This window comes from Ictidomys tridecemlineatus, chromosome 16 (genome assembly GCF_052094955.1).
Source record: "Ictidomys tridecemlineatus isolate mIctTri1 chromosome 16, mIctTri1.hap1, whole genome shotgun sequence".
Classification (NCBI taxonomy): Eukaryota; Metazoa; Chordata; class Mammalia; order Rodentia; family Sciuridae; genus Ictidomys; species Ictidomys tridecemlineatus.
In genome coordinates this window covers 11,893,904-11,965,992 of record NC_135492.1, presented here as the reverse complement: position 1 = coordinate 11,965,992, position 72,089 = coordinate 11,893,904, and the positions used below count along the sequence as shown (strand labels likewise).

The 72,089-nt window shown below is 33.8% G+C and overlaps 1 pseudogene; it reads left to right on the top strand.

Moving 5' to 3' along the window:
* The first annotated feature begins 36,473 nt into the window (after nucleotides 1–36,473).
* LOC144371202 (protein FAM151B-like) lies at nucleotides 36,474–70,431 on the top strand (annotated as a pseudogene).
* The last annotated feature ends 1,658 nt before the right edge of the window (nucleotides 70,432–72,089 follow it).

The window sequence follows — 72,089 nt, the reverse complement described above, 5'->3', positions numbered from 1 at the left end:
GACTTACCTCTTGACTTAAATCTCAAATACTCTATTTTAAATGGTAGCACAATTAATATTTTATGCCTTCTCTGTGTGAGTCCAATGCAAAGACTGACCAGCTGTTGTTTTGTTAACTAAGACCTAAGCCACATTTTTCCCAAGTGAAGCAAAACTCAGTTTATTAGGTTTGTCCAAAAAAGTCATACTTGCTACACTATAGATTTCTTCTTTTTTATACTAAGATTTTCTACACATTTTCCCCATAGTTTTAATGGGAAAAACCCATCAACTGAACAATATCCAACACATGAAATTTGAATTTCAACTAGATTACCATCTTAACATACACATCATATGAAAGATAACTTTGCTCAAAGGGAGTGCATGTTCGAAGAAATGGGTTGGAAAGATTCATAAAGCCAGAAAGAAAGAGAGATTTCCTCTAATATTAATTTGACTCATTAATTTTAAAGGGAAAATTGAACTTAGTGAAGAAAAGAAAGTCCTTTCATGAAATAGTGTTAGAACAAGAAGATATCTCAGGCATAAATGAGGTGGGGAAAGAAATAAGGAAGGAGGGAAAAAACTGACCTCATCCTGTAACTCACAGCATGTACAAATATTAATTCAAAATTGATCTTGGCATGATGGCACACACCTGTAATACCTGCAGCTTGCAGCTTGAGAGATTTACAGGATGATCATGAGTTTAAAGCCAGCTTTAGCAAAAGCAAGGCACTAATCAACTAAGTGAGACCCTCTTTCTAAATAAAAAATTCAAAAATAGGGCTCCTGATGTGACTCAGTGGTTGACTGCCCCTGAATTCAATCCCCAGTACCAAAAAATCATGGATTTGTAAGTAAAACATAAAGCTACAAAGAAAAGGTAAAGTGAAGCTCAGCAAGGAAAACTTGTTTGCCAAAGTTCACTCTGTGACTTAGACTTGTCACAGAGCTTGTTTCAATAAATTATTATTCACTAGTTTAACAAATTCCATTTGGCCCTAATAATTCTGGTATTCCATCCTCATTCAGAGTAAATGGTTTCCACTATAGTAGCTGGATATTTTTTTTTCCTGCTCTTTGGTCTTGAAAGATCTTTTTCATGCTTCTTCAATTACTCATTCAGCATTCACTAGGCAACTGTCATGTGCTAGGCATCCTGCAGGATTAGAACCTGAAGGATTCAGAGTCAACAGGAGAAAGAGTGGATTCTCTTTCTACTGAGATTTAAAAACCCTTTAGGTACAACAACAAACTTTTCCTAAGTTTTCACCAGGTGAGCACAGCCAGTGTGCTCTGCACACCTGCCACATTTTGGTGATTGGACGATCTTGAGTTCCACCACACTGGCTAATATGGCCTGTTTGGAAGACTGAAGTCTACAGAGATAAAAAGTCAAATTCTCCATAAAGTGAAAGCCCTCTCACCTGGGCTCCTGAGGCAGGTCATCCTAGGATGACACTTGTGGCTCTTGGTCTGCCAAAGAAAACTCATAAAGCTCCACAGGTGCCTCCTCCCAGTGCAAATCCCCTGGCTGCCTCACAGCTGATTATGGCTGCTGAGTTCTAACCCAGGCCCATTCTTGCAGCTTCTCAAAAATGAATCTTAAAGCTTCTAGATAGTGGGATGTGGATGTAGCACTGCATTTCTATTTCCTTCTCCATATCCTTCTTGTAATGTGTGGAACTTTTTCTACTGGAAAGCCAGAGTGTCACGTATAGCTTCCCTTTTGCCCCCTCCTCAGCCTGTCATTTCCACTTATCCTCAGACAATTTTCGACCCCCAAAAAAACTTTAAAATTAAAGTCTCAAGTAAGAGTGGAAAAACTGTTAAAAATGAAGACCTTGGGCCCAACAATACCCAAACACCCTTTTTCCGGAGACCTGGGCTCTGGATGATGCTCACATCAGAGGGTAGATGCCTCCCTCTCACCTGGGCTCCAGAGGCCTTTGCCAGCCCAAACCGCCTCCCTTGCGCTTATGAATAATCATCTAGGCCTTTCTGGGTGGGGCAACACTTTCTCATGCATAATCATCTAGGGTCCATGCTTCCTCATGCATAACCATCTAGGCCTTCCTGGGAGGGGAATGACTATTATGAATAATGTAATTTCTCTCAGCTGCTTTCAGGAGCAGGAGGTGGAGCTCAGCCTTGTGAATATGCAAAGCAGGGGCAAGTGGCAAGTAATTGCTCCCCTATCAGGCCTGGCCTCCTCACAGCCTGGTTCCAATGCAGGCTTCCAGTCGGAACTCTCCAGCAGCCAGGTCCAGTCTCTCCTGTCCTTCCAAGGACTCACGCTCTGCTCCAGGGCTTGAGGAACATGCACCAACTTTGTGATGCCTCAGGACCCTGGAGTGACCAGGGACCCACACCAAGTTCAGAGAGAATGGAGAAGTTTGCATACCAGATTCACCCCTCTTGAGCAATCTGTAGGATGAGGACAGCTTCCTGAGGTGGTGCCTACCTGCCAAGATAAGGTGCTAGGCAGGTATGGGCTGCTGAGTTGGAAGTCCCAGAAAGACCCAAGGCCAACCTTTGCTGCCCTTGGAGAAGGGCTTTCTCAACATAAAGTATCTGTCCCTTCTCTCTCAGCATATGGTTACCTACATGTTATTATCTTTCTTTATATAACTTTACTAATAGAGGCAAGAGTATTAATATACAATATAATATCATTTTCTTAAGTATGAAACCTAGAATTCCAGGATTAAGGTGTCACCAGGTTTTATTTCATCTGAGTTTTTTTTCCGGGGCTTGTAGATAGCCATTTCTGCTGTCTGCCTATGGTCTTCCTTGTATGCATGTCTGTGTTCTAAAGTGCTCTTCTTATAAGGACACTGGCCATATTGAATTAGGGCTCATCATAATGATCACATTTTAACTCAGTTACCTCTTTAAAGAATTGTTTCAGAACTTTTATTTATTTCTTTTAATGGGGTGCTAAAGATTGAACCCAGTGCCTCACATATGCTAGGCAAGTGCTCTGCCACTAAGCTACAGCCCAAACACTTAATTCAGTTACCTATTTAAGCATATTATCTCTAAAAGCAACCATACTCTGAATAACTCAGGTTTAAGATTTCAACTTATGATTTTTGAGAAACACTTCAACTCAAGACTATGTATTATTACATCTTAGTTCACAACTTCAATTGTATCTGATCTTCCTTATGAGGAAAAACAGAAAAAAAGTTTTGTCATATTTTGTCACTGCCTCATAAGGTCACAACCTTCCAGTCCATAATGTGAGTCCTTGTCATGTGCTGCTGGATAACTTCTATTAAGCTGTTAACATATATTCTGTTACTTGTAGCAACATATTTGAAATTTAAAAAAAGTAACCTCTGTATCAACTTAGATTATTTTTAAATGTAAATGGCAATGATCACCAATGAAAAATGTTTTATGTAAAATACACATTTTTTCTTTTTATGGGAAAATTTCAACTTTTTATTTTATTAAAAATATAAACATTTGAAACCAAAAAGAAAAAGGTAATTTTATGAACTCAGAATTTTTTCAAGCTGACAAAATCTTTCACAGTTGTTCTAGTCCAGGCCCTTAGAGAAATAGTCCTGATATGCAATCAAACATGAAAGAAATTTATTTAGTCTTATTAGTTTCCTGTGTCTGCCATAATATAAAAAAATATAACTTATTGCTTAACCATGGTTCCCTTGCTGAGCCGCCAAATGCCAGCAGCTCCTGGTCCAAGGGGCCCTGGCCTGTGTGCCTTGTGTGCCAGGGGCAGTGCCAAGGGCCACTTGGGCATGGTCACCAGGGGCACACTATGGCCCAGCACTGGCGTCAGCTTTCCCTGTGTTCCCGCACTGGTGGCAGCCCTCACCGCCTCCATTCTCTCCTGTTAAGGCGGGGCAATTGCTTGGCTGGCCGGCTCACCAAGGCAATCAGATACTCCCTCTCTGCCAAAGTCACAAGCATGTCCTCCTGAGAGCAGCAGGGGACACTAGGGCACAAGCAGACATCAGCCACCCCTCAGGGCCTCCTCTGCTAGGGGGCACCTGGAGAAAAATGGCTGTTATTCAATACATACTTGTTGAATGCATGGCTAGCAAATAATAAAAAATTACTTTTGCAACAACCATGTCTCCCTACTTGGAATGGTTCCTTGACATTCCATACTTATCCCTCAGGTCTCATCTTGAATGTCACCTTATCTGGAAAACCTTCCTGGCATTACAATTCTTTATATAATTGGCACAGAGACTAAGTGCTGTGTTCCTAGATCTACGGTAGAAGGTTGTCTTCCATTCTTAGCTTTATTATACAGCCACAACACTTTGTTATTAGCTCTACAAAAATTTTAACATCATTTCAACTAAGTAAGGTCTCATGCAATTCTGTCTCTTTAGTAGATACTTTTAAACTCAGGTTAACATTTGATCTATATTGTTAAGGTCAACATACTAATGCTATTTATTAATTTCCCACAGGTTTAGGAAATACTTTTCCAATTGTAAATTTAAAAGTTCTGTGTCAAAATGATTTATTTATGGTCAGCTTTATGTGTTTTTGAAGGCAGTTTCTCAAAATCTGTGCTGGTTTTCTATTTTTTTTTCCTGGAACATCAGTAGCTGAATTCTCTAATAGGTTTGAAATATTGAGTTCTCCTGAAATCCGTGTTTGGCCACTTCAACATACACTTCCACTTCATTTGTAAGGCAGAAGCAAAGAGAGTTTAAATAAAATACAAGACAATATTCCATCCACCAACAAAAATACCCACGAAGGCAAGTTGAGAATTCTTAAAAAAATGTTTAATTTTATAGCTTTTATTCTAAAATTTTTATTAATATTCTATATAAAATGTATACAGGACGGTAAATAAAATTTTATTCTCCTAACACATCATATATTTTACCTTAAGTGACAGTATTATCTCTACAATAGCTCTGCTTGAAATACTGCTTATCCAACTTCATGAACTTCTCTGACAATGAGTTTGTCAGTCTTACTTATCTCTGTAGTTCATATATTCTCTAAACTGTGGCATGACATAATCTGCTTAGTTTCATGCCTGTGATAAAATATTTAAAAATCATTTGGGAGCAGAAGTACATGTTCAAAACATTCCACTTGGTAGATCAGTTTTTTGAATTCAGAAAGATGCAATTTTTTTTCCTTTTATAAATTAAATTATCTAAGGAAATCCTAACATTTCTCTTCACTCTCCTTCACCTTATTCTCTCTCACTCACCTGAGACAGAAGGCCAAAAATGATTATCACTTTACAAAGATAACTAAATACTACTGACTTAGTAAATAGCAACCAACAGACTTGGGCCACAAAGTCAGTGCCAGTCATTAGGGGCACCCAATAATATGGTTTTAGTCAAGGCCACCACAGCAAACCCAAAGATAGTTAGGTCTTAGTAAATGAGTTTTAGCAAAACAAAATCAAGGGGTTTCAGAGAAAGAAGCATTAAAAACAAAGGGAAAATATAATTACAGACAATGTTTTTTTAAAAAGTATTAATAACAAAAATTATTTTTAGGTAAGTCACTTTTTAAAAATTTTTATTTTTTTTAGTCATACATGACAGTAGAATGTATTTTGATATATAATACATACATGGAATGTACACACGTCAATCATATTGTCTATTCTATTCTGGTGCCCTTTCTATCCTCCCTGCGTCTCCCCTTCTCTCCCATTCTTTCTCTCTATCCAATCTAATGTAACACACTTTTTCCCCCTTTTTCTCATTACAACATCATATACGTATTCTGTATAACAATGAGGTTCTCCTTCCATCTTCTGTGCAACTACCCTTCCCCCTCTTTTTCCCTCCCACCTCTCTTACCTATTTAGTGGTAGTCTTCTTCTCATGCTCTTCCTCCCTATCCCATTTTAAGTCACCCCTCTTATATCAGAGAAGACATTTGGCATTTGTTTTTTAGGATTGGCTAATTTCACTTAGCATAATCTGCTCTAATGCCATCCATTTACCTGCAAATGCCATTATTTTATAATTTTTTAGTGCTGAGTAATATTCCATTGTGTATAAATGCCACATTTTTTTAATCCATTCATCTATTGAAGGGCATCTAGGTTGGTTCCACATTCTAGCTATTGTGAATTGTGGTGCTATAAACATTGATATGGCTGTCCCTGTAGTATGCACTTTTTAGGTCTTTTGGGTATAGTCCAAGAAGGGGAATAGCTGGGTCAAATGGTGGTTTCATTCCCAGCTTTCCAAGGACTCTCCATATTGCTTTCCAAATTGGCTGCACCAATTTGCAGTCCCACCAGCAATGTATGAGTGTACCTTTTCCACGCATCCTCCCCAGCACTTATTGTTGTTTGACTTCATAATGGCTGCCATTCTTATTGGAGTGAGATGGTATCTTAGAGAGTTTTAATTTGCATTTCTCTGATTGCTAGAGATGGTGAGCATGTTTTCATGTATTTGTTGATTGATTGTATATATTCTTCTGAGAAGTTTCTGTTCAAGTCACAAAAGTCAACTCAAAATGGATCAAGGAGCTAGGAATCAGACCAGAGACTCTACATCTAATAGAAAATAAAGTTGGCCCTAATCTTCATCACATGGGGGCAGGCCCCAAATTTCTTAATAGGACACCCATAGCACAAGAGTTAAAACCAAGAATCAACAAATGGGATGAATTCAAACTAAAAAGTTTTTTCTCAGCAAGAGAAATAATATGCGAGGTGAATAGGGAGCCTACATTCTGGGAACAAATTTTTACCCCTCAAACATCAGATAGAGCTCTATTCTCTAGAGTACACAAAGAACTCAAAAAGTTAAACAACAAAAAATAAATAACCCAATCAAAAAATCACCAAGAACTTAAACAGAAACTTTTCAGAAGAGGATAGGTAAGTCACTTTTTAAAGGCAATTTGCTCAAAATAACCTAGTACTATGTAAAAAAGTTCAAATAGTTACCTATTTGGTGAGAAATCAGACTCTGATAATTAGGTAAAGAATACCTGAGACAATTTACAGAAAAACATCTAAATTCTAATTTCCCAAAAACATTCAAATCAGTTTTTTATCTGAATTAATCATATTACTTTATGACTAGATCTAGATGGCAGGAAACAAAAATGATTTAAATATTTTTCTTATGAGCATGTACTTCATATTGCTTTGACTATTTTTAACGTATCAAAATAAAATTATCCTGAATGGAATTAAATAGTCAGGGACACACTTTTCAAGACTATTGAAATAGATGAAATAGATGGAACATAACTGTTCTAAAATAAAGTGGAGTACAGCTTTGAAGCACTAAGGTGATACAAAAGGAAAAAAAGGACTGGAGAATGTTCAGGACACATTAGCTACTGTGATTAGGTCATTTCATCTGTTTGCCACTTGGTGTTTATGGGTGTGACTCTCACATGCCAAATTAACAGTCAAACATTTCCTTACAAAATACTCTTGTCTGGTCCTTTTCTGACCAGCAACTGCAGTGTGATCATGGACACGGGATGGTGATTGTGGCCTGCCGGGCCCTGGCCACCCAGAGACAGACACAATGGTTGTGGCCACTGCTGCAGCCATCATCCTTGTAATCTCCACCACCATGATCTCCACCTCAATGTCTTGCAGCTTCGAGACCTAGGCCAGCACCTCTGTGGTGACACAGAAGGGGTCACACAAGGCCATGACTCCAGGGCTGCCGGTGGGCCAAGAGGAAGGCAGGCAGTGGGAGGACAATGATATCCCATGGAAGGTAGAGAGAGCAGGCACTGCAGTAGGGTGCCAGACATCCCAGGGCAGGAGCCCCCCTCCCTAGGCCACTGCTCCTCCTCTCCCTGTCTGCCTCCCACTGGAACTCCTCCTATTTCTCATTATTGATTGTCTTTGTATTCAGATTATTTCCCATTATTTATTGTTTTTGTATTCAGATGTTGATGGTTATGTCAGTTTTATATTTCTTTATTTCTTTCTGAGTAAGGATTGGTCCAAATTAAAATAGAAAACTCTGTTTATGCATACTCTTCTACTGTCTATCATCTCTCTTGGTTTGGGCTATGTAATAAAATTTGAATGGTCAATGGTTGGTGTGAAAATTTTTATTATTTTTCCTTGCTTACATTTTGGACTGTTATCCTCAAATCTACCTGGCTTTCTATAATTCACAGGATCTGAAGGATCATATCCAAAGAATGAAGCTTCAGTCTTCAGTCTAGACCCAGAAGAGAGCATGGAGTTAAGAAGAAAATCAAGAAATCTAATGGAGATACACACACGCACACACACACACACACACACACACACACAATTTTCACATTCTTTTAAATATGAAGCTTGGGTTTATAGCTCAGTTGGTAGAGCTCTTGCCTACCATATTTTAAATAAATAAAAGAAGATATTGTATCCCTCTACTATAAAAATTTTTAAATAAAATAAGTAAATATGTAGCACACCTGTTGCTGACAACATTTTCTAAAATTTTGTACTTTCCAACTGTGCATATTGTACACTTTTTGGAAATATACTTAGTAATGCTATGTGTGATTTTTCTGGAGGTTGATATCTTTGCTTGCAGTAGATTCTCTGTAAAAGAATGGGCAATTATGTGCCTATTTCAAAAGTCTTCTCCTGTATCCCCCCCAAAAAAAGTTATATAGCTTTTATGTGCTATCTTAATTTTAGTTGTATTCTTTGATGTTAACACATTTTGTATGATTGTATTTTATAGCTGTATTGAATCATATAGTATTAAATATTAGATATAATTTAATAATGTTAATAAGTTTAAACTCATCTTACTTTTTTCTCAAAAAATTACAGATTCTGAGGTTCAGTTTAATTTCATTCCCTATCCAGATGCAGAAAGTGGGGCTCACTTGTAGAATGTGTTGTACCTTTTAACACCTCATATATATATCCCATGTAACAGAAAAGGAAAAAGTAAAATAGCAATCCTAAAAATAATAATATGGCAGGAAAAAATAGTGGAAAATAGAGAAACTGTACAGAAATAAAACATTAAATAAAAACAGACATATATAAAATGTGCCAAGAGAATGTGAATTTTCATGGTGGAAAAGATCACTAAATGACCCACTCAAAGGTTGAAAATAGAATAAAGCCAAAGATAAATTTTCATTAACATTCTCTATTTGGGAATTAAATCTACTTTCTAAATATAGTAATATTGATACTTGGATATATACAAAGTAAAATTTTTGCAGATCAAAAGTATGACTTGTAATTGACTACAGCTTGGTGTTTAGAGATACAAATCATATTTTCAATATTCTCAGGAAAGAGTATCAAAAATACACTTTTATTTCAATTAAATTTTAATGAGCATATATAAGAATGACACTTTCCCCAAAGACAAAGGAAGAATAGATTGGAGTTGTGACCAACCTCATAATTTTTTATTCTCTTGAACTAAGATCAATTGCCTTTATTTCTATTCAAATGAACATTATCATAATTTGTCTTCTTCATTATCATAGAGAAAAAAGGAGAAACTCAGTATCATATCCTCCAACATTTCTTATATAATGCCTTCTTGAATCTTATGAATGTATTTATTGTGCTCAAAGCCAGTTACCTAATATTTTCTAAGTTGTTCAATGCAGTAAGCCTGGAGTTTTCCATAAGCATATTCATTTTGACAGTTAAGTAACTTTGAGATTATTAATCACTCTGTTTGCATAAAAACAAATGAGCTTTAACTCATTTGTATATACTTATTACAAACATTTTCAAAATTACAGAGCAATTACATGAATTACTAAAACAGTGAGATATTACTAATTTAGTTTAATGACACAACTATGTCATTATTCATATATCACAAAATAAACATTAGTGTTTGAAATTATAATTAACTCCTAGCTGTAAAAATGCATGTAGTTCTAAATATATTTGATTATCTGAATTAATTCTATACTAATAATGTTTTATCCTGCTATACTCAAGTTACTTACTATTATCATTTTTGGAAATAATAATGTTCAAAATTTTTTGGCAAGTAAATATTTAGAATACTCAACTTGGTAAAATCAAATAAGAAACGAGAAGAGATATGTTGGGTTAATTCCATTCATTTCAAGTATTTCTCTCAAAGGGATATATAATAAAAAGCATTTGAGATTAAAAACTTTAGAAAAGATTAATTACTTTGCCTTTGTCGGTGCTTTTAGAAGAAATAATGTAATATATACTTTAAAAAGTCTCCACCTGTGGAGTTGCTGTTGTTGTTAACATATCTTTTTAAAATATTTTTAATTGTAGATGGACACAATCATATTTATTTTATGTGGTGCTGAGTATTAAACCCAGTACGTCACATGTGCGAGGCACTATACCAAATAACTACAGTCCTAGCCCTTATTAATACATTTGTTAATATTGCTTCAAAAGTAATACTTTTGACACTTTCTAAGTCTAATAACTCAAAATTGTCTGCATGCCTCAGCACCTCTGTAAATTTTTCCGTACTTTTTAGGGGGTCTTTTTTTGTCTCTACCACATTTCAATATTGCATTATTATCAATTAAAATTGTCATATCTGAAATTTGATGGAGCTTCATAGTTTACCAAACATATCAAATGTTTAGAATGATCATTCCATGAATCCTCAGAAAAGTATATTATTCCTCATTCATTGCTAAGAAAATAAATCAGAATCAGAAGACTTAAGAGGACACAGCAGAAGATTCAAGACTTCAATAACAGACCTACTAATATTAATTTTAGTAAAATTTCTTTTAATATCCAAGGTAAATGATTTACCTATCCTTTTACAAGACTTGTTCATTTCTTGTCTCATACATGATACAAGGCAAACCGAACACTTGGGACACGGAGGTTTTAGATCTCCTTTCTCTTCTTCCAAAACACTGGAGTAAACGAAACTTAATTTTACCCAAAACACTTCATCCTTAAACATGATCTCTCTCCATCAGTCATATTTTGCCATTCATTAGAAAAGTTATTTTCTCTTAAAAGGTATCAAAACAGTTTTTTTTTCCTTTCCCAGGTCTGGTTTGAGTTTCTTCCTGTAATTATGAACCTACCATGACTAATTTTTCCTGGTATCTGTACCACTATGTGTGATTCTAAAACCTTTGATGTTATTTATTTAACAATAATAACTAGTTTTATTTTGCTTTAGATTTAATATAATACTAAGTATTAGTCAAACTATAAAACAAGAGATAAATTTGTTGGAAAAAATCAATTGCTCTAATCTCATTTAATCAAATAGCTTCACAAAAGTAATTTACCCATCGAGTAGTAAATGTAGTTATATATAAATCATTACATTTTATAATTCTGATAATTAAGTATTGCTAAAGTAAATTTTTAGCTTGAAGAAGTAACTAATACTTGGTTATTCTGCAACAAATTGTATGTAAGTCTCCAAACACATAATTAAACTTTCAAAATGATGTTATTGAGTTTATTTTAAGTTTAGGAAAGATTAGTGAGTTACATGAGGAGATACATCTCAGTGGCATTAAATAGAAAAATATTCAAAAGAAGTTCTTCTGAGTCAAAGCATCTGTAAAATAATCTTTCCTCTGTTTTTAGAAGTTATATGTGATTATTTTCAATTGTTTCAAATCTAATTCATAATTATTTATTTACACTAATTAGAACCAAATTTTTTATTTCATTTAACCCTACAAACTATTTAATGTAGCATTTCAAAATGTTCATCATTAGCTGAACAAAAAAAATTACATAAATATTTGCAGTGAAATAGTTTTGGGGAAGGCTGTGGTAATATATGTGGATTTACATTTATCAAAAGCAATATGAATTTTAAGATTGAGGAAAAATTCCTTCAGCTTATTTCTTTTCAATACATTGACACAGTTTTTCTTGAATTTCAATGCCTTCTAGAACAGAAACTGATGCTGTATTAACATAGCAAATTTAATTCCACATATTAAAAGAGCTTTGCCCTTAGATGATAATGCTCAGTATAAATAATTAAAAATATTAAAATATAAGTTTAAAGAATGCATTTGTGCTATAACTAGTGGGATCAAACAAGTACTATCAGTCATAGAATATGGTTATCAGTTCTCAATAATGTTCTCCTTTAAAACTATTTTTCTCCACAAGTGGTTAAAATAATGTTAGCTTTATCAATAATCTTTCACAAATTTTAAGTAAATTTTATTAGATTGGTAATGATAAATAGTAAGAATTTTCAAATATAATGAATAACCTCTGGAATTATCATGCACACTAAATTAATGCAGCATTGATGGGCACTTATTGTTAGGAGTTAGAGTTATCATTCACCACTTTTCCTTTATGAATTAAGGAAATGTAATGCAAATTCCATCTGTCGAATGAGAAATGGAATGCTTTTTCACCAATAGCAAAAACTGAAATCATAGTACTAGAAATTTGCAATTAAGGTAAAGTGTGGAAAAAACCAGACTATTGAAACCCAGTTGCAAAAGAAGGAAAGCAGAGAGTTTATAGAACTTTTCTGTGCATTTGTGAAACATTTAGTGCAGCTAGTTTTCTAAGAATAAAGCTCATGACAACTTGTCCATGTTGTTCCAGCACTCTCTCTTGAGCTGATTGTAAATGAGGCAGCCCTTGGTGCTCATTGTGCTGGAAGCCATCCAATTCCATCCAGAAAACTCATTTTAGTGTAAAGCTGCCCCCCTCATGTCAGTGTACAGAGAAACTGTGTCACTAGTGACCTTATTAAGCAACTGAATCTACCACTTTTATAGACTTTGCCTATCACTGGTTATTCTATTTTATTGAACCAATAAATACTCTTAAATATATATGTAATTTTTTCTTTAAGAGAAGCCAAGCTGTTATTCACATAAAATTGAGGACAAAAAAACTGCAGGATTGAAGAAATTTTAAAAATCTGAGTCATAGATGTTATCGAATCGCTACCTGATTCCATACAGAAACCCACATATCAACCTTGGGAGCATACTCCTTACCTACTGTATGGTAGTAAGGAAACAAGGAAGGCAAATTTTGGAAATTGTGCTTTCACAGCTTATTGCCTTTCATAAGATCCCTGGTAGTGAATTATAAGTTAATACACTATCTATTCAATTAAGGCAAATCAAGTTTGAATTTCTGTTTGCCTGAAACTCCAAATATGTTAAATAAAAATAAATAAATATGGCTGGAAATACAAAGCATGTCTCAATAATGATCCTAAATGTTAATAGCTTAAATTCACCAATTAAAAGACATAGGCTAGCAGACTGGATTTAAAAACAAAGATCCAACAATATTCTCTCTACAGGAGACTCATCTCATAAGAAAAGACATACACAGACTGAAGGTGAAAGGATAGAAAAAAATCATAATATGCACATCGACTGTAGAAGCAAGCAGGGGTTTCCATCCTTGTATCAAGTAAAGTAGACTTCAAACAAAAGTTAATCAAAAGGAATAAAGATGGACATTACATACTGCTCAAGGGAACCATATACCAATAAGACATAGCAATCATAAATGTATATTATATCCCCAAACAATGGCGCAGCTATGTTTATCAAACAAATTCTTCTCAAGTTCAAGAGTCAAATTGACCACAGCACAATAATATTGGGTGATTTTAACAGACCTCTCTCACCACTGGACACATCTTCAAAACAAAAGTTGAATAAAAAAAACTTTAGAACTCAATAATAAAATCAATAACTTAGACTTAACTGACATATATAGAATATTTCAAATTGCATCAAGCGGATACACTTTTTTTCTCAGCAGCACATAGATACTTCTCTAAAATAGTCCACATAATATCCCACAAATCAACTCTTAGCAAATACAAAAAAAGTAGAGATACTACCATGCATTTTATCAGATCATAATGGAGTGAAATTGGAAATGAACTACAAAATAAAAAATAAAATTTTCACCATCCCTTGGAGACTAAACAATATGCTACTGAAAGAAAAATGGGTTACAGAAGACATCAAGAAGGAGATTAAAAAATTTTTAGGGGTAAATGAGAACATAGACAAAACATATCGAAATCTCTTGGACACCATGAAAGCAATACTAAGAGGAAAAATAATTGCATGAAGTTAATTCCTTAAAAATAAAGTCAACAAATAAATGACCTCACACTATATCTAAATCCCTAGGAAAAGAAGAACAAATCAGCAGCAAAAGCTGTAGAAGGCAAGAAATAATTAAAATTAGAGTTGAAATCAAAACAAAAGAAGCAATGAAAAAGTTGACAAAAAGTTAGTTTTTAAAAAAATAAATAAAATTGAAAGTCTCTTAGCTATGCTAATAAAGAGAAGAAGAGAGAAAACTCAAATTACTAGCACACATGATGGAAAAGCTAATATCCCAACAGACACTACAGAAACACAGAGGATAATTAGAAATTATTTTGAAAACTTATACTCCAATAAAATAGAAGACACTGAAGGCATCGACAAATTTCTTCAGTCATACAATTTGCCCAGATTGAATCAGGAAGACATACACAATTTAAACAGACCAATATCAAGTGATAAAATAGAACATACCATCAGAAGCTTACCAGTCAAAAAAAGCCTAGGATCAGATGTATACTCAGCCAAGTTCTACAAGACCTTTAAAGAACAACTCCTAAATACTATTTCAGGAAATAGAAAAAGAGGCAGCAACTTCCAAACTCACTCTTTGAAGCCAATATGACCCTGATAGCAACACCAGGCAAAGACACATTAAAGAAAGAAAACTTCAGACCAATATCTCTAATGAACATAGATGAAAAAATTCTCAATAAAATTCTGGCAAATCAAATACAAAAACATATCGAAAAGATTGTGCACCATGATCAAATTGGATGCAGCCCATGGATAAAAGGTTGATTCAACATACAAAAATCAATAAATGTAATTCATCACATCAATAGACTCAAAGAAAAGAATCATATGATCACCTCAATAGATGCAGAAAAAGCATATGACAAAATACAGCACCTTTACATGTACAAAATACTAGGAAAACTAAAAATAACAGAAACATATCTCGACATTGTAAAAGTTATCTATGCTAAGCCTCAGGCCAACATCATTTTATTTTAATTTATTTTGTTTTCAAAGAGAGAGGTGTGAGAGAAGGAGAGAGAGAATTTTAATATTTATTTTTTAGTTTTCGGCAGACACAACATCTTTGTATGTGATGCTGAGGATCAAACCCGGGCCGCACCCATGCCAGGCGAGCGAGCTACCGCTTGAGCCACATCCCCAGCCCCCAACATCATTTTAAATAGAGGAAAAATTAAAGGCATTTTCTCTAAAAACTGGAATAAGACAGAGATGCCCTCTTTCACTACTTCTATTCAACATAGTTCTTGAATTGTGTAATTGGCCAGAGCAATTACACAGATGAAAGAATTAGAAGGATACACAGAGGAAAAGAACAACTCAAACTGGCACTATTTGTTCATGATATAATTCTATACATAGAAGACCCAAAAATCTCCACCAGAAAACTTCTAGAAATACTAAATGAATTCAGCTAAGTAACAGGATACAAAATCAACATTTATAAATCAAAGGCATTTCTGTATAACAGTGAAAAATCCTCTGAGAAAGAAATGAGGAAACTACCCCATTTACAATAACTTCAAAAAATAAGATACTTGGGAATCAACAACAAAAGAGATGAAATATCTATACAATGAAAACTATAGGTCCCTAAAGAAAGAAATAAAAGAAGACCTTAGAAGATGGAAAGACCTACCTTGCTCTTGGATAAGAAGAATTAATATTATCAAATGACTATACTACCAAAAGCACTATACAGATTCAATGCAATTCCAATCAAAATCCCAATGGCATTCCTCATAGAAACAGAAAAAGTAATCATGAAATTAATCTGGAAAAATAAGGGACCCAAAAAAGCTAGAGCAATCCTTAGCAAGAATAGTGAAACATCACTATACCAGATATTAAACTATACTACAGAGCAATAGTAACAAAAACAGCATGGTATCAGCACCAAAACAGACTGGTAGACCAATGATACAGAATACAGAACACAGAGACTAACCCCCCAAATTACAATTACATTATATTAGACAAAGGTGCCCAAAACATGCACTGGAGAAAAGTCAGCAACAAATGGTGCTTGGAAAACTGGAAATCCATATGCAACAAAATGAAATTAAATCCCTCTCACCTTGCACAAAAGTCAACTCAAAGTGGATGAAGGACCTAAAAATTAAACCAGAGACTCTGTCTAATAGAAGGAAAAAAAGGCCTAATCTTCATCATGTGGTATTAAGCCCAAACTTCCTTAATAAGATTCCTATAGCGCAAGAATTAAAATCAAGAATCAATAAATTGGATGGAATCAAACTAAAAAGTTTCTTCTCAGCAAAAGAAACAATCTGTGAGGTGAACAGAGAACCTACATACTGAGAGCAAATTTTTACCCCCTCACACATCAGATAGAGCACTAATCTCTGGGGTATATAAAAAACTCAAAAAGCATCAAAAAAAAAAAAAAAACCCCAAACAACAAATGGGCCAAGGACCTGAAAAGACACTTCTAGAAGAGGATATAGAGTCAATCAACAATATTTGAAAATATTTGAAAAACAAATATTTGAAAAATTCTCATCATCTCTAGCAATTAGAGAAACGCAAATCAAAACTACTCTTAGATATTATGAAGACAACAACAGTGTTGGCGAGGAGGTAGGGGAAAAGGCACACTCATACATTACTGGTGGGACTACAAATTGGTGCAGCCTATATGGAAAGTAGTGTGGAGATTCCTTGGAAATCTGGGAATGGAACCAGCATTAGACCCAGCTATCCCTCTTCTTGATCTATACTCAAAGGACTTAAAAACAGCATCCTACAGGGACACAGCCACAACAATGTTCATAGCAGCACAATTCACAACAGCTGAACTATGGAGCCAATCTAGATGCGCTTCAGTGGATGAATGGATAAAAGAAATGTGTCATGTATACACAATGGAATTTTACTCATCAATAAAAGAGAATAAAATCATGGCATTTGCAGGTAAATGGATGGCGTTGGAGAATATAATGCTAAGTGAAGTTAGCAAATCCCAAAACAACAAATGCTGAATGTTCTCTCTGATATAAGGAGGCTAACAGATAGAGGGGTAGGGATGGGAAACATGGGAGGAATAGATGAAATCTAGATAGGGCAGAGGGGTGGGAGGGAAAAGAAGGGTCAGGGGACTAGCAAAAATGTTGGAATGTGATAGACATCATTATCCAAAGTAAATATATGAAGACACAAATTGGTGTCAACATCCATTATATACAATCAGAGATATGAAAATATGTGCTGTATATGTGTCATAAGAATTGTAATGCATTCTGCTGTCATTTATTTTTTTTAAATCAATTTAAAAAACACTGGCAAAAAATTAGAAAAATGCAAAAAGTAAAAATGAAAGAAAGAAAAAAAATGAGAGAGTATATGCTAAAAACCAAAACCAAATCTAACAATAAAACCCCAGAATGCTTCCAGTAATCATACTGTGGAAGTATTGCAATTTTATTCTTTGACTGATATGTATTATGGGACAAAAAAAATGAGCATTTATGAGACATGAAAATTAAATTATTCCCACTATGCTTCCAAACCAGAGTTATCAATGTGGAAGAAACAGTATTCAAAAAAATAAAGATGATAAATAGAAGCTCTACTCTCAATTAATTATCAATATACACATGGAAGTATAAAGTTCATAAGCATATATGTATATACACACATAAAATATATACACACATATAAAGACACGAAAAATATGTAAAATATATACATATATACACACATATAAAGATATACTAAGCAAATACTTATATATACACATATTAAAGTATATCCTCAAATCCTCCCATCCCCCTCCAGTCTCTCCCAGGTCCAGTAGAACTGAGGGGTTCCTGAGTGCTGACAGAAGGATGTAGTAGTCACTGTGACCCAGTATGCCTGGTGCATTCAGCCAATGACTGCACCTCCTAGCAACCCTGGTGAGTGGTGCTGGTAGGTGGGTGAGAAGCCATAGGTCAGATTGGCCACTCCCCCCATAGACCCATGCTCCACTTCCAGTGGCTGAGAAAGTGAGTGTTGCATTTGTTAAAAATAATGTGTCTCTGGGCATTGGTCCCTAGATCCTCCCTCATACCTTGATAGGTGAACTTGTCTTGTATCTTCCTCTGATGTGGCTGGGACAGGAAGCTCTTTGCTTGCCTGCACAGGGTGAGTCAGAGTGCTGTCCGTCCACCCATCTGTGACATGGGCAGATTTCTGGAGAGTGACCAGGATGCAATATTTCCCTTTTGCTAACTACAATAAAATTAAATATATGTATTTATATAATCTAATATAGAAGAGTATTTTAAAGCCACAATTAAATTTCAAATTTTTTCACTAAAATATATTTCTTCTGATACACATCAAATTTTGTCTCATTATTATTATCCCGTAGATTTCTGTGTGCTAGATAAGCATTATGAACTTTCATAGATTATTTCCACTTATATATCTTTTGCTAGTATATGCAAACAATTCATGCTAAAGTTTTATTTACATTGAAGCTAATTATTAGTTTTCTTTGGGGATGCACTCAAGTAATTTTAAATGATACAGAAAATTAAACTAACACTGCCCTTAACATAACACTTTCTCTTCTGCTATTTAGTAAAAATGGATGACAAAACTGTTAAATTTGTGCTGTTCTGCTGACAGTGAAACTTAATGAATGCCCGTATGCTATCAAGTGCAAGTTAAAAGAGTAGAGCTAAAGAAATTTATTTATTGTATGTGAAATGTGAGTTTTTTAGAAAGCGAATTGGCTAAAAGCAATTTAATGAGGTACCTTCTAAATTGAGGTGATAAGAGTAAAAAAGAAGGTTTTGTAGTGCCGCAGTCTGGCTGGGCAAAATAACCAGGAGGTGAAAAGCAACTTGAAGGTTGAAGCGGGAACTGCTTTATTGAGGAGAAATTCAGCAGGAACTGAGCAGGAACTCAAGGTAGCTGGTACCCAAGGTAGCAGGCACCACTTTATTGCTGAACAGCAGAGGTATATATACCTAACTGATTACACACAGCTTGACTCAATTAGCATTATCTAGATACAGCAGTCAACCAATAAGGAATCCTTATCATCTTAATGGCTCTGTGGCGTTGCCTCACAAACCACTCCTCCTGGCAAACTGCCAGATGCCATCTTGACTTGATTTGTGCTCCCCAACATTGTAGAAGTTGTGAGAAAGCAATTTAGATGTTCCTGATGATGTCTAAGAGGCCTGGGTGCCTAGAAGCAATCTAAATCTGAAACTACTTCAAGAATATTGAATAGCAACACTGTGTCATGTACCATTTTTGTATTTATCTTTGCTTGTATATCTGCAATCACTCTTAAGACATTAATTATTTATTGTATTATTCCATTTAAAGAGTCAGAGAATGAAGACATAAGTCTCCAAAGACCAAAGTGATGTTCCTGAACAGGAAGTTTCTCTATGTGTCCTGTATCCATGACTACTTTTAAATTTTTTATTATATTTCAACTATAATTGGAAAAACTCTCATATTACTTTTAGGTCTATATTCATGTAAGTTTTGACTTATCTCTTGAATATCCCAATTTCAAGAGATTATTTACCAAAGACATATTTAGCCTAAACTTCTACGATAAATATGTCTTTGGTAAATAATAAATTAAAACACCTCATTATGTATAAAGCCATAAATAACTTTCCACATGATTTATTATTTACTACCAGCAAGACATCTGTTAACAGTTTACACACATTATGTAATTTAACACCTATGGTTCCTAATAAGCTCCATTTAAATATGCTCAAAGATCACTGACTTTTAAAAGTTTTGAAATATTAATGGAGAAAATGGGCATTTTAACCCAGTTCTTCTCAGGCTGAAAATCAAATGAATTATTGTTTAAAATATTAAATACAAATCATAACTGTGTGAAAAATTTAATGAGCCAATTTTTAATTTTACATTGAACTGGCTTTTTATAGAAAAGGCTAACATTAAAAAAGGTAATGAGTGATTTGATTGCAAAATTATTTTAAATGACTTCACAAAAAAGAATACATAAATTGCAAATAAAATTAGTATTATATCTATCAAATAGTAAAAATTTACATGAAAAAGTGATATTATCAATTGAAAAAAAATGATTCTTGTACAATTAGGAACAGACAGGGCACATACCTGACTAAATAAGAAATACAGAGGCAGCATTAACATATACGAAATGCTGAAATACATACTAACTAATATGTAAAAAATTTTAAGGTGAAAAATCATTTTAGATTTAGAGATGTGCAATATTTTTTTAAAAAAATCTAAAAATATTTGTAAAAGAAAAAATATTGCTTTGAAAGAAAGAAAAGAGAATTCCAGGTTTTTAATATGTTGGAAGGAAGAGAGAAAAAAAAAGAAAAAGGAAGAGTAATCAATATGAAAATCACGCAAATCAGTCAATGTAATGAAAAATCAAAAAAAAAAACAAAAACAAAAAACAAAAAACAAATAAAAAACACCAATGCGCAACAGAATGATCAAATTTACTGGATTTTAAGTCCACTACTTATGGTGCAAAAAAGATAAATTTATTACCACCATATATTACAAAGGTAATATAATATTACCTTAGACTAGAAAAATGAAGAATAGTGTTAGTTTATTAGATAATTAATAACTTATGCAAATGCCTGAAATTTTATTGAGTTTGGAGCTGAGAATTAAACGAAGTGTCACAAAGATTTATAGATTATCTCTTAATGATAACATTTTTTAAATTTTTTTCCTACTAAGAGTTGTTTCAGAGTAATGTCTTTATTTTTTCCACAATTTAATAACTGAAAGCAACTGTGTTGTAAAAGATGGAGGACAATGGGAAAAGTTTAAGCTGCATTTGGACTAATCAAAAAGTAAATTAATGTATTTTCTGTTTTTAAAAAAATACTAAAAAATATGAACACCTTTTAGCTCATGAATATTCTTTCAAAATATAACAAGTTTTATATATAATATATATATATATACATATATATAAACATTATTTATATATGAAGATTACTGTGACATTGTTTATAGCATCTGAAAATTGAGTGTAGCTTCTACAAGTCTATATAAACGAATGGATTTAATTTTAGCATATCCATTATGTGAAAAAAATTATTAACTTAAAATTATGATGCCAATTTATTTACTCTAATAATAGGTATAAAAAGGTAATAAAGTTAAAAAAAACATGTTTGATCCTTGTTTTGAAAAATGCTAATCCAGTAGTAATGATTCATAAGATTACACAGAAAATATTAGCCATAATCAAGAGGATAATTATTTTTTATTTTACATTGAACTTTATGAACATAAAAAATTGACATCCTCTTCCTAAAATATTTTTAGATGTTTGACAATAGGTAGAAATAACACAAAATTAGAGAATGAGTACTAATGCCAAAATTTAAGCTACAACTTTATTACCACCTATGTGAATAATGAAACACATTATTTTTAAGTGTTCCTCATTCTTTGGTCATTTGAAAATGTAAGACTATATATGAATATACTTTGAACATGAAATAATATTAATAAAATTACTTTTTTTTCAGAATAAAGTCTTAGAACCCTAAATTTTCTTATGCTTCATAAAAGCACTATTGTGGTTTTTACTATTGTGGTTTTTACCAAGCCATTAATAATAATAATAAATAATAATAAAAAAATTGTTCAGGGCTGAGATTTCCCTTTCATGCTCAGAAGATAAACTGACAATTGGCACCAAATTATAGATTTGGGAAAAACAAAACCTTGATCTGTAAGTACAAGTAGAGAAAGTGAAGCTCAAGTGCTGCAAAAGGATTTGATAGTAAAACAGTTTGTTTGTTTGTTTGTTTGTTTGTTTTGGTACCAGTGATTGAACTCAGAGGCCCTGGACTACTGAGCCACATCCTAGCCCTCTTTTGCATTTTTTTAGATATTTTTTAGTTGTTGATGGACCTTTATTTATTATTTCTTTGTATGTGGTGCTGAGAATAAAACACAGTGCCTCACACATGCTAGGCAAACACTATATTATGAGCCACAACCCGAGCCCTCATATTTTGTATTCTTATTTAGAGATGATCGCACTGAGTTGCTGTTGCTGAGGCTGGCTTTGAACTCACGAGCCTCTAAGCCACTGGGTTTACAGTTGTGCACCACCGTGCCTGGCTGATAGCACAACAATTTATTAAAGCAGAAGCATCTTCTGTGAATTTATTGGACAGCTTCTGCTAACACCCTTTCAAGTGCAATCATGGGCTTTCTTTCATTCTGATGACTGATTCCTTTTTTTTCTTCTGTCCAGATAACTTTAAGCTCCTTATCTTTATTGAATCTAACTTAGAAAACAAATGTGTTGTGTTCTAACATCAAATATGAAACACATTTTTGTAACAGAACATTGTTGTCTTTGATTTTCCATATTATATCCCTAAAATCACAGACACTTCAAAAAGACATTACATTGTGTTTTATGAACATTCCAAATAATAAGTAGCTAAGATAAATATTTTCTGAACTCTGAATGTTAAAATCTGGTACTTCTTTATATTCTCATTCTAAAATAGCTACTGGTACTTCTTTGTATTCTCATATTCTAAAATAGTTAATATGATGGGCATAGTTTTCAAACTGGAGAGATTGAGTAGAGCTTGACCCTAGGGGCTTGAAAATTGTTCACCTTGGTTTGTTCTACTTTAATTATCATTTTTTAGTTGAGTTCCCCTTAATTTTATGTTGGAATACTATAATAATATCCTGACTCTCGTGTGTGTGTATTTTTCAATTTACTTTTTCAGCTCATATGTCTGATATCAGCACCTCCCTATATAAGCACCATATCTGTTCCCAGTAAAAAGTAAAAGCAGACACACTTAAAATTTGCATCTACAATTTACCCCTTTCCCTCAAATGTTACTTTCAATGCATCATCATTTTATTGTTAACAAGTTAAATATTGCTCCAATTCTTCTTCTTCTATCCTCTTTGTTATTACCACAAATCAGTGTCCTGGGGTGGGAGACTCCCCTGGGAACATCTGAAAATGCCTAAAGATATTCAGATGTTGTTATACTGGAGGTGAGGGAAATATTACTGACATCTGGTGAGTAGAAGCCTTGGTTACTGATAAACTACTACATTTTTACAGCAAAACCCCCAACAAAACAGAATTCTGCAATGCAGAACCATCATAATGCTGAGGTCCAGAAACTGCCTGAGATCAAGACATCATTAACTGGTAAATAGATACCTGAAACAACAGGATGAATGAATGATCTCTCTCTGTGGCTCTGGCTCCCATCCAAGACAAATTTCCACACTACAGCAGAGCCAGTCTGTCCAAAATGTAAAAAGAGCCTGTATTTTATACTTAAAACTTTAAAATTATTTAGTACAAGGGATGGAAGGCATTATAAAATTCTTCATAAATTATTTCCTCATTAACTCTTTAGTTTCTTCTCACCTCCCTGTTTCTTTCTATACCAAACTTACGTGCTACTGAAGAGTTTTCTATTATTTAAATGTTCATCTTCTCTCTATGTTGTCTGATTTCTGGCATTTTGATATGCTGAAGCTTCTGCATGATTGCTATGACACTCAATTGATAGGGCTTGTTACCTTTGGACATAGGTCTCCCTCTGAGGAAAAAATAGAATCTAATCAGGAAAATGCAAATAACCACTGCATCACTGGAATTTCTGAGAGAGCTTATTAGACTATTTTGGAAAATTAATTTAGTATATTTTGTAATTGTGTTGCATTCTAAAAAACAAACACCCACCTCAGTTTGTTATTTTTGCCATTTTAACACACAATAAGATACTTCTGAGACAAAGTTTTTCTCCTGATTTGTTTTGGCACTGGAACCTGGAGTCATCCACCAAGACAGAGTGGCTAAGGAAGATGAACTTCCCTTCATTTTCAGATGCTCCAGTTGTGTGAGCATTAAATATTATTCCATCTACTTAATAGCCAGGAAGTCAAAAAAATTGAGAAAAAATAGCAGGTTTTGAGACAGTGAGTAATTCTTCCTGCTTATACTTTAAGAAAGACAAATCAATATGAACAAAATTTCTAGTGATGTTAACTGGCTTAGGTAAGGTAGGGGATAGCCATCTGAACAAGTCACTGACATATCAATGTTACCTTTTGGAATTTTAAGCAATTTATGAAAAAGGAAACTGATTTTGCCAATCTGAGAGATAGTGGAGACTTTTTCTCTTAAATAAAATTATCCTACTGACTTACACAGATAGATCTCAAATTTTTGTATCATGCTGCTTGATTTTGCAAATGCCACTGTCCAATTTCCCTTAGATTTTTTTTAAGTTCTCTTGTGTAATATGTAGGAGTAGTTTCTTGGCCTGATGGGCACAATTTCCCCTTTGTGACACAGTGAAAATAAGGATACTGGTAATAGACATCAATAAGTTCCATTCCAATTTTTAAAGAATTAGCATTTATATGTTTAGTTTTCAAAAAAAAATCAAGCAAATATTATTCCTCATAAAAGACTTGTGACACAGAATATTTAATTTTTATAATTTTGCTGTTTCCTTCACCTATCCACAATAACATATTCCTTTTTAGAGTGGAAGAGATAAAAGCTTTTGTGTTGATGGCTTATTAAAGAGAGAAAGTGAAATGAGCTTAAGTTTGATTTAAAAAATGTGTTTTTCAGAATATGTGTAAGTTCAATTTTTATAAGCATTAAAATCAAGCATTTCTAAGTGATCCGACTTAACTCTTCTTATAAATTTATTTCATAGATAATAGTAGACAATTAAAAATTACTCCCCACATCCACAGAAGCATTATTTTCCACTTAAGAAACTAAAGTACTTTTGTTTCATTATCTATTAGAGGATAGAGAAATACTAGGTCTGACAAAAATATATGTATGATATGTATAATATATAATATATATGTATAATAAACAGGCATATTTAAGTATGTAAATTGTATCTCTGCCTGTCTTAAAAAATGCTAATTAAAAAAGTGAATGCCATTCTAATTTTATTCTGTTTAAGAGGTAATTTATTCAAGAATATTCAGAAATCATCTATCTAATGGAAGGTTAGATTTTATTAGCATAATCCAAAAGTAGTATTTATTACTGGGGAAAGTAAGTGGTGTGGGGCTTTCATTTGGGCTTTAAAGTTTGTGTCCACTTGCACTGTAGAATTATTGTAAGAAGTTCCTTGTCACAAAATATAAAATTAATATTATAGCTCTGAATATTGGATATAATACACAGTAACTAGAAACTTTAGATATATTTTATATTTAGATTATTCTTTCATTCTTCCTTTCATATACTAGATGTTGATGATCTAAAGAATGATACAATATGATACTAATCTTGAAAGAATTTGCATCATAATGGAGAAGATATCTATTTGTAAAAACTGAGACAAAGCACACTTAATGTTGTGATTAAAGCTTTTGAAAAAGTATATGGAAATTAGATTAATAAGCTCTCACTTCTATTAGGATGGGAAAGTAATGATGGTACAGCAGAAATTCTTTGGGGCATGAAAAAAAGAGAATTCAAAGTGGAGCTTAAAGAGCTAGAGGCAATGGAGGCTATGTTGGCAAATGTTAAGCATAAATAGAGACAGAGAATCAATAAAAATCAGAAGAGGTAGGAATTGTGTGAAGCAAAGGAATTATGTATACAAGTATTAGTGGGGCTGAGTTTGTTCCTACAGGAAATTTGGAAGACTATTTGTGATCATGCTTGGAAGAGCTAGGGGACATATAAATAAATATTGAGTTTATTGCATAAATAATAGAATACTTTATTACTTTTGTGGGTATGGCATGGTTAAATGTTTATTTTAGAAACTAATGCTTGTGAGAGGGGAGAATGGCACACTTGAGAGAGGCTCATGACAGGAAGAGCAACTAGGGACAGGTCACTGTTCTCTAGGCTAGAGATAAGAGGAGGGTTGTAAGCACTGGCAATAATGACAAAATGAGAACTTATTTAGAAAGCAGAATAAACAAAACATAATAGTAAGGATTTGATTTTTATAAGGTGTGTTGTACTAAAATCACAAAATTTAGAGATTTAAAATTGTCTATAGTTTTCTCAATTATGGTAAAAACTGCATTAAAATAATTGAATACTTGGTGTGTCACAGCAACTCATGTGGTGGGAACAGCAGCAGCGGCCAGGCAGCACAGTTTCAGAAGGTTCCTGAGAGCCACTGCCTGCAGCAACTGCGTGAGCCTTGTGCTCCCAGCCAGGAAGTTCCAGAGGAAGGTCAGCTCTGAAGAAAGTGAGGCTAAGAAGAAGCCCAAGAGGAGGTCTTCCAGGCTGTCTGCTCAGACTGCTGCTGTCAAGGCACATGCCAAAACCAGAAAAGTTTTCTTTCATAGTCAGCAAATGGAAATAGTGATGCAAATGAATAACTGTGATATGAGGTAATAAATGCAGTTTTGCAAATATTTCCAAAATAGACCAGATGGGAAGCAGCAAGTCATCAAGTTGACTGTATAAAGTGTATGTTCACAAAAGGAAAATTTTATAAGGATCCCAAAGAGGAGTTGGATATTTCCAGATAGAGCAGAGTGAGACTGAGAGGTCTGTGAAAAGAAAATAGGATTTCAGGAGGTGCATCATCATCTGCCTAACTAGAAATATATTAGACAGTTAAGGGAACTGAAAGACTTTAATTTGATTGAAATGCACAATATATTTCTATAACAAAGGGAAAATAGGCAAAAGAGAAATTAGAGAGTACATTGCTTGGTCTTTTAATAAGCAAAGACAGGAATAACATGGGGATGTTTACATTTTAGAATAATCTCATTGGCTTTATTGCTGACGATGGGATAACAGGATGTAAGACTTATGAATAAGGGGCTCAGAGTAGAGCTTACTATATTTTAGCAGAAAGATGATACAAATTTTAATGTCATTATCAGTTACCAGACGATGTGTTATTTAGAGTCAACAAAATATGATTACATTGAGAAGTAAATTGAGAAGTAAATTTGATATATGTTTGATTTGATATATTTTGACCTGGAATTTATATATTTTTAAAAAAACCCTTTTATAATTTACATTGTTTACTGTGCCTCTATAGATGAAATGTTTGAAAGATTTACTGAGTCTGACAATTTTAGTGTTTCAGCCTCCTGATTCATTAATATAAAATGTTACATTTTAAGTAAGGGAAGTATTTTTGTTTGAATTACTGCTATCTAAAAAAGATATTTAAATGATTATATCAAACAAGAATTTATTATGTCTGTTTCTATTATTTAATTTTCCTTTTAATGTGTTATAGAAAACAAAAGTTTAGTAATGGAAAGTTACATTTATTTTACATAATTTTGGAATAATTTTAGCTAAGTTATCTAAGGCAAAAAATAAAAACTAAAGTTTTAGAAAGCCTGATATGTGGTAGGAGGTGGAAAACTAGAGGTGTGCAGAATTTGTGGTTAGAGAGTGATCCTTCCCATCTCTTCTAGATGCTTCCCTTACTCTTACCATTTCTTCAAATTTGATATTGATACTCTCTTCTCGCCTTTTTCCGAAGAGACAATTACATTACTTTCTATGATTGCAGAAAGTGATGAATACATCATATTAGATTTTGACACTAAATTACACACTGGTGAGAAAGCCATGATCTTCATTCGGTTTTTATTTTCGTCACTAAGACAATACAAAGGTGACTTGCATTCTGTAGTCACAAGTTACTTCAGTATTCCTAGTGAAACATAACAGAAACATATATATGTTTTATTTCATTAAGATCTCCTGAAGGGAGACAATTCTTTGTTGTATACTAGAGCCTTTTTCCCCAAGTTTTGAAAAGTAAAATGTCTCCAGGTATTGTCAACTATCTCCTAGACTATGAAAATGGGGAAAGAGGCAAAAACTTCTGTGATCCAGATGCAAAAGAAACATTAAATGTTTAAAGATATTTCATCTTTTAAATTCTAATGAAATGCCCTAACACAATTCTTTTTTTAATTTAATGTTTAGTTGTAGTTGGATACATACCTTTATTTTATTTATTTATTTTTATGTGGTGCTTAGGATTGAATGCAGAACGTCGCACATGCTAGGCAAACATTGTATCACTGAGCCACAAGCCCAGCCCACCCAAATACAATTATTGTCTAAAGAAATATAGAAAGAAAAAAATCATCACTTTATATGCCTGTAGATCTAATAGATCTACAAGTGATTTTGTTATATCATATTTGTAGAAAAGAGGAGAATGGAAGATAAAGTTTTCCCATTGAGTTTTCTCAATCTGAATGCTCTTGTACTCTAAGCAAGACTTGTTGATTTCCCTCATAATTAAACATAATCTACATTCTGTTACAGCAACACGTTCAAGGAGAGAAAAAGGTACTAATCATCTACTTGCAGAAAGAAAATTAACAATTTGCTTCATGTTGCTTTGAAATAACCATTTAGGTTTTTAAAAAGTACCCAAGTTTTTCACCCACTTTCTCCTTACACTATTGTCATTGAACATAATAGACAGCTAATAAAAATGTGACCTAATGTGGGGTGGATATTATTTTCAATCAATCACTAGTTTGGATAAATGTTTTGAATCATTCAATGGTAACTGAGTCCTGCTGCTCCACTGGCATATATGGGAGACACAATTAGATTTACTGTAATTATCAACTACTTCCTATAAGCAAATAGAAATGATAGCTAAATAATCTTTAAGTGAATAATATTAAATATCACAATTATGAAAAAAGTAAAGAATATGGGTTATTTAATATTTTTTTTCAAATTCCATCTCACTGTTTTGCCTGGAATTACACTACATTATGTTGAAGTAATTGGTAAACTATACTATTATGAGTGTAAATTTTACAAATATTGAAATTACTGCATTCTGAATAAAATCACAAACTCTTAAAATGGGATATTTAAAGAGGGGAAAACATTAACTAATACAACTAACTAAAAATTTTATTATACTTTACTGGGCAGTCATAGTCCTAGTATTCTTATAAATACTTTTTAAAACATTTTTTTGTAGTTGTAGATGGACAGAATGCATATATTTTATGTTCTTTTTATGTGATGCTTAGGATCAAACCCAGTGCCTTACACATGCTAGGCAAGCATTCTGCCACTAAGCTACAGCCCCAGCCCCAAGACATTCTTTTTAAGTATCATTAAGTTTACACATATTTTTTTGGAAGGGATTGAGTATTTGTTCATCTATGATCAACACTTTTAGGCTAATTTTCTGTTTTAACTCAAGTTTTTAAAAACCTGCTTTTATTCACATTAAAACACATTATTAATTTTATTCACATTATTCCTATAAGTAGGATGTGGATGCACTGGAGCAAACACCAGCAAGAGTGAGGGAATGCTGCTAAATTGTCTCACCTACTTTTATCATGCTGTATCCACTTTAGGGATCCAATTTATGTGGTTAACAAAACTTACAACAAATTCATTTCATCCTCACAACAATTATACAATGGGGAGATCAACTTAATTTTCATTTTACAACTTGGGAAACTGAAGAACAAAAATATCTTATAACTTATATAAAGTGGCATGCCAATAGTGGCACAGCATGGATCTGAACAGTTTTGCTTCAGTAGCAGGATTTTTCCAACCTCAATAGACACACAATTCAGTTAGCAATCTTATTAAATTCAGATTCGGACTCAGTACTTCTGGTTAGGGGAAAACAACATTCTGAGTTTTAACAATCACACTTGTGATACAGATGTTGCTGGTCTGAAGATCATCCTTTAATTAGCAAAGTTCTAATCTACACTGGACAATAGTGAGAGACATGGCAACCATCAGAAACACAGTTTATCCTCAGAAAATTACTCTTATGCGCAAATTGCCAACTTCTGATTTAGAACTTATGCTACTTCATTTTCTTTCTTTTAAAAAGGGAAGTTAACAAAATTTGCAAGTATTATGGTATTTACAAGTATTATAGTAGCTGATTTCAGGTTTTGATAGTCAACATATGATTAATATAAACTTGAAACTGTAATATCTACCTTCCCCTCATCCAAAAACGATTTACAATTACTCTTGAAGGCCTTCCCCTCATCCAAAAACAATTTATAATTACTCTTGAATATTTTCTTTAACATAGATTCAGCCCAAACCCATTAATATTTAGGAGTACATGTTTGTACCCTCTATACAGGAAAAGAAATTCAAGATTAACTTAGAAATCCAGCACCTTTCTAAACTTTTGCTATTTACACAAGTGCTGACTATAAGTGGAAAAGGAAGCACATCCTTTGATAAATAGAATGTAAATGTCAACACATTACTAAACAACTCTTGTGCATAAATTTCTGTGAAACAAAGGGATGTTCATAATAATTTCCCTTCATGCTTACTGGTGAATTGATTTTTATACCCTAATCTAAAATATAGAATGTAAAAAGTATAAACATAAACCAAAAACATATATTATTTGCCTGTGTTTAAAATGCATTGGCCCACAGGCCTTCAATACTTAAAACCTAGAATACCATCAAATCATTAGAAATTAAATATTCATTAACCTTTTTTACTAAAAGAAAAAGATATATTCCTATTGACATATAATCAAACATTTTTAAAGTCATGCATTTAATTTGACAATGATATCTACCCAAAGGCCATCCTGGATGTGTATATTAGACCTAATTACATAACTAAAGAATAACTTATTAATTAAAACAAAAGAAGGGATTTAAGACAAATCTCCCTAGTACAAAACAATTCTATATCTCATTCAACATTTTCCTGAATGTACCCAGATACACTTAATATGTCTTCCCTGAGGTATAGTTAACACTGTCACATACTTTGACAAGTTTATACACACACACACACAGACACCCCCCCACACACACACACAACCTTACCAAAAGCCATAATTAAATAATTGCACCTGGAAGTAGCAAGCATAAGGTTTCAAAGGTCTCATGCAATATTAACCCACATTCTAAATGTACTTATGATTGTGGAATCCCATTTTTAATTACAACATAAATTTAAAAATCTAAATAATACAACTACCATAAAGCTAAAATTCTCATTTATGCAGCTATGAGTTAAAAGAAATATAATACCAAAATCTATTGCATTTTCTGGCATGAAAGCAAAAACACAACACAAATTTAGGCTTTTCTATCAAAATTACAAAAACTAACCTTTTACCCAGGAGAATCCAAAGACACACAAAAGCATCTGCATTATTTTACATATGAGGTACATGGAAAAAAGTCTCTCCCCAAAGTAGTAAGAAATAACTTCTAATTTCCTAAGAAACTTGTATTTTACATTTGTTTTTTTCCTGAATCACTTACACAGCCACAAACAAACTCAGATATTAAAGAACTAGAGAAGTTAAAATATATCCTTTTCAATAGCCAACAGTCACCAAAGACTGTGACAAAAGAAAATAGATATAAGTATTCCATGTTACTGTGCACAAGCAAGCCCAAAGTTTTATTTTTTCACTAGTTAAATCACTAAATGTTAAGCATTATTTCATGAACTTAAATGAAATCTGGTATATAAAGAGAAAAAATATGTGATAAGTGAAACTTACTTTCTATTTCACAGAAAGATTTTACTCCATCTAAAATAATCCTGTGACCTTGTGGAAACAGTCCTGGGTTAAACACTTATTAAAGTACATTTCTTTACCAAATGTACCAGTACATTACTGCACTGAAAGCATTCAATATGTCTACTATGCTCTCTAGATGTATATTCATACACTGGTTTAAGCCATTTGCAGAAAATCAACAGAAACCCTTAAAAACGTTTGACCTGACATGCAACTTTAAGACATGTGAGTTTTAAATTGACAGATCTTTACATCTTTCATAATGAAAATTATCAGAATATACTCTGAAAGTTAAGTGATTCTTCCACAGAGCAAATTTAACTTGACCTCCTAAATGGTACAGATTTGACACACCATTTAGAAGGCTAAAAGAAATACTGATTTACTTCTTCTCTAAAGCAATACTGTTCAACAAAATTATAATGCAAGTTACACATGTAATTTTGAATTTTCTAATAACTATGCTTAATTATAAAAATACAATTTTAAAACACTTACTAAACATGCCAAATATTATTTCAACATGTAATAAATATCTTTAAAATATTTATTCTTTTACAAATTGTACTAAGTTTTCAAAATCCAGAATGCATTTCACACTTACAGCATATCACATTTTGAACTAACCACAATATCCTGGTCCATGGTCAGAATGTGGCCAGTGGCTACACTATTGAGCAGTATACTTTTTAAGTAATATTTTGAGATCTGACATACCACTCTGTTTATAATTAGTTCACATTCATGTCTCCTTTATAAACTGAAATGGCTGTAACTACAAATATAAGCAAAACTGTTAATTCACTGGATAAATCAGGATCAGATCCCCCTTATCTGGGAATCTGGTTAACACACACAATAAGTAGCAAATGGATTATTCCTTATTATGTCTCAAGTAGTCTTCAGAGATGGTGCTGATCAACATGTGCAAACACAATTTGTAGCAAAATCACAGGTTAAACACCAAAACATTTTTATATCAAAGCACAACACTGCCTTAATTATAGCATCCCTTCCCCTCTCATTCTTGAGCACATAATTCTATTCAATTTATTTATAATATTGCTCTCTAAATTTGATAAATTTTGTCAACCATACAGTCACCATTCAAAAATAAACAGAACACTATATAAGACACAAATGAAAAAAAATCAACCAGCTACTTTTAATACAATTTGTCAACCAATCTTAAATTCTTGAGTTCCACTGAATTTGATTCTTCTCACAATTCCAATTAATTTACGACTAAGAATTTTCCCAAGTCATTAGGATATTTGCTTAAAATGTAAATAATTCCAACAATGTGTTTTCTAGAAAATAACAACTACAACCATAGCTTAGCACATAAAATTTGTCCTTTAGGCAAGTTACTGAATAAATAAAACAGATACAAATATACTCCTGTTTAATGCTTTTACATTTTGTAACACCATATTCAACAATTTCTAAATTTGGAAAATCAATTCAGATTGTACACAAGCACCAACTTTAAAACTTAAAACCTTACAGGTTTCTACAAAATACTTGTGAATAAATATATTCCACAGAAAAACAACAGAAAAATCAACACCACTCAAACAAATCTCAGCAAGAAGCACAAGATCACTATATTCATAAGTACAGAATATATGATACATGCTAAGAGTATTTTTCTCCTAATTTAATTTAATTACCTAGGCAATTTTTGTTTAAAGCACTTGCAAAGCTTTAAGGAAGCAAACATAGCTAGCTAGCCTCTTCTGTTGCACATACATACAAGGATAATACATTCATCTCCTAATATTGTTTCCACAATTTAGAAATCAAAACAACAAAATTTGTTTCTTACTTGCAGTTAGGAGAGGATTAAGGGTTATTTCAGCTAGATCCTTCTGAATTCCATTAGTGAAATGGGAACAGACAAAAAGGATTTGAGACAGTCTAAAGAATAACCAGAAAAACAGAATGCCCTCTACCATCATGCAGGTAAATGAAGGCTGGTTTTGCCTTCAGTAATGCTAACATGACTGCTTCCTCTTTGTTCTCAGAGGCATAACCCAAACTCTTTTACAGAAAATTGAAGCTTTTTTCTCACTTGCTACTGTAAATAGGTAAGTCATTTACACCTGATTTGAGAAAGTCCTCCACTACTACTCAACAAAATGATATAAAATCTATTTTAAAACTCTTTTACCAAAGAAATTCTCTTTGAAGCTTATATGCAAATGAGACAAAACAGAAGGAGGAAAAGCACTAGAATATTTTTGACAATGACTTCAATCCATTTTTACTGGGGTAAAAGTTAGAAAGCTATTGCAAGAGCACATTAATAGTTTTGTCAATATTTAATCTGTTTAAAAAAAGTTTAAAATATACAAATACCTTTACCAATGAAAAACTTCCAAGGACTATTTTAGCAATCTTACTTAACCATTTCTTTTCTCTGATCTTAGGTACAGCATGTAAATTTAAATTTCATACTCTTGGAGGAAAGAGGGCCTTGAGGTAAAGAGAAAAAGCATTTCTGTGATTTTCTTGAAATTTACAATGTTTTCAAAAGTTCTTTAATGTTTTCTCCACAAGATTACAACACACTGAGAAGAATTTTAAATTATTTCAAAGACTGCTGCTATTCAATATAATATTCTCAAGTTCATTAGTGTTTGATTAATGGTGCAATGATGGTGAAAATGTATAGAAAAATAAGAACATGAATCACTATAAAATGCAATAATTGATCAGGTTTTATATTCTCTTTTTCTTTTAGTTGTGATCAATGAAAAACAACAAAACATCAAATTAGGTAATGCTATAGGTACCTTTTATGTTTGATTCAAGAGTTCTACACAATACAACCACTATCACTGATGGAGTCCCATTGATGGATTTTTTTGCCATCATAGAAAATAAAAGTCAGCAGGAAACAAATAATTTTTCACTTCCAACCAACAAAATGTTTTTTTCCTGCTGTTGATTTTCAATACTATGTCAAGAACATCCAGAAGTTTTAAAGATGTGCAAAGTTTTAACAGCAAAGTGACACCTGAGATTGTTAATGGCTACTTTTCAGTTTTTTTTTTGTTAGAACAAGGAGGGATGACTACAAAAAATTGTACCTATTATGCAGGATTTAAAGACTTGTTTGTAAAACTAAGCAAATTTAAAATCTGCTTTCAAAAAAAGCCAAGGCCTGACATTCAACATTTTTTAGCAAATATAATCTTTTTTGATCATTTCCTTTCATAAAAAGTTACACATTTCCTTTTATGAAGCTGCCACCACAGATGCCTGGACTGACACCCACGTGGACACGTGCTAATTTCACTCAAGAGTATAACTCACAAAAGGAAACATCCCCAATGTACCATCTAATTCAGTTTCACAAATTTTCCTTGCCAACTCCTTAAACTGTCAGGATGAGAATTCAGTCTCTAGGACTCTTGCTGAAATTACCAAAGTATAGAATAAGTTTGCTTAGAAGCATAATTTTAGTGAGGATGTTTTCATGTTCCCTAAAGGATGACAATTCATTCAAGTACAAATAAAATTGGTCATGAAGTATTTCTGCAGTATTGTTCTTGATGTAAAAATAAAAGCAGCTAATTGCTTGGGAGACAACCTGACAATGTTACCTTTTAGCACTAGTGGATAACTTACCAGTGGTTTTCCTAGAGAGTTTGGTGCTCTTCTTCCTATGGGTGGCAGAAGGTTGTTTCTTCATGATCTTCAGGCTCTAGAGCAGCAGGGTCTTGCTGGTTCACATCTGAACTGCCACTGCTGGTGCTGGGGCTGTCATCATCATCAGACATTTGCTTATCACTGGCTATCTTCATGAAGTTGTCACTTGGAAAACTTTTTTAAAGAGAAAAGGGAAGAAATGTTAATCTAAGAAATCAATAAACAGCTTTTCCTTATCTTAATATCATTCCCAAATTGTATCTTTATAAAAAGGCTTCAAAAGTGTTAACATTTATTGTATGAAAATGTTACTGGGGATAGGATGAGTCTTACAATGCCAGCTCTCAGGTATTGTCTGAAATCACCCACTCACATTTTTTTCCATTCCATGGATAATCTATCAATTGTCTACTTTCTCAGAAGGCATGAAAAAGATTTGCCAGGTAACTTAAGGCAAGGAGTATTAACAACATATGACACACTGTAAATAACAGGTTTTTATAAAAAATGTTAAAAAGTCACTAAAGGTCTAAATATTCACAGACTGACATGGGTCAGAGCTACCAAATTCCCTTTCCCAGAGGAAAACATTCCCTGTTAACCGCTCATATGCTTATTTAAGGTGAACATCCCTCTTCTATGCCCGTAGAACCTTTAAAAACAACACTGGGAAATTTAAAACTCAACTAACAATCTGCCCTAGCCTTTTCCAGTGCCAGCAATGAAGATTCATCCAGCCACCACCATGGGAAAAGCAGAATCCAAACTGCACTTTCGGCAAAGCTCCCCACATCACCAAGGTTCCTTGCTCAATCTTTACATCACAAGGAACATTTTATACAAAATTAACGAAAAGAAGGGTAAAAGCCCAAGGAAAAACAACAAAGCCCCAAGAACTGCAATAAATGTCTGCGCCCTCATAGGCGAGCCGCTGCCGCTGTCGCTGCTGCTGACAGTGTCCATGCAGCTCCGCGGCCCTTTGTGGGGAAGGCCGCCCCAGCCACCAAGTAATAGGAGCAGCCAAAAGGCCCCGCAGCTCGGGGACACTGGTGACATGGACGCCTGGTGTGAACATAGCTGCTGCTGCCGCTGCTGCTGCCGCAGCCGCCCTAACTACCCACCCCCCAGGACCCTAGCCCTGCCATCCTACCTTGCCACCTGAAGGAAGCTGCCGACGTCCCTACTGCCCCCGACATGGACCCCAGGCCCCCCGCCTTACTTCGCGGCGGGAATGAAGCTGCCGCCACCACCGCCCCAGCCGAAGCCCACGGGGACACCATCCCCTCTGCCCTACTTCCTGGCGTGAAGGTAACTGCCGTGCAGCCGCCCTAACTGCCCACCCCCCAGGACCCCAGCCCCGCCACCTTACCTCGCAGCGGGAATGAAGCTGCGCCGCCACCGCCCCAGCTGAAGGCCATATGGACACCATCCCCACTGCCCTACTTCCCGGCAGGAACGAAGCTGCCGCCGCCGCTACCACAGCCCTAACTGCCCCCAAAGCAGACCTCAGTCGGGCGGCCGGAACGCGGCGGCGACGGCAGGAACGCAGCGGCCACGGCGGCGGCAGTGGCGGCAGGAACTCGGCAACAAGACTGATCATCCCCTAGCAAAATCAACAAAAAGAAAGAAGATTCAAATTAATAAAATTAGAGATAAAAAAAGAGAAATCACAGAGACATCACAGAAATCTTGAGGAACATTAGAAACTATTTATTCTCCAATAAACTGGGTAGCCTAGAAGAATTGGATATATATAGATATATACAACCTGCCAAAACTGAATCAAGAAGACAGAAAACCCAAAAGACCAATAACTAGCAATGAGAGAGAAATCGTAGTAAAAGACTTCCAAAAAGAATGGTCCAAGACCAGATGGATTCTTAGCTGAATTCTACAAAAATTTTAAAGAAAAACGAATACCAATGAACCTCAAATAATTCCATGAGGCAGAAAGGGATGGAACACTTAAATTCATTCCATCAAGCTAGTTTCACACTCATACTAAAACCAGATAAGGACACATCAAGGAAAGAAAACTACATATGAATAACACTGATAACTTAGATGCAAAAATCCTTAATAAAATATTAGCAAATAATTTTCAATGACAAAGTAAGAAGACTGTACATCATAACCAAGCTGGTTTTATCCCAGAGATGCAACTATGACCTTTATTTTGCTTATTTATTTACTTTATGTGGTGCTGAGGATCACACTCAGTGCCTCATGTGTGCAAGGCAAGCACTCTTCCACTGAGCCATAATCCCAGCCCCCTCCATTCTCTTTTTATAGTTCTTAATTTTACATTGAAATTCATAATTTGAACTTGTCAAACATAAGCATAATTATTTATCTGAAGTACTTGTGGATCTTTATCAACTTTATTTTGATTCTCATTCTTGTCTTTTTGTACTTGATTATAAAGTATTTGAAAAAGTAAGTTATTTGGGACCTGTAATATTGTTATCTTAGCTGGGCTTCTAGAAACTCTGCTTCTAGAAGTTGAAACCCCAAAACTGCAAAAGCACACTGCTCAGCCATCTGCTTTCTCTTTTCGAACTGGTAAAATAACCCAGGGTAAAACTTTTCCAAAATTAACCTTGCTTCTCTGGATTTCTGTATTCTTGTGTACCTTGACTTAGTAATTCTTTACTCTTGTCATGTGCTCTTAATATTCCCAAGGAATTTTATTTCTTTTCCTGGATAGTTGGTTCAAATTATTTGGTCTATTCTGGAAATGAAAGTCTTCATCATACAACCTCTTAAAAAGTAGTCATTACTACAGTGTTCCCCAGCCCTACTAACAAAATATTCCCAAGAGGCAGCATGGGGATAGTGAAAACACTGCAGGCTTGCTCACTTTAGCCTGTGTTTTGGGTCCTGACCCCACATTTACCAACTGTTATCTTTCTCTACCCATTTCTGGGATCCTCAGTAGCCTTTACTTTTGTATATATCATCAATCTCCTAAAGTGACTAAGACTATGAATTAAAATGTTAAGTACCTAAGCATACCAGCACATGGAACAAGTGCTTAAATATGAACTACCCACTATTCTCTTCTCTTACTCCTACTTCTAGACTACACCATAATATTTATATTGTTCAAAGTTTGAACTTCTACCTCCTTTTTATTTCCTTCAGGTGATTCTAGTCACAAGAATTTGAATTGGGGCATGACCAAGCAACTGTATTACAAAACCTGTATAGATTTATTCATCCAAACCCAGGGAACTAGCCACCTATCTACTGCAAGGTAATTTCCAGTTAATAGTTCGTAAGGTATTCATTTAGATACCGGAACATCCACAGAAAGCACCTAGAAAAAGAATTCTTGTCTGTGTATTAACTGTGTGTGTGAGATTAATTCTGAGTAGTTTCAGAGTGATTAATATATAATTCCTTTTCTTTTAAATTTCACTGATTTGGGTGAGATTTTGAAGACTATAAAGCTGAATATATTTTCACTTGGATAGATAACATATTTTCTGAGCTTTTCCTTTTGAAATATCTGCAGTGTCTTTTAAACATGAAGAATGGATGCTGTTTTCTGAACATCTATTATTCCACACAAGATTATCTTTTACAGAAAGTCTAATGTAGCATCCCCCATTTTTTGTAATGCTGAGAGAAAACTATATTATTTATTTTATCTGAATTCTTCTAGGCTAGGAGTCAGAGAAATTGGGTTTTAACTTTTGTACTTATTAATCATGAGCAGATTATATTATATTTTCCTTCTTAATAGTTTTATGCATTTGCGTATCTTAAGTCTCACTTTGTTAGCATTGCTAGGTAAATGTAACTGGTGAGTAGTAACAATAGTTTTTTTCTAATTTATATCACTTGTTTTTAATAGTTCTCATTTAGTTATCAAATTCTTCAGTCTTTATTCCCTATATCTCCCCCCACCCATTTGAGAGGACAGCATTAATTAAATAAAAGCAACTTAAGGTAGGCATACAATACAAATAAATTTTTCCCCTTGTCCAGTCTGATGATAGAGCCAGAGTCAATTGGTGTTTGAAACGAATGGCAAGAGTATTAGGTAAGTAAAACAATGGGTCACTGCAGAAGTGTGTTATAGTACCTGTTTCCATTTTGATACACACCTTCACTAATTGTTTTTTTCTTTACATATGGAAGAATTCAGGCAAGACCTAGAACTTCTCACTGTAGAGGATCTTGTAGTAGGGATCTACTAGCAAAAATTTCTCAAGGAGCCCTCAAAGAACTGGGTTCGAAGCCTCCTAGATGTGGCCATGTGGGATTATTCTAGCAACACAAGGTATTAATAGTTATTTTGATAAGAAAGTTACTTTGGCTTTTTTACTGAATTATATTTTCTTAGAATTGGTATTTTTTTCTGAGAACATATGGTAGGGCTAGTTGTTTTTGCCTTTTTGAGCAATTTTTTTCTATGAGACTTTGTATTGTATTTTTTTGAGCATAAGACTCCATTGATTACAAGATACATTGTTACTTTGTATACCATTAAAAACAAATGGAACTGCCAAATAAACTGACTGTTCTCTCTTATCACTTAGAGTTTCTGTGCAATGAAAAGAATGTTTTTAAATTTATTAGATTTCTTTTTTACTGCATGAAACATTTTTGTGCTTACTGATAAAGCAACATGTAAAATAAATACATTGTCTGAAGCATTTTTTTATTTTGAAATAATCTCACATTCACTGAGAAGTTACAAGAATAGTAACACATACCATTCTCTGATTTCCTAGTTAACATTTTAGTACATTCTCATTACAGTTTTGTCTCTACACACTTTTCATAAACCACTTGAGCGTAAGTTGCTGTCATCATGATTCTTTTCACCTAAATACGTCCATGTGTTTCCTAAGAATAAGAACATTTCTCTTACTTTACCATAGTACAGTTACAAAATCAGGATATTGCCAATGACACTGCCTAATGTGAAGACCATATTCATGGTCTCAATGGTTTAGAGAGTGTTAGGTTTCCATAGTGTCTGGAGCAAAAAAACAAAAATCAAGCCAGAGTACAATCCAAGAACACAAATAGTACTTTGTCTCTTTCAAAGCTTCTTTAATCTGTAACAGTTCCTTTTTCTTTAACTTTCATGATCTTGACATTTTTTGAGAGTACAATCCAGTTGTTTTATAGAATGTCTCCCAGTTTGAGTTGGTCTGTTTTTCTTCATTGTTAGTTTAAGGTTATGCATTTCAGGCAGGAATACTACAAAAATGGTGCTGTGTCTTCTCAGTGTGCAATTATGTGGCAGTATGATGCCAGTTTGTCTCATTCCTGATGTTCATGATAACTTTGTTATTTCTTTAAAATAGTTTCAGTGGGCTGGGGATGTGGCTCAAGTGGTAGTGCGCTTGCCTGGCATGCATGTGGCCCGGGTTCGATCCTCAGCACCACATACAAACAAAGATGTTGTGTCTGCCAAAAACTGAAAAATAAATATTTTAAAAATAAATAAATAAATAAAAATAAAATAGTGTCAGTCAGAATTCTTTGTTGAATAGTTACTCTTTTGTACCTTATTAATAAATATTTTGCCGGGAAATGCTGTGAGATTAGATCACTATTTTGCTGCTAGAATTTTCATATCCATTGATGATTTAGTCTAAATCATTTACTACTATGTGAAATAGTGGTTTTTCTAATTTGGTTATTTCTTTTGCATTTTTTAGTTGAAATTCTGTAAGAAAGAGCTTTTCTTTTTCACTCTTATTTTTTTAAATATATTGATATTAGCATGGACTCATGGATTCCTGTTTTATTAAGTGGAATCTAATCTGTTATTACAGTAATTTATTTTTATGCTCAAATTGTTCCATACATGGCCAGTGGGAAGTCCTTTAAAGCAGTGGTTTTTTTTGTTTGTTTGTTTGTTTTTTTGTTTTTATGGCACTTAGAGTGAGCCATATCCCCAACCCCTCCTCACCTTTTTTTACTTTTGGAGATGGAGTCTCACTAAATTGCTGAGGCTTACTTTGAACTTGGAGTCCTCCTGCCTCAGCTTCCCAAGCCACGGGGATTACAGGCATGTGCCATTGCGCCCAGCTTCAAGCAGTGGTTTCTGTGTCCTGACATTGACTCTTCATTCTTCAGGTGTTTTTGATTTCTGGCACCTTATTTTCTAGACTCACCTTGTAATTCTGCCCCACCCTGAATTAGCTATAATTCCAGCCATCTGTGGTTCCTTATTCACTAATGATGGCATTGAGGGTTAGGATCTGGGTGCTAGGTGTACTGTTGATTCTTTACTAGAATGTCATTGATTCTAGGTCTTAGTGCAGACAGTCAGGAAATTCTGTGTGTGTGTGTGTGTGTGTGTGTGTGTGTTCACACACACCCTCCATGTACATGCGTCTCTTCTCTTTTTTATTTGTATCTTGCTATGAGTTTGTACTGAACCTAAGTTCCAGTGCAATACAATAGAGTTGTGTTGTATTTTCTTATTTTTGTACTTCCTTTCTCTTGAAAGTGAGAAACCTGGATCTCATATTTTTACTTCCTTGTTCGATCCTAGAATGCATTGAAAGTAGGTTCAGAGTTAAATGGGGCACTGTTATAAAACAAAAGAAATGGCAATTATGATTTGTTTATAATTGTCAGATGGCATGGAGTCAAAGTAATGTTCAGAAGTTATTTGAGTTATTTTGTTTTCCACTTCAGTATAGTTAAATTATGTGTTTGAAATAGTTTATTTGCTTGTTTATATTCTGTGTATTTGTTGATTTAGTTATTGTTTGAAATTGTGAAGTATGACCATTTTTCAAACAAGATATATGCAGATGTGTTGCTTCAGGCCATCTCCATAACTTAAAACTGGACTCTCTATAGTGCTGAGTTGTATCCAAGGACAGGGATATCTTGCCATTGGTCAAATCTACTTTTGTGTCTTTCAGATACATTTGAAATTTTTCCCACACAGATTGTGTATATCTGGAATTGGCAAATATATTTTTTGGGGGGAGCAGGTTTTTTTTGTTGTTGTTGTTCCGAATCTGACTTATTATACAGCAGGGAAATAACAGGTTTAGATTATACTACAAAAAAACTGGAACTGCTCATAAACAGCAACTGGGCTTACTTGGGGAATGATGGGAGGAATTCTTCACACTACTGTGTAAGGACGCAGACTCCTCATCCTAAACAATCTATTAAAAAATAAACAGGCAAATTTCTTGTAAAACAAAAAACAAATCCACATACTAAATACCATATCCACAAGGACTATAACACATCCCTTAGGGCATAAGCATGTATTTGTAGGAAGCAAACAAAGCTTTCCATAGAGAAACCATTTTCACGAGATGATTAGGTGGACCTGCAATGAAGAAAATACATTTCAAAGGATGCGTTCACAATGAACTCATTTTTCACTGAAATACTTAAAAAATAAGACCCTTCTCTATATCAAAGAATTAAAAAATACATCATGGATAAAATAAAATTTTAGTAACAGTCTAAGTCCTAATCAAAGATATACATTTGCAAATAATATAAATTAAAAATAAAAATCGTGACAGTATAATACTATTTAGAACTACTCAGAATAGGCCAAGCTGAGTTTGTGTTCTGATTTAAGGAATTACTTTGAAATGAGTCTCATTTGCATTATAAATTTTTATATTTATATTTGTTGGTGTGACCCCAGGTTGGTATAAATAAACTCTGCATTCTGTTTTCAATCACTTCCTGTAGAAAAAGAATAGCTACACATTCCATTGAGAAGGCAAAAATATACAGCACCACTCCAGAAAAAGTGATTCAATGTCTTTCTTATCTGCTAAGTATGCCATCAGTAAGTCTTAATCTATTTAAACTTACAATATAACATCCTACTGCTGGTAGTAAGATCCTGTCACATCTTCAAAAGTTGATGCATATATATGTGTGCACACAATAAATAAGTCCATACATTCCTTTTTTCATGTGCCATTCAATGTGAGGCACTTACTATGTGTTCAATAAGTACTTACTAGAATTTTTTAAAATTAGAAAATAAAGGCATAAAAGGAAAATAACCCCTCATAATCCTACCATGTAGAAAGAATTTCTGTTTTCTGTTACATATGATTCCAACCTCCTTTCTATGCATATAAAACATTTTTATAAAGTGGGATCACACTTTATGTACTGTTTTGCCACTTGAAAATTAGTTCTCAACATTTTTCTGCCATGAATTCTTATACAACACCATCTGAAGAGCCATAGAGTTACCCATCATACAGATGCTCCATAACTGAAACAATTCCTTAGTGTTGGAGACTCCAGTAACTTCAAGTTTTTCACTTTCATAATGTTATAATAAATATAATGTGTTCTTTATGTACTACCTCGGTTATATTCCCAGGATAAATTCCAGAACATGCACAAAATGGAAACAACCCAATGTTTATCAACTGATGAATGGAGAAATAAAGTGTGTGTGTGTGTGTGTGTGTGTGTGTGTGTGTGTGTGTGTTTAAATCAATCCAATGGAATATTATTCAGCCATAAAAATGTAAGAAACACTGATACATATTACAACAAGGATGAACCCTGAAGATATTATGTAAAATGAAAGAAGCCAGATACAAAAGGCTACGTATTGTCTGAGTCTATTCATTTTATGAAATGTCCATAAGAAATCTATGGAAACTGCAAGCTCATTAGTGGCTGCTTATGGCTGGGGGTAGGAAAGTTGAAATAATAAGAGGGTGATAGCTAAAGTGTATATGATTTCCTTTTGAAGAGATACAAATGTTCTGAAATTGACTGTGTTGATGGTTACAAAATTCTGTGAATATCCTAATAATCAGTGAATTGCATACTTTAAAAGGGCGAATTTCATGGTATATGAATTATATATCAATAAATTTGTCATTTAAAAAATTCTGAGGCATTTTATTGGTTGTCTAAAAGTTAAGCAAACAGTTTAAGCTTTGATATTAAGAATTATTTCTTAAAACTAAAATCAAATTTGTCTTAAGAGTACTCCTAAGGTTATGAAACACTCAGATCACTGAGACTGAGAATTTTTAAACTTGGCATTAAAATATTAATATCATTAACCTGTGTGTTCACTATTTACAAATGACAAAAATCCAAACAGGGCAGAATGCTTGGAGATACACACACACACACACACACACACACACACACACACACACACACAGTCATATGTCACTTAATGATTGGTATATGATCTGAGAAATGCATTGTTTGTCAATTTCATGATTCTGCAAACATTATAGAGTACATTTCAACAAACTAAGATGACTATGATATCCCTAGGCAAGATAATCTCATGAAACCTTCTACATGTATATGGTCTGTTATGTTCAAAGTGTCATTATGTAGCATACACATTTTATTTTATTTTTTTATTGTAACTGGGGATTGAACCTAGAGGGATTTTGTGTCTAAGTCACATCCCCAGGTCAATATAGAAATTGCAGGAGGAATAAGATGGTTGTATGCAATTCAACCAAGAATTTTTAGGTGCCTAGTATATGCCAAAAAACTTGACTAGCACCATATCAGGCATAGAATTGTTGCTTCTATGTCTAAATGAAGAAAACACTGAAGCTCTGTTCTCCTGACAGGGCATGTGCTACTCCTTGGAAAGGGTGTTGATGAGTTGAGTCCATTAACATTCAGAGTTATTATTGAGAGATGATTTATGTTTCCTGTTATTTTGGTTCATTTCTAGTTATCAAGTTGAAATAGATTCTACTTTGATTAACTATTCTTTTAGTTTCTGTATGTTTTTATTTGCATATTTTATTTTTTCTTAATAAAATATTTATTGAGTGTGTTTTATAATGCCAGCAGTCTAGTTGTGATTTTTTTTAACTTTTGTTTATTATGGATGTTATTATCTCATATTAAAATCTGATATAATTTAGTATTCTATGCAAAATCTGTTTTCTTTCAGAGCTTAGTATATATTATTTCAAGACCTCCTAGCTTTTAGGGTCTTTGAAAAATCAGCTGAGATCTGGATCGGTTTGCCTCTGAATATGACCAATCATTTTTCACTATCAGGTTTTAAAATTCTATTATAAGTAAAATTCTATACTTATTCTGTATGTTAGGCATTTTCATACTATTGTGGCTAGGAGTGTTGTAATTCTATATATTTGGAGTTGTATATACCTCCTGTGTTTAATTTTTCATTTCATTCTTAAGATTTTGGAAATTTTCAGTTATTTCATTGAAAAGATTGTTCATTTTTTGTTTTGAAATTCAATACTTTCAGCTATCACAGTGAATCTTAAATTTGGCCTTTTCTTATTATATATATATATTCTGTTCATGGTCTGGTAACATCTTTTCTCCATGATGAACTTTATTTTCAAGATTATGCACTACTTATTTATTACCTGAATATTTGTCCTTTAAGTCATCTAGTATATTGGTGATGCTTTGCATTGCATTTTTAATTTGGTTTATTGATTTCTGAATTTTGAAAATTTCTGATTAATTATTCTTTAGAACTTCTATTTCCTTATTGATATTTTACTTCTTGTGTCTTCTCTGTGATTTTACTTTTTACATTATCTTTTATCTCATAGATCAGTTGAAATATAAACTTTCAAAATTGCTTCTCTGATATTTTCTTCACTGTGGTTTTTGTGGAATCTGCTTTTGAGTCATTCTGGTTTGTTTGGCATGCTTTGTTCCCTTGCTTATTCATATTGTTTGTGTGTCTATTCATGTATCAAAATGGATCTCTAAAAACAGAACTTCTATTCTGTGCATTTCTAGTGATCCTGTAGATATCTTGTGGCTCACAGATTGCGGGGGAGCCAAGTAATTGCAACCAACTGTCCATAAAAAATATAGAACAAAATTGCATAATTAATTTTTATTTTCACACAAAGTTAGTTGGCACAATAAACAGAAATGTATCAACTTATATCAGTAATGACAGTAAGTAATCCTGAGTTATATCTTTCATAAAATAAAAGAATAGGTGTTTTCTATAGCTTCAATTGTATTAATTGTTGCTTTAGCATTAGTGGTGGTGTGTGGAGAGTGGAGTCTCTGTTTCCTGATCATCATGTGAGCTGCCTCCCTCTGCCACACTATTCTGCCATGATATTCAGCCTCACCTTGAGCCCTGAGGAATAGACCCTATTGTCTATGGATTGAGATCTCTGAAACTATGAGCCCCTAAATAAACTCTTCCTCCTCTACTATTGTTCTGGTCAGATCCTTGAAGTCACAGCAGAAAAACCAAACAAAACAAAACAAAAAACCTGAATAAAACTGTGTCACACCATTTGAGTTTTGAAATCCAGGAGTTGAGGTCAGTAACTCAGTATGAGGAATCAAAGGATCAAAGGTATGGGGTGACATTCTTCAGAAAACAGAGGTTCACTCTGAGTTCTCTCAAATAAGGTCTAATAAAATTCTATGTTCTTATAGAGAGGCAGGGAATCCTTCAAAACATCAAATTAGGCAAGATATTTGGAAGCATCTCAAAGCCCCATTATAAAAATGACCCCTCAGAATTACTTTATTGCCTGTATGATATTAATCAAATTTGAGCTTAAATTAGCATCTTGTTCAATGCTTCTATTTTTAAGACAGTATAAACACTTTGCTTTCCCTAATTCTTTATAAGACAACCTTACTATTTTGCTAACTCTTCATTAATAAGGTAAAAAAAATATTTGATATTGCTTTTTGTGTTTGTGTGTGAGTGGGTTAGTTTTCAATCACTAACAAATATCTGAGATAATCAGTTTATAATGAGAAAAGTTTTATTTTGGCCTATGGTTTTGGAGGTTGCAATTCATGATGCTTTTGGCTCCATTATTTTGAAATTGTATGAGACTTGTATTACTTGTAATGAAGACTATATATGTATGTAACCATTATATAATGTGGAGGACTTTATAGACTTATATTTTATAGCATATGAACTGAAAATCAAGGATTTCTGCACAGTGTGAGAGGTTTTCCAGATCATATAAAATAAATATGTGTATACATTAGGCTCAGAAAAACTGGATAGCAAAGTTTTCAACTGTAATGACAGAATACTTTGCAAAATATACCAAGTGAGGAAGATCACTTTCATCATGTTTGGCTTTTGAAATGTTTTAGACAGGTATGTTGATAGAGTTAGAGCTATTGAAATATGCTCAATTATGCTATAATTCTTTTTATTTTTGTTTAGTTGTAGATGGACACAATACCTTTATTTTATTTATTTTTATGTGGTGCTGAGGCTTGAACCAGTGCCTCACACATGCTAGGCAAGCAGTCTACCACTGAGCTACAACCCCAGCTTATGCTATAATTCTTAAAAGTGACTTTAGAAAAAATACAGGTGGAATATATGGATATATAAATAAATGTCCATATTTATAGAATTTAAATATCCGAAAATATGGAATATAAATAGTGGATCAAATGATATAATCGATTTATTTTTAGATAATAAAAGTTGACAGCAATTTTATGGTTTTACCATTTAAGTTTGTCTTAAGACTTGAGTAACTATTTAAATAAGAAAAGAGGAATTAATTCTAAGAACCATATGTTTTAGGTTAAATATAAAGAATTATTTGTGATTTGATTACACTTTTAAGATGCTAATGAATACTGGTTTCTTCCCTCTTCTTGTTTTTCTCTTCTTTAAATTATTTTTATTTATATATGACAGCAGAATGCATTACAATTTTTATTACACATATAAAGCACATTTTTTTCCATATCTCTGCTTATATACAAAGTATTTTCACACCAATTCGTGTCTTCATAACTGAATTTTGGAGAAGGGGAGAGAAAACTTGAAGCTTCATCTAAATATCCTGTGCAACAACACTCCTTTTTATGGAGTAATAACGATACCCTTTCTAAGATTAAAAAGAAAATATATCCAACTTATTTGGAAATTCGTGCCCCACACCAGCAAATGCTTCCCATCGCTGTGGTCTTCCCTAGGATAGCACTATCCGCCACGGCCACGGCGACAGCCACATGGGCAGGCGAAACTGCGCAGGCGCGGCGCTACCCGCGCCTTCCGCCTCGGCCTTGCTGGTGCGCCCAGGAGCTAGGAGCTCGTAGTTCTCCGAGTCCCCCTGCCACGAGGGCGATTGTTGGCTGGTTGCCCATCGCTCAGCGCCTGCGCAAATGGCGGGCGTCCGTCACCATGACAGCGCCTGCAGGGCCCGGTAAGCAGGGGTCCCCAGGGCTTCCGGCTGGGCGGGCTCGGTCATAGTGCGCAGCGCGGCCCTGAGCCCCGAGCTCGCCGCCCGCCTTCCCGAGCCAGAGCCCGGAGTTGGGCCTCTCTGAGAGGCTCGTCTGGCGGCAGGGGAGTGTTTCAGGTCTTCTTAGCTCTCCTCACCTAGTTTTCCTTGAACTGAGCGGCTCCTGGCGGCCAGGGATGGGCGCACACCCACCATCCTGTGGTAGAGAACCACGGTTCCCCGGAGGGCGTTAAAGAAAGAGCGTTTAGGGTGCCCGAGAACGGCTGGTTTATTATTTGGAGATCTTGGTTGGTTTGAAGGGATCGTGACACTTGCCCAGCCCATAATTTCAATAGACAGAATAGGGAATAGCCCATGGTCAAGTGCGCTGCTGCTTTGGGAATTGGTTGAGGGTTGACAATGCAGGGAAGGCATGGAGCACGGCCTGCCACCTTCTCGATGCATGACTTTTGCAAGCTACTAACTAGTGTATGCTGTTGTTTGACCACTGGAACCCAAAGTGTTTTAAACCGCGGACGTCCAATTCCCCAGAAGGTTACAGTCTCTCTTACATAAGCATGAGTGGTGGCATTAGACAGCCTCGGTGGCGCATTCCTTCATCAGCTTAGATATTTTACAGAATGTAAATATAATAGGTAATCTTTATGGGGCATTTAAAGTATATTGAAGTAGGTCAGAGCTTTCCAGTACCAGGATTAGGACTCATTACTAGTAGTAACTTTTTGGTGTTTTCTCACAATCCTGACTTAGAGTAAGATCATAGTAAATATAAATTTTTTATCCTGCATTTTTCCTAATATCACCATGTCACAAAGCTTTCTATAAACAAATAACTTTAAGTGACTGAATTGTTTTATCAAAAATTATACTGTAATTTATTTAACCAATTTCCTCATATTTCCTTTTTTTTAAAAAAATTAGAACTCATGCAGTAATGAACATCTTTTTATTATTCTTCCTCAATTCTGATTTAAAAAAATCTTATGCAAGATTTTTGTAACAAGAATTATTGAATCAAAGGATGTGAACATTTTTTAGGGCATAGTTAAGCCTCATAGAATGTTTAATTCTGAAAGTCCAAATCTCAGACTAGGCTCACACTCAAAAAATTAACCCCTCTCATTATTAAGCTGTAAAAATACAGATTTTCCTGAATTAGTGCAAGGTTTGCAAAATGTTGGAATAAATCTGTGCTCAGGTGAAAATTTCCAGATTGTGACACACGCCATTAAATAATAATAATGAATTCTAATCTCATGAACAGTTTTTGGCTTAGCTAATTCTTAACCAGTTTGTTTCACTAGGTGAATCATTTTCTTCCCTTAACTTTTTAAAAAATAGTATCTTTTCAGTGTAAAAAAAAATCAAAAGGCACAATAGGATTTTTAGTGCAAGGTTCCCTGCAGTCCCTCAGTCAGTTCCTCTCCACACAGGCATGTGTTACCATTTCTTGTATATCCTTTAAGAGGTTCTGTGTACAAGCCACATGTAAAATATATAATATGTTAATATATGTAATATGCATAGTCTTTCTCCCACTTTCTTTATATACAAATTAATTTTATAGCACTAGTTCTTAGCAGCTTAGAGTAAGTAAGTTTATTATATAGTTCTAAAAGTCTTCAAAACAGTATAATTCAGTGGTTGGCAGTGTATTCACAGACTTGTGCAACTATCACTACAGTCAATTTTAAACTATTGTCATCACCAAAAAAAGAATTAAAATCCCCTTTATACTTCAAACCATAGCTGCACATCTACTTTCTATCCCTACCTATTTATCTCTTCTGGAGGCTGGGGTTGTGGTTCAGTGGTAGAGTGCTAGCCTAGCACGTGCGAGGCGCTGGGTTAGAGCCTCAGCACCACATAAAAATAAATAAATATCTATTCTGGACATTTCATATAAATGGAAATGTACAGTGATGTGATCTTGTCTGTATGACTTCTTTCATTTTGCATAGGATTTTTCAAATTGTGTTCATATTGTGACATGTATCAGTATTTCATTCCTTTTCAGGGTCAAATAGTATTTTGTTGTATGTGCATATGACATTATTTTATCCATTTATTTGTTGATGGACATTTAGATTGGTTATATTTTTTACTATTATAAATTGTTGTAGTTGGTTTTGTGCTGCTATATAACAGAGACCATAGACTGGGTAATTTGTAATGAGCAGAAATGTATTGGCTTACAGTTTTGGATGCTGAGAAAGCCAAGATGGAGGAGCTAAAGGGCTTTCTTGCTATGTCATAATGTGGCAGAAGGAGCATAGCTGAAGAGCAGCAGAAGACAGAAAGAGACAGTGAGGGAGTACAAGACAGAGTGAGCCTATTCCTATTATAAGGACATTAATCCGTTCATGAGGGTGGTGCCCCCATGAGCCAAACACATCCCATTAGGCCTTACCTCTCAACCCCACTACCTTGGGGATGAAGTTTCTAATACATGAACCTTGGAAGATGCATTCAAACCATAATATGAATAATGCTGTAGTGAACATTTGTATGCAAGTCTTTGTGTGACTATATGGCAGATTATTTTTAATGGTGAATCTGGTAGACACACTAGAAGTAAATAGAAGTAACTTTAATGATTGTCTAGTCCAGAGGTCAGCAAGCTTTAAAAAAATAATTTATTACCTCACATACTAATTATTTATGACAAGAACATTTAACTCTTCTCCTACAGAGTGTTAAAAATAGGGGAATTTGGGATGAGTATAGGGAAAAATGAGAACTCTGTATTTTTTTTTCTATAAATCCGTTTGCCCCCCAAAATGTCTTAATCTTAAGAAAACTGCAACTGATTTTGCCTTTCTCTTGGCCCCATTTTCAGAGTTATAGACTGCTTAAGATAGTAATACTAATACCCTGGATCATAGGTAATCAGAGGCTTCTTAAATTCTAAAAATATTCATACAGTCCCTGACTTAAGATGATTTGACTTATGATATTTTTGACTTTATATGGTGCAAAAATATACTGGTGAAAAAACATTTCATTTTCCATGTTCATATAGTATTTGATAAATTGCATGAGATTCAACACTTTATAGTAAAATGGGCTTTGTGTTTGGTGATTTTGCCCAAGTGTAGGTCTTCTAAGCATGCTTAGTAGAGTAAGCTAAGCTCAGATGTTCAGTAGGTTAGGTGTATTCAGTGCATTTTTTTAATTTATGATATTTCCAACTTACAGTGAATTTGTTAGGACATAACCCTATCATAAGTTAGGGAGCATCTGTATATAGTTGTGGTTAAGTACAATATAGCAATTTCACTCATTAAAAGGGCAAGAAATTTTTTAAAAATTTTAATTTGTTATATATGACAACAGAATGCATTACAATTTACATTACACATATAGAGCACAATTTTTCATATTTATGGTTGTACACAAAGTAGAGTCACATCTTTCATGTCTTCATATGTGTACTTAGGGTAATGATGACCATTGTATTCCATTGTCTTTCCTACTCCAAGAACTTTTTAATTCTAATGTTTTAGATTCTTCAGTCACAGTATTTGTAAGTGTTTCATCGGTCATTGTAATTATACATAGTAGTGGGATTCATTGTTACATATTTGTATATGCACACAATAGAAGAATAAAATTTGGCTATTTTGTTGCCCATTATTATTAATTTATAAATTGCCTTTATAAGACTTCTAATGCAGTGTTTAGTTGAAAGGTGCTATGGAAATATCTTATTATGAATCATTATCTAACAACTAGATTCCATTAAGTAACCATTTATTTAAGTCATTTAGTCTATCTCAAAAACTTTATTTGTAACAGCCACATTAGTAACATATTCTATCATGAGAATATACTATGATTTAATTATCATCCTATAGTTGGACATTTGTTAGGACCAATAATAGGCCTTCTATAATGCCTGGCTTAAATATTTTAAAAATGATAGCTATGCACTGCCATCTAAGTCCGAAAAGTCTCTGACTCTATCCTGTATGCTAAGTAGGGCCATGCATGGTGTGTTGGAGACTGGGGATAGTAGATTCTCCCGCTAACCCTTCCTTCTTTATTCTATTGCCCATCATCTAGGGTGGTTGCTGGGTCCCTATGCATATTAGTAAAAAGTTTAATTATTTGCTTCTCTGTTCATTGATAAAATATTACTTTTATTTATAGTTTCTGATAGCCTTTTTAAGGTTTGTAACTGTTGTTAGATGGAGATCAAATGACTTACACATAGGGAATTTGTAAGCAATGTTTAAGTGAAAAAACAATAATTAGGGATGTTAATATTATGAGAAACTTTTTTATGGTTTGGAAGATCAAACTCAGGGCCTCACATGGGTTTTTTCCCTCTTTTTTTCTTTTTAAAGCTTTCAAAAAAGTTCTATATTAGAAAATGGCATAATATGGAGTTGGCCTGGATACAAGTATTTTTTGCCACCACCTGCCTTAGTCTCAGTTAACTTTCATTTTAAAATATATAATTATGAAAAATGTTGTATGCCAAAAGTAGTTGATAGACATGAGAATTATTTATATTTGTACATACTAGATAAATCTATGACTGTTAATTCGAGTTTACTTAATATGAGGGTCTGAGAATCATAATTTGAAGATAAATATGTAGCAAAATATGAGATTTGAATTTTATTTTATTTATTTACTTGTTTGTTTGTTTGGTGTTTTGAACCCAGGGGCCCTTAACCACTGAGTCATATCCCCAGCCCTTTTTATTTTTTATTTTGAGACACGGTCTCATTAAGTTGCTCAAGCTGACCTTGAATTTGTGGTCCTCTTTCCTAGACCCAGTCTCTGGTATTACAGACCTGCACTACCATGCCTGGCCTGTCATTTGAATTATAAATTGTCAATAGACAGTAAGACTTCAGGTAGAGAAAACAATTAAATTGCACAAAACTTAAAAGTTTTAATTATAGCTTTCGCTTTACATAAATTAGGGTCACAATCATTAGAAGACATTGTAAAATATTCTGCTCTTAAATTTCTGCTTTTTTCTGGTTTTATTTTCTTTCTATATTTTTATGCTTCTGGTGTTCAGACCATCTTATATATCTACTAGTTATATTACTCATATGTATTATATACCTGTCACATCATAAGTATTCTTTGTTTTTTTAATCTTGTATTTTCCTCAGGCTAATTACTTTGTTATCCTCCCTGGATAAGTCTTCTGTTCATTTTTATTTTTTTTTTATTCTATCACCTAGCCATCCCTTTTCTGGGCATATACTCAAATAAAATAAAATCACTACCTCTTAAAGATATCTCTATGAACATTATTCACAATACTCAAGTTATGGAAAGAACTTGGATGTCTAAAGGCAGACAAATATATCAAGAAGATATGCTATGTCCACACATTGCACATGCATGAGCATGCATTGGGTATATGTGCCTATGTGCATGTGCGTGCACACATACACACACACACACATACATACACACACATTCAATGTAATATTATTCAGCTCTAAAAAGAATGAAATTTGCTATTCACCACAATATGGATGAACTTGAAGGACATTATTATGCTAAGTGAAATAATCCAGACACAGAAAGAAAAAAAAACTCATGACTTCATTCATATGAGGAATCTAAAATTTAAAATTTGAAATATACAAAGATGGAGAATAAAAGTGTGGTTACTCAAAGGAGGAATGATGAGACATAGGTCAGAGGATACAAAGTGGCAAATACATTGGATGAACAAATATAGAGATTTCATGTTCAACATGAGGGTACATGTGATATTATAGTGTATATGTGATTTATGCTCAGTGAATAGAGATTTTAACTATCTTGCCAAAAAAACTTTAAAAATTGGTAACTGTATCAGATGACTGATAATGTCAATTTGCCTCATTTTAGCAAGATTTTTACTATCAATATGTATCTATATGATCTATCTTATTATACATAATAAAACATTTTAAAATTTTACCCATTAAAGAAACATTCTTTTTCATGTAAATACTGTCATTTTAGGATTTTGGAGTGAAAATATACTGGAATATTTTCTGAGAAATAACCGGATTACAACAGAAGATGGCATTGAGATCATGTGGTATCATGCAGCTAACCACAAGGCACAGATGAATGAGGCATTGAAAAGTAAGTCAGTCCAGTTTCTGATGTTTGCTTTAAAGAATAGATTAATTCAATACCTTTTTTTGATATCTAACCAAATTTTTTTAGTCCTAATCTAGCAAATTCATTGGACAAAGGAGGGCATTCTTCTCTCTGCTTCCACCTGAACAGTGAGAAACAGCTGTCTGGACATTTGTGTTTGCTAGAACTTTCTTCAAAAGGACTGTTCCAGAATTTGGATTTGGGGATGATGGTGGAAGTTAGAAATTATCTCTCAATTAAGCTGTACCCACTGACCTAGCTTTATAAGTAATATAAGTAATATTTTGAACCCCATCTACTAATTTGGCTACCTTATTTTTCAGAATTCTTTCAGAAAATGAAATGCTGTTTGTTGAGCCTTCAAACTGCATCGATAGCCTGAAGGCCCTGTGCAAACTGGCCTGTTTTTTCAAGTTCTCCTGTCCCAGTATGCTTAGTTTGTGTCTGTAGCAGCCTTAGAGTCCTCTCATGGCCCAGCTCTTCTCCTCTTCTGACTGCTATATACATCCATTCTGGAATGCTCTCTTCTCACACTTTGCCTGGCTAACCTCTTAAACATCCTTTGGTATCAATTAAATTGCCTGTTGCTTTATGAAGACTTTTCTTGAACTCAGAATCACAATTCAGGGTAGCTCCTTGTACTCTTCCTTCACATGTGAACTTCTGTGTCCAATTTCTTTTATTTAGCATATTTTTAAAGTTCATTTAAGTTCTAAGGTCTATCATTATTTCATGTCTATTTATGATTGTATCATTTCATTGTATGTATATTGCAGTGTGTTTATCCATTCATCAGTTGATAAATATTTCAGTTTCTTATTTTTTGATACTTTTACTACTGCTATGAACATTCATGTACAATTTTTTTTGTGGACATATATTTGCAGTTTTCTTGCATTATGTCTCTATAGAGTAGAATTGCTGAGTCATAGTATGTTTAATTTTTTTAAACTGCCATACATTTTTAAAATGGCTCTATCTTTTATATTCCTACTGCTGTGTAGATAAGGATTCTAATCTTTCCACATCTTTGCCAACGTTTGTTACTGTGCGATTTAAAAAACAGCCATCTTGGACTGGGATTGTAGCTCAGTCATAGAGCACTTGCCTAGCGTATGTGAGGCACTGGGTTCAATCCTCAGGTGCATACAAATAAAAATAAAGGTATTGTGTCCATATATAACTAAAAACGTTTTTTAAAGATAGCCATCTTGTGTGGTTTCTTTAAAAAATATTTTGTTGTAGATGGACACAATACTTTTATTTACTTGGAAAAATTCAAAAGTAGAACACTAGTTTAAGGTAAATTCATTTAGGTTCTTGGCATGTTTGCTCATCTGTAACAAATAAGGATTATGTACAGTACCTGACATGTAGTAGTTACTCAGTGTTAGTTTTCTTTCCTTCCTTTTATCTTCTTTAAGAGGGACATGGCATCTCCTGCAGTTCTGCAGTTTTTCAGCATTAACTTAAGTTCTTTTATTTGGACAGGTAATGCTCATATGATAGAGGCCAATGTCATTCTTCCAAGTAATGGATCAGAGCATGCACAACCAGTCATGGCCCATCCCCCTGAAACAAACAGTGATAATACTCTACAGGAGTGGCTCACTGAGGTTGTGAAGAGCAATAAAGGCATCAAGCTGGATTTCAAGAGGTATTTGTACAAACATGCTACTGGCTGTTATAGAGTAACTTGGGGGCAAAATTAATAGCCACACATATGTCTGACTATCTACTTCTGTATCTTTTCCAAAATGAAAATGGATTTATGGACTCTAGTATGTTTCAGAGTGGACCTAAGGCCTACTGAGCTGTTTGCTATAATTGTTTCTTTGAGGCTAAAGCTAATTTTTATAAAGGGATTTATCATGCATGATCATTCTGATAACAGATTGCTAAATCTAAAGTTCTTTTGTTAATAAGTAGTCTTGGAAGGAAAGGTTCGGAGAGGTTTTGTTTATGTGTATTCAGTTTGATTTATGTTGATGTATAAAGGGAATAATTTGGAACTTTTCAGTAACCAAAGAATTGCTTAAAAATACTATTTTGGAGACATTGATAATGAAGAATGAGGCTAAATGTCATTACTTCTATGTGCCCATCATAGTAAATTTTGCTTTTACGTATTTTGGTGTGAAAAATTATAGGTAAAACCAGGAATAAACTGTGAAACCAGAAAAGAGGTGATAAGCCCTATGAAGGCTGCTGCTATTGAAATCCAGGGTTGGCAGTAAACCTGCCTCATCTCTGAGTCATGTTTTAAAATTGAGTTATCCTCTCTGCCCCCAAAAATAATTATTTGGAGATTTTATGTGATTTTTAAAGTGACTAACCATTTCTTATGGGGCTGATTATATCAATAAGCCTCATTATTATGTTGGTGAACAAATAAATATACAGAATCTTGACATACAGGGGTTTTAATTGACTAGGTTCAAGAGTTAAAGAGCTATCTTAAAATCATCAGGCTTTTCGAGTGATGACTGGTTCAGCTCTGTTTTATGGACAAAGAGACTTAGTCCCAGAGAGATTAGGTGATTTACCTAAGGATGACAGCTAAGCTTTTCCAGCTGAAGTAGCACCAGATCCTAGGCATTCTATGCACTATGATAAAGCATCTGATCCTTGATACTTGGCAGTTTAAAGTTTTAGAATGCCTTGCCTTTTCATGTGCTCATTTTTTTTTTGTATATCTACTATTGCCCCTTGGATTATCGACTGTGATCTATTCTTTGGCTCCCTATATATTAGCCTGTTTATTCTTTAATATTTTTTACGTTTTAGATGGACACAATACCTTTATTATATTTATTTCTTTATTTTTATGTGGTTCTGAGACGCAAACCCAGTGCCTACCACACACTAGACAAGCAGTTTACCACTAAGCTACAACCCCAGCCCCTGTTTATTCTTTTGTGTGTGTATGTGGGGGTGGGGTTCTGGGGATTGAACCCAGGGCCTTGTGCATGCAAGGCAAGCACTCTACCAACTGGGCTACATCCCAGCTCCCCCACACACACACTGTTTATTCTTAAATGCTAGCAGCTACCCCAAAATAACTGGGCCACTGAAAACTAAAATTTTATAGTGATTTTTTTCCATGACATTTGAAGGGGAATGAATGTAAATTAATGGTTATAAGAACACTTATTATGCATCAGACACTGTTCTAAGAGCATTAACATGTATTTTTCATTTAATACTCGTAACAATCCTAAGAGGTAGATCGTTGCTGCTATTCTCATTTTCCAGATGAGCCAATGGAGACCGAAGGGATAAGTAGCCTGTCAGAGGTCACATTGTTGGTAAAAAGAGCTGTCACCCCAATTGGAGAGTTCATGCCCCTAACCAGATTGCTGCACTACCTGTGTGAGAGGAGCTGAATGATATTTTAGTCAATGTTTAGTAGTTCTTATTTTATGCTTCTAGGTTACATGCTTTAGTATAAAAATAATAAGTTTTTAAATTTTATTTGGAGTTTTAGCCAACTCCAGAATTTAAGTAAAGAATTATTTTCCCTTAAAATGTAATTTGAAGTTACTTATTATAATATCAAGTATAGTTTATATTTTGTCATCCCCAATGTCTATATAAAACTTGTAGGAAAGTAGGATAAGATATTCAGTACCATGCTATTTTGATTTCTATAGTGATGTGGTATGTTTTGTTGATGTTGTTTTCTGTTTTTGTTTTTGCAGTGCTGGGGATCAAACCCAGGGCCTCACACATACCAAGCAAGCACTCTACTACTGTGTCACATCCCCAGCCCACCTTAGTAGTATGTTTTGAAATTGGGTCTTATGGTGCCTCCAGCTTTATTCTTTTTGCTCAGCATTACTTTGACTATTCTGGGTCTTCTGTTGTTTTATATAAATTTTAGATTTGTGGTTTTAGCATGGCATTGATACAGTACAAGACAGGAAGAATTTAAAGCAGAGAAATGAGAGTATTTAAATTAGAATCTACAAAGCCAAACATTAGGGCTTCTTGAGCCATTAAAATCTAGGGCCTTCATTTCAGGAGCAGAAGAGTGAGAAGACTTGACTCTCTTTCACTCTGCTGATATGTGGGAGAAGAGGAGTGAGAGACCAGAAGCTAAATGCTAGAGCCTGGTTTCTCTGGTTTATTTCCCAACTTACTGAGAATATTAATTTTTCCTCTTAAGGTAGGAGGCACAAAAGGAGTGGAGAGAAGAAAGATAGAAGCACAGATGGAAGTGTCCTCCCCTAAGATGAGGTAAAAGTGTGGAGAGTGTTGCTGAGTGTTCTCTCCGGCACCCACCTTCATAATGCTTAGCCTTTGCTGCAGTTAACTTTCTTGGAAATGAGCATTTCTAAAGGTTCAGAAGGATTAATCTTAAAGGTCAGAAGATAGAATTACAAGTAGTGAGGTTTTCTAGTACATTATGTGTATAATTTTAAAAAGTAAAAGTGATGTAGGCTGATTAAAACCTTATTGTTTTAAAGTACATAGGTGTCAGCTTCAGTAGATGTAGGGAGAAAAAAAAAGAAGCAACCTTTCAATTTAACTAAAATATCCTTGTCTCTAGTTTATAGAATAGGTGCTTACAGTAAAAGAAAAATAAATGTGGAACTCATAAACGCTTTAAGGAAATATAGTTTTTTTTTTGCTTTCTAGTTTTTTTTTTAAAGAGAGAGAGAGAGAGACAGACAGAGAGAGAGAGAGAGAGAGAGAGAGGAGAGAGAATTTTTTAACATTTATTTTTTAGTTCTCGGCAGACACAACATCCCTGTTGGTATGTGGTGCTGAGGATCGAACCCAGGCCGCACGCATGCCAGGCGAGCGCGCTACCGCTTGAGCCACATCCCCAGCCCAACTTTCTAGTTATTTTTAGAAATGTGTTTATGTCTCCAAATTCACCCAAAGAATACATGAGGGAAAAAAATATTTCTTTTTTTTCCTTTAAGGTCTTGAGCTGGTACTGGAGATATAGTGCCTGGACACACTTGGTATTTCTTGACTGTGTATGTGTAGGTTATGAGTACATTTCACATTTATTGTCTTATTTATACATTGTCTGAGGAGTGAATATTTATGTCTTATATTGTTTCACACTTAGTGATCCTAATATGGAGAGCTTTGAAACCCCTATTTGGTCCATAAGTAGTGGAATTATTTAAGTACTGATAGAACCTTTAAGTTCCTTTCATGAATAATAAGTATAAATCAACATTTTGAGATACCTTATCTTTCTCTTCTGTGTGTGTGTGATTTTTTATTTTATTTAATTCAGGTATTATTGTATTACATTTTTATTACAAATTCAAGAACTTTAAAACCATTAGTCTAAAAGAATTTCTTTTTACTCTAGAAATATTTCTCATTGTTACCAAACTATGTTTTTAGTCTGGCAGCTGTGAAACCATCCATGATACCTAAAGTGTTCCGTATGGATTAATGCTGATATTCTCCCTGGTCCAAGTGGAAGTAACAAAGTAGTAAATGCAAAACCATTTATAGACACCGTGACATCCTTCTTTCCAGATGTGACATTTTCCTTGTGTTGGACAACAGGATGGCATCCTGAGAAAGTCAATGAAGGTGATAATGCTAATAATTTATTTTTTGTTGGTCAAATTAAAATATCCTTAATTATAAAAATAACATCTTTAATATAAAGTAAAAAAAATCATCCCATAAAATGTAAGAGTAATGGAGAGAAAGACCTGACCCAACAGGTATGTGTATGACCCTTCTGTTATTTTAGATAGATACTGTGTGTATGGTAGTATCTTATCACAGAGCTTCCGTGGCAAATATTTATTTGCAAAGTCTAGAATAACCAAAGTTGCCTCTTTAAATTCTTTGAACAAGTCCCAAATTGGTCTCTTTCAACTTGTTAATTGTTTTAGACACCCCCATCTTCCTTAGAGCAAACTCCATATGTCAGATGTCAAAAGCTTTTCAAATGATATGAAACAAAAAGTGGTTAAAAATTTCAAATGTTTCAAATGATATGAAACCAAAAGAGCACAAGTTCTGCTCCCAAGTCATTGGACAGGGCCCTCATTATGTTCTTTGTGGCTGACAGGAGAGTGGGAAGCCAGAAGACATTCCATAGGCTGGATCCCTTCTTTTTATTCTTGTCTTTCTACAGGTGGACCTCACATTCAGTTTGTTCCTGGTTGAAACTTATTACACTATTGGGTTTATCTATTTTATCATACATCCCTATGTAGTGATTTCTAGATAATCAGCCAGTAAGCAACTCTCTGGGCCATCTTACCCACATGTTAAATATAAAATCATCAACTAAAAGACATTAGAGACTATCAAGATTGTCCTGTGGATTAGTTTCTATTCATGTGCTTTTTCCTTTTCCACTATGCTGAGAATGGAATCGAGGGTTTTGCACATACTAGGCAAGTGATCTACCACTGAGTTACAACCCCAGCCCCAGATGTAAAGTTTTGCATCCAGAACAAATTTAGAGTAACTACTGTCTAATGAGTAGTAACATTTAGCTAATAACCAATAATTGGTATAATCGAGAAAAAAATCATATACTTTAACCTAATTCCACTTTAATTTTCTAGTAATTTAGTTTTTTATTAGATTAATTAAAGTATATAGCCTATAATTTAAAATGTTTGAGGATGATAAACTAGAAACTATCTGATACTGCTGTACTGGTTCTAAACTCCATTTCACTGTTTAGTCTAACTCTAGTCTTAGCCTCAGGCTGAACTGAATGCAGCCACACGTGGGTCTTTGGATGTCTCCAGGCTACTTTTCTCTTCCTAACTTCTCATCATTGCCAACTCAGGCTTTATCCTCCCTTACTTCTTATGTTGCATAGTTTTTTAAAAAAGAGAGGTCATAGGTTTATAATCACAAAGGCATAGCTTCTGTTAGCAATCCCTTCTTCTAATGATAAAAATATTATTTTCTAAAAACGTCTATTTATCAGGAATTTAACTGCCAAACCAACATATTGACTTAGGATTTATATGCTGAATTTAACTTACAATACTTTTTACAACCTACTTTTGAGTTGACGGTAATTTTTAAAAATATTTTTCTGATGTTGTTTATAAACAGGCAAGTGTGTTAACATGTCCTAACATGATCAAATTTTCCACTATTTCTTTTCTTTTTCTTTCTTTTTTTTTTTTTTTTTTTTTTGTACAAGAGATTGAACCCAGGGGCGCTTAACCACTGAGCCACATCCCCAGCCCCTTCTTTTAAAATATTTTAGATACAGGGTCTTAAAGTTGCTTGGGGCCTTGTTAAGTTGTGCAGACTGGCTTTGAATGCATGATCCTCCTGCCTCAGCCTCCTGAGCTACTGGGATTACAGGCACTGTGCCTGGCACTATTTCTATTTTAGTTAAAATGTACAAATAATTTGGAATAGCCAAAAATAAAATGGATTTGAATTGTCACTTGAACAGCTAGTAAATACCTACCACCTTATTTTGAGAAAGAAAATACAACTATTTCTAGTTGTATTTTCTTTCTCAAAATAAGGTGGTAGGTATTCTCAGTTTGTAGAGAATATTAATGAATATCAATGATATAGATATATCTAAGAGAAAAGCTTTAGAACCTTTAAAGTAAGTAAAAATAGTGTCAAATTTGTGTTTTTTAGAGAATAAAATTATGGCATTTGCAGGTAAATGGTTAGAGTTAGAGAATATCATGCTAAGTGAAGTAGGCCAATTCCAAAAAACCAAAGGCCGAAAGTTTTCTCTGATAAGTGGATGCTAATTCATAATGGAGATGGGGTTAGTGGAGGAACTTTGGATTGGCCAAAGGGTAGGGAGGGGAGCAGAGCAGGCATGGGGATAGGAAAGATGGTAGAATGAGACAGACATCATTACCTTAGGTACATGTATGATTACATGAATGGTGTGATCCTGTGTACAACCAGAGAAGTGAAAAATTGTGCTCCATTAGTGTACACTGAATTGAAGAGTATTCTGTTGTCATGTATAACTGATTAGAACGAATAAATTAATTAATTAATTTTTAAATTTTGCTTTTTTTTTTTTTTACACTTGAGAGATTAGTAAAACCTTTTTGGGTTTTTGATTTGTTTTTTGGTGCTGGGGTTGACCCCAGGGCCTTGTACATGCTAAGCTCATACTCTATCACTGAGCTGTACCCCCAGCCACAGTAAAATATTCTTAATGTTTTAATTTTTTTCTGTTGAATTTGCTGTAAGGTATTTATGGCATGTTTTTATCTACATTTCCCACTTAAAACATTTCCTTGGGCTGGGGATGTAGCTCAGTAGGTAGCAAAGTGTTTGCCTGACATGCACTGGGACCAGGGTTCAATCCCCAGCACTGAAGGGAAATTTTTTTGTGTGTTTTATGTTATTTAATTCACTCCAACTCCAAATGGAAATTTTTATGAATTATCTATGAGTTTACCTGTAGGTTTTCTATGGATTTACCTATTAATAGGTAATTTAGTTTTTTATTAATCAACTCACAAGATTCCAATCAAAAACTTAAATTTCTTTTCCTTTCAGGGTATAGTTGGACAATGGTGAAGGAGATGGAATATATATGCAATGAACTAAATCAGCCTGTGACATTCCCTGTCAGAGCAGCATTAGTTAGGCAATCTTGTTCTCAGTTTTCTCTGGCTGTTAAAGAAATCAAACAGGTAAGTATTATTAGTTTAACAATATAGAGTATGCATGTAAGACATAAAGGGCTTGAAAATTGAAAGACAGTGTGAGAGAAAGAGACCGAGAGAATGAAAATAGTATTTAAGTGCACAGACTCCTGCATTAGCTGAAACTCCATGATGAGCCTTCACTTATTTAACATCCTATTCCACAGGAAAGTTTAGTAAATGTTTTCATCTTTTTATTATGTTATAAATTCACAAAATTTTATGAGTAGATTAAATAGTTTCTCTTTGAATTTCATCATAATTTCAGAAATCTTTTTCATATAAAATTAGTTGGACCACATATTAACTACTAAAATGTATTATAAAGTTAGATATTTTAAAACAGTTTGGATACTATGTTTTTAATAGACTGGTCAATAGAAAGTTTAAAAATAAACCCAAATCTATCATGTATAGGAAAAAGCTGGCATTGCAAATCACTGGGACAAAAGTTTAATAACTGATGTTAGAATGGCCATTTATCTGTGCAGGTAAATCAATGATGACAGCTTCCTTTTTCCTTCTCCAAAATAAATTCCAGTTGAACTAAAGACTTGAACATCAAATAGTAAATGCATAAAAAAAACCTGGGATGATATTTCAATATAGTAAATATATTTTTCTCCTTAGTACAGAAACTATAAAGGAAATTTTGATACATTTGAATACATAAAAATGGAAAGATTCTGGTAAAATAGTACTTTTTATATATGTCAGAGAAGTGTAAAGAATTCTAACACATAGTTTTTACAAATCATCCAGAGAAAGGTCTAGATTAATAAATTCATTAGATTGGAGAGAATAGCAGAAACTGACATAGATTACTAGAAACAGTGTAAACTGGCCAGTAGTTTCCTTAAGAGAATTTGGCAGAGAGCCATGAATTTCATCAGTGAGGACTTATCTTATTAGTGGAAGTTCACATAAGCACACAGAAATAGGTACTAAGATATTCTTGAAGTATTTTAGTTGTGAAAAAGACTTGAGACATTCTAAATCCCTATCAGACAGAAACCAGTTGAATATATTATGGTACACCCATATGATGGAGTATTATATACTCATTACAGATAGTGCATTAGATGCTATGTTTAATATGGAATGTTCTCTAAAATAATTTTTAAGTGAATAAGGTACCAAAGATAGGTGTAGTTTGATTCCATATGCATGGGAAAACAGGATGTATAAAAGTATTTTTAGATGAATTTAGAATCATTTGAATCAATGGCTGCTAGCATTATGCTTAAAGAGAAACATTAGATGGTACCAGACAATGTCCTAGTTAGGTTCTTTGTTTCAAACAACTGAAACAAATTCTGGCTAACTTAAGCAGGAAAGAGATTTATTGAAGTACAGGGAGACATCCACTCTTGCAGTATCCTGTGATGCTATTAGACATTCTCTTATTGCAAACCCATCATTTATTTATTAACTCTGCCTCTGGTTTTGTTTTCATTAATGTTGGAGAACTGCATGGAAATCAAGTAGCATACTGTATTAACTTTTAAAGATTATTATTGAAATTAAAGCATTCAGTTAAATGAAAAATTGTAAATTCTCAGAACTCTAGAGCCCTTGAGAATATATTTTCATGCCTCCATCTGAGAAACATTTATAATACAGATGAACTATATTTTCATGAAAACATAGTACTCAAATAATCAAGCACACAAGCTCCAGAAGACTATGGGAAAACAGGATATATAAAAGTACATATATAAAAGTACACCACATTTGTGAGAAAATTCAGTGCAGGATGAATTCCATTTCTGTACATTTTATATTGTCTTTTAACAGTGTGTCACAGTGCTTTTCAAATAGTCATGTTCAGTCCTATGGAATTTTCAATTCACAGAGATATCTGATAACCCAAAAGACCTCAATCAAAAATAGATCTTTTAAACAAAATCCATATTGGCCTGTAAAAGCTGAATTAACACAGAGTAGTCTGTGGACATGATGAAAATTATTAGCTGCTAACTAGATATTCCTGAGCTGTTCAATGTGGCAGTTGATCTAAGAAATCTAAGAGTTTCTCCCCATTAAGCAGAAAGTATTTCTTAAATATCTAGTGTTAGATCTTTCAAACTGGAAAGTACTGGTTTATGCAGAAATAATTTATTTTTTCTATAGTTTTTCACATGTAAGTAGGTCAAAACAAAAAGCTATTTAAATTAATATTACAGCAAAGGTAAAAGTAATTTTTTAAAGCAGGCTTTTTTTCCCACAATAAAGTATCTTATCTTTCAAAAGATATTGCAAAAAAAAGGTGTTGTTAAAACATATATTTAGGAACAGTGATGTGATTATCTTCACCCCTTATTCTGAATTTATGTAATGCATTTTAAAAATTTATTTAAAATTAATTAATCCTTGACCCATACTTTCACAAGAAGGGTGAGGTGTGACTGGTTGGAGAAAGTTTTTAAGTAACAAATTCTAATATAAACAGTGAATTACCACTATTCAGAATATCGATTAATACAGGCCAATGTATAAATATGCTTAATAAAATCTTCTAAAAATGATTTAGAAAGCATTTTAGTATTTTTGTTATATCTTAGGAATGTCATTAGAAAAGTTAATTATTGTAGCACTGTACTTAACAAGTAATTATTGAGAGTATCCTAGTGAATAGGATGCCAAATAATAAATTGTATTTTATTATTTGTTTTAGTTATGAAGTGCTAATTGTTATAAGTATGCATTTTTATTCATATATTGTTTCAACCACTAAGAGTGTGTGTGTGTTATAAAACTTCCCTGTATGAAAGTGCTTTCATCTAGTTTCTTCATATAAAAAAAATTGCCAAAGCACTTGGCAGTCGCTATGGGGAGATTTAAGCCTCTTTTTAGTGATATAATACAGATAATTTTCCCTTCTCATTCAATTTATCACCTAAATATATGCTAAAGGAACTAGATAAAAATGTGTAGCTAAAAGAACACTAAATAATCACTACTAATGAAAAGATAATTTAGAATTTATTTCAATACCATCATATTAGTGTACAAAGACAAATATGTTTGTATATTAATACTTAATGTAAGTTAGCATTATAATACATTTTCTTTAACCTCATAGTAGCAAATATTTGAAGTTAATATGTATATGGGAATATAATGCATGTGTGTGTGTGTGTGTGTATGTGTGTGTGTGTGTGTGTGTTGTTGGAGATTAAACACAGTTCTTCACACATGCTAGGCAAGCACTGTACTGCTAAACTACAGATCCAGCCTCTAAATGTTTTATTGAAAAAATTAGTTATATGTATGGATGTTTTTCATAGTAGCCAGCATAAAAGGCCAACACAAAATTAGTACAATTAATTTTTTTTCAGTTCTTCTATGAGCATTTATTTAAATGATGTCTGACCTATAGAGTTAGACTACTAAGAAAGAAAACATTTGAAAATTTGGAGGTTGTATCTAGTTATTGTCATACAGCTACTGGTTTCCTTAAATTAAATATCCCCTCAAAAAATACAGTAGGAATACATGTCCTTTGAATAAAAAATACAAGAAATTCAAAGATAAATGCAAAAAGTCCGAGTTCTTTTCCCCACACACTGATCTCCATTGTCGGAAGCAACAGACTATAACCTAATAGTCTGGGGTGTGCAGAGACTGTCCATACCACTTTCTCCTCATGCTATTCCTCCAGGTGGTTGCCAAGTTCCACAGATTCTGCTGTGCCACCCTTCCTACCATCATCTCTTATCATTAACTGGTCCCCATGTTTCCGGTCTTGTCTCTTTTTAATCTGTTTTCCACACTGCCACCAACCCATTCTAAAATTGAATGTTTTCCAAGATGCAATTCTGATCATGATGTCATACTTGAAAAAAAAAAGCCTTTTGAGAACTTTTTGTCACCAGTGGGATAAATGGCTTATAACAGCTGGCGCTTAGAAATTGATGGTCCAAATATACCTTTGGTTAGTACAATTGTTTTTACACTTACCTAGTTACTCTTTCTATGGAGTATAGGATCATTTTCATTCTACTAAGTTTCTAATTTTGTAGTTTGACTGTTTTTCTAATTATCCTATAGAAAAAACTATAAAACATTTTTGTCATTCTTAGAGTCCTGGAAGGGCTCATACTGTTTGAGATAGGAAGAAATAGTAAATTAATTTTTTAAAAATTAGGGCAAAATCACTGAGATATTTATTCAATCATTAGTGATTCAAGCAACAAAATTTGAATAAGATTCTGCCAGAAGACTGAAGGTTAGAATTATCTTCATGGTGGATGTAGGTGTTTTAATTTTGTTCCTAATAATTATCTCTTTTTATCTGATGTTTTGGAGCTTACATAAAAACATAAGCCTTGTTTATCTTGATAACATGAATCCTCAGCATTTAGAACAGTGCCTAGCACACTTCACAGGGATTTACTAAACTCGTGTTAAAGGGAAAAACCAAATGCTCATAGGCATTCTTTAATCATAGAGACTTAGAAATCAGTGCCTTCTGGAGAGAATTTTCTGGTTTTTAAATAGTTACAAGCAGCAATGTTAAACAAAGAGTTTTAGAGGTTATTTAGATTATTCTGGTGTCAGGTGCTGCATAAATCATTTTGTGGCATGCTCTAATGTCATTACTACATGATACATGACAAATACAATATAAATATATACAGTACATTATTTGTACAATACAATACAAATAGTACACTACAAAGATGTTATGGCTTGGATGTGTGTGTACCCCAAATGCTCATGCATGAGGCAAAGCAAGAAGATTCAGAGAGGAAATGATTGGGTTACAAAAGCCTAAACCTGCTCAGTGAATTAACCACCTGCTGGTTAATTGAGTGGTAACTGAAGGCAGGTGGAGTGTGGTTGGAGGAGGTAAGGCATTGGGGGTGTGGTTTGGAGGAATATATTAGTATCTGGCAAGTGAAGCCTCTGTTTCTGCTGCCTGATCATCATGTGAGCTGCTTCCCTTTGCCATACTCTTCTGCCATGATGTTGTGCCTCACCCTGAGCCCCAAGGAATGGAGCCAGCTGTCCATGGAATGAGACCTCTGAAATGTGAGCCCTGAAAAAAACTTTGACCTCTACAGTCGTGCTAGTTGGGTTGTTTAGTCACAGCTGCAAAAACAGCTGACTAAAACAAAAGAGGAGTGGCTTCTAGAAAAATAACACTTCCCAGAAGATGCGCAGCAATGTTTCATTCACCTTTAAACAAGATCTTCATCTTGAAACAGTCAATAATGCATAGTACATGAATGAATCTTGTGATGTTGAGAAAGCCATTGAAGTAGGACAGCATTCATTCTCCGTCAGGGAATTATAACAATGAACTGCCAATCAGTTTTTGCTTCTTGCTTAAGCAGCTGGTGAACTCATCCTGCTGTAGAAGCCACGAAGCATGGAGAAGTTCCAATTCTTGACAACATACCTGTTCAAGAACAGTTGCTCTGCTGAGAAGTTGAAGTTTGTTAAAGTTTTTTTTAAATCTTAAACAAGCAAACAAATATACAACCATCTTTAAATTTTTTTTTAGTTGTAGATGGACACAATATCTTTATTTTATGTATTTTTTTAAATGTGTTGCTCAGGGTCAAGGCCATTGCTTTATATACGTTAGGCAAGTGCTCTACCACTGAGCCACAACTTCAGCCCTTCAACTACTTTTGACTCTTAGACTATTCATATTATTTTATTTGTATAATGGGGACTTATAGTTCAAGCAGGATCATGGCAGAGGTTTAATTCCCAGTCTTACACCTTTTTCTGGAAAATATCAAAAACACAAGGAGAATGACAATAATATCAACAAAATCTCACATGCTGAATTATCAGCAAACCAGAAGGCAGAAAGAATAAAAACCTCTCTGAATTTCTGATTACTTGTAAATGTTCCAGAAGCAATTGAGACCCATATAAGCTTTTATTAGAATCTTGGCCATCTAGCCAGAGTCTGTTTTCTGATGTCAACTTACTAGGTGTGCTTATGGGACCACATTTTGGCCAGCAAACATCATATCTGTTCACAACATTTTTTTTCCTTTTTCTTTCAACATTTGTGGGTTAGAATGTGAATAAGATGGTAAATGGCAGCCTTCACTTTTGTGCATGAGAACACTCTTGGAGTTAGTAGAGGAAGAAGATAGAGTAGAGTAGAAACTGAGCTCTAGATGACCATGGAAACAGAGACCCCCAGCCACCTGAGTCCTCATTCCTGCCGTTGGAAAATTTGGGAGAGAAATACAAAGTCTGTCATGACTGAGTCACTGTATTTTGAAATTTCCGTGTTAAAACATCTTAACCTGTGCTCTAAACAACACACTGGCAGCCGGATGCAGTGGTGTATGCCTATAGTCCTAGTGGCTTGGAGGGCTGAAGCAGGAAGATCGTAAGTTCAAAGTCAGTGTCAGAAACTTAGGGAGGCTCTAAGCAACTTAGTGAGACCCTGTCTCTAAAGAAATTACATTTAAAAAAAAAAGGCTGGGAATGTGGCTCAGTGGTTAAGCACCCCTGGGTTCAATCCTCAGTACCAAAAAGATGAAACAAAACAAAATAAAACAAAACCAAAAAACATACTGGTTATTTTTGCTTGCTTTCCTCTTCTGCTAGAGATTTAGAATCAGCCTATTGGTTCAAAAGTGAAAAATCCTGTTATTTTTTTTTTGAAGAATAATTTGAATTAACATCAAGAGAATTGAAGGTTTATTATGTTAAGTCTTCCTAAAGACATATTAAACATACATTTGTACAGTTCCTTTTTTGTATTTCTCAAAAGCATTTAAGCTTTTCTCTACGTCAATATTTTACATTGTTTATGAAGTTTTTTTTTCCTACTTAGTATTTTATGTTAAGTTGCTATTTAAAATAGGTTCTTTTCTACCATTTTATCTTGTACTGGTTGTTTTTTTATATATATAGTATACATGGGTGTGTGTGTGTGTGTGTGTGTGTGTGTGTGTGTGTGTGTGCGTGTGTTATCGATTTCTGTAAATTTACACTGTGACCTAATATATATATATATATATATATATATATAAATTCTCTTATTCATTTTTAAAAGTCTTTCAGATTTTTTTTTAGTTTCTAAACAAAAAATTATATTCTTTTCCATCATATTAATTTTATTTGTTCCCTTTCAACCTTTATACCTCTAAAAATTTCTTTTTCTTTTCTAGGTATGTTGCTTAGTACCTCTATAACAGAAATTGTCACTATGGGGATTTTAATTCTCCAGAAGACAATGCCTGAGGACCATTTCAGTTGTCAGATCTTGTGTGTGTGTTGCAGGGGCAGGGATTCCTTTGTCTTTTAGTGACAGAGGCCAGCCACACTTCTCTAAATACCCTGTATTACACAGGACAGCCCCACACAGAAGGCAATAGTGTCAAGATTGAGAATTCTAGAAAAGTATTAAATAATAGTATTGCTAGTAAACATATACATCTCTCTACCTTTAATGTAAAAGTTTTTAGTAGTTCCTAGTGATAACAGTCTAAAGAAATATCTGTATTCTTATGGATAATTGAATTTTACTAAATACCTTTCCAACATGTATAAAAATACTAATGTTTTCTCTGTATCTATTAATAAGATAAATTATCTTGATATTTCATAGTATTTAACCATCCTTGCATTCAACACTTTATTATGATATATCAGTCTTTTAACTTGCTACTTAATTTAATTGCTAATATTGTAATTAGAATTTCTGCATTAGGAAGTGAGCTTAGTCTGTATTTTTTTTCCTTTCTCAGTTTTAGGCATGAGTGTCATGCACATTTCATAAATAAACGAGGGATCTTTCCTTTTAGATGTATTAAAATAATAATGAAATGGCCTGAACCTTTGTTTTGGTAAATTCAATAGTAAAATGGTTTGGGGAAAGCTTAACTAAATGACTTTTCTATTTTAACCCCCTTTGTGGTACTGGAGATTGAACCCAGGGCCTTGGGCATGCTAAACACTGAGCTGTATCCCCAGCCCTTTCTAACATTTTGAAACAGGTTCTTACTGAATTACCTAGTCTAGCCTTATATTTGTAATCCTCATGCCTCAGTCTTCTAAGTCACTGGGATTACAGGCATGTTCCACCAGGCCCGAGTCTATTTTCTTCTTGGTAAATGATTTTTTTATGTTTTCTGTCTCTTTGGAAACCAATTTTTACAAATTATATTTTCCTAGAAAATTGTTCGTTTCATCCAGGTTTTTAAATTTGTTTAGATATGTTTGACTGAAGTACAGTTTATTACTCTCCACTTCTAAGTCTTTAAGATAATTCCCTTAATTTGTTTATTTGAGCTTTTCCACTAGTGTCTTGATTGGATTATGTGAATTTTTTTCTTTTTTAGTTTATTTTTATTTTTTTAATATTTATTTTTTAGTTATAGGTGGACACAATATATTTATTTTATTTTTATGTGGTGCTGAGGATCGAACCTGGTGCCTCACGCATGGTATGCAATAGCTCTACCTCTGAGCCACAACCCCAGCCCCAGTTTATTTTGTTTTTAAGAATCAACTTTTGGATTTATTTATTTTTATGGCTTCTGACTTATTATTTTCTGCTTTTTATCTTTATTAATAGAGATTCTACTTTCTGTAGTTTCTTTTCTTCCTTTGGATTCTTAGCTTACTTATATTCATTTTTATATTTGATAATATATTTATAGTCATTATTTATATTTATCAACGTAAGCATTTAAGACTGGTTTTTCCCTCTCTCCATTTCTTTAGCTGTATCCTATCACTGTTACGTAGCTTTTCATCTTATTCATTTATAAATAATCTGTAGTTGTAACTTTTTCTCTTTTGTCTCAAAGGTATTTAGAAGGAAATTTTTTAGGCAC